The sequence below is a fragment of the Sparus aurata genome, chromosome 23 (genome assembly GCF_900880675.1).
Source record: "Sparus aurata chromosome 23, fSpaAur1.1, whole genome shotgun sequence".
Classification (NCBI taxonomy): Eukaryota; Metazoa; Chordata; class Actinopteri; order Spariformes; family Sparidae; genus Sparus; species Sparus aurata.
In genome coordinates this window covers 6,708,421-6,778,344 of record NC_044209.1, presented here as the reverse complement: position 1 = coordinate 6,778,344, position 69,924 = coordinate 6,708,421, and the positions used below count along the sequence as shown (strand labels likewise).

General features: G+C 41.5%; 5 protein-coding genes across 12 annotated transcripts in view; 4 read left to right on the top strand and 1 right to left on the bottom strand.

The window, feature by feature from the left end:
• The window catches only part of LOC115574787 (prostaglandin E2 receptor EP1 subtype-like), a 5,454-nt gene extending 920 nt beyond the window's left edge, over positions 1-4,534 (top strand). Inside the window, exons 2-4 of one of the 2 annotated variants that reach the window (XM_030406399.1) lie at positions 332-467; positions 1,032-1,948; positions 3,480-4,534. In XM_030406399.1, coding sequence (XP_030262259.1) covers positions 1,079-1,948; positions 3,480-3,755 — 1,146 coding nt within the window. In that variant the 5' untranslated portion in view covers positions 332-467; positions 1,032-1,078 and the 3' untranslated portion in view covers positions 3,756-4,534. The remainder of the gene's footprint in view (positions 1-331; positions 468-1,031; positions 1,949-3,479) is intronic. The other variant, XM_030406398.1, reaches the window with a different exon arrangement.
• Positions 4,535-5,479: 945 nt separating this feature from the next.
• On the top strand, positions 5,480-17,858 carry ilf3b (interleukin enhancer binding factor 3b). 3 transcript variants are annotated; one of them, XM_030407203.1, is made up of 18 exons: positions 5,480-5,610; positions 7,014-7,112; positions 7,912-8,135; positions 8,263-8,437; positions 8,526-8,670; positions 10,066-10,157; positions 11,292-11,387; positions 11,704-11,815; positions 11,950-12,047; positions 12,132-12,243; positions 12,389-12,502; positions 12,728-12,933; positions 13,046-13,231; positions 13,344-13,610; positions 13,913-14,045; positions 14,166-14,213; positions 15,758-16,177; positions 17,006-17,858. In XM_030407203.1, exons 2-18 carry the CDS (start codon positions 7,110-7,112, stop codon positions 17,146-17,148), a joined length of 2,574 nt encoding a protein of 857 aa, XP_030263063.1. In that variant the 5' UTR covers positions 5,480-5,610; positions 7,014-7,109; the 3' UTR covers positions 17,149-17,858. The 3 variants fall into 3 exon arrangements, with proteins under 3 accessions (XP_030263063.1, XP_030263060.1, XP_030263064.1); XM_030407200.1 differs by having other exon boundaries at positions 13,329-13,610; XM_030407204.1 differs by lacking the exons at positions 15,758-16,177; positions 17,006-17,858 and adding an exon at positions 14,785-15,622 and having other exon boundaries at positions 13,329-13,610.
• Positions 17,859-19,250: 1,392 nt separating this feature from the next.
• farsa (phenylalanyl-tRNA synthetase subunit alpha) lies at positions 19,251-30,416 on the top strand. Its single transcript, XM_030407668.1, has 13 exons — positions 19,251-19,444; positions 19,712-19,849; positions 21,675-21,773; positions 21,865-21,983; positions 24,278-24,370; positions 26,436-26,564; positions 26,655-26,770; positions 26,865-26,949; positions 27,071-27,170; positions 27,518-27,686; positions 27,907-27,984; positions 28,950-29,064; positions 29,876-30,416. The coding sequence occupies exons 1-13, from the start codon at positions 19,298-19,300 to the stop codon at positions 29,979-29,981; spliced, it is 1,494 nt and encodes a 497-aa protein (XP_030263528.1). The 5' UTR covers positions 19,251-19,297; the 3' UTR covers positions 29,982-30,416.
• Positions 30,417-39,319: 8,903 nt separating this feature from the next.
• On the bottom strand, positions 39,320-45,251 carry gcdhb (glutaryl-CoA dehydrogenase b). The gene is made up of 12 exons (XM_030407669.1): positions 45,107-45,251; positions 44,391-44,503; positions 43,941-43,967; positions 43,694-43,834; positions 43,117-43,179; positions 42,562-42,732; positions 42,280-42,409; positions 41,127-41,343; positions 40,802-40,905; positions 40,536-40,661; positions 40,205-40,365; positions 39,320-40,071 (listed from the first exon to the last, which is right to left on the bottom strand). The coding sequence occupies exons 2-12, from the start codon at positions 44,491-44,493 to the stop codon at positions 39,998-40,000; spliced, it is 1,317 nt and encodes a 438-aa protein (XP_030263529.1). The 5' UTR covers positions 44,494-44,503; positions 45,107-45,251; the 3' UTR covers positions 39,320-39,997.
• Positions 45,252-47,698: 2,447 nt separating this feature from the next.
• Positions 47,699-69,202, top strand: LOC115575941 (choline transporter-like protein 2). 5 transcript variants are annotated; one of them, XR_003982753.1, is made up of 23 exons: positions 54,056-54,445; positions 56,086-56,134; positions 56,214-56,287; positions 56,393-56,477; positions 57,757-57,841; positions 58,297-58,410; positions 58,535-58,595; positions 58,719-58,842; positions 58,984-59,067; positions 59,197-59,309; positions 60,576-60,707; positions 60,806-60,905; positions 61,155-61,247; positions 62,222-62,306; positions 62,614-62,876; positions 63,033-63,127; positions 63,371-63,474; positions 63,583-63,656; positions 63,781-63,851; positions 64,202-64,290; positions 64,385-64,469; positions 65,024-65,850; positions 66,059-68,082. XR_003982753.1 is itself a non-coding variant. In XM_030408374.1 (22 exons), the coding sequence occupies exons 1-22, from the start codon at positions 47,844-47,846 to the stop codon at positions 65,200-65,202; spliced, it is 2,187 nt and encodes a 728-aa protein (XP_030264234.1). In that variant the 5' UTR covers positions 47,699-47,843; the 3' UTR covers positions 65,203-68,082. The 5 variants fall into 5 exon arrangements, 4 of the variants coding, with proteins under 4 accessions (XP_030264234.1, XP_030264236.1, XP_030264233.1 ...); XM_030408374.1 differs by lacking the exon at positions 54,056-54,445 and adding an exon at positions 47,699-47,871 and having other exon boundaries at positions 65,024-68,082; XM_030408376.1 differs by lacking the exons at positions 54,056-54,445; positions 65,024-65,850; positions 66,059-68,082 and adding exons at positions 47,700-47,871; positions 68,369-69,202.
• The last annotated feature ends 722 nt before the right edge of the window (positions 69,203-69,924 follow it).

Here is a 69,924-nt window from a genome sequence, read left to right as displayed (position 1 = left end):
TTTTGTTAAGCATTTTAAAATGTTTCATTTTGTCCAAAACAATTTTACGGCAAAAAATTGGGTTTTATCAAAAGAATTTGTGGTGAGGGGATTTGGAGAACGCTTTGCTGCCAATTACAAAAAGTGAGACCATCTTGAGCGAAACGCTCCTTTAAACTGAATATTGGCTGTTATCACCAGTATGTGTGATTTTTATGTTTTAAATTATGCTTATAACAGTGTTACTTATTAAACATTTTCAGAACAATAAACATACTGTGGGTGAATTGGAAATAAAATCAAACATCAGGAAAAAATAAGTATCGAGTATAAAAATCATGTTTGGTTACAGAAAAGCATCAGCCGACATCGATCCGTGCAAAGAATTCCTAACTCTGTCACAGCGCTGGATCAGACTACACGCTGTCTCTCCACCGACACTGAGGATGACTGACACCGACCTGCTGCTCTGCAAACGCTCTTCACGTGTATGTCTGACTCAACACAAATCAGAGTTGACCTTCGGTGTCACGGCGAAGGTGCCTTTGCAGGAATGTGTGCAGCAGCGTTCAGTGTCAGACGGAAACTGCCAGAACTTGTCCAGGCTTCCAGCGCAGGCTCTAGAGACACTTGAACCTCAGAGAGGGCTGGCAGCTCTGTGTCTTTTGTGGGTTAAAGTTGAGTTACTTTGTCCGGAGCAGCTTTAGTAGTGACATAACTCATTTGAAGAAGTGCAATCGTGATATGACATTGAACACCTGATTTTAAATCCTGATCCTGATATAATATTGAAAACCTGCTTTTAAAACTTATAAAAACCCATAATAAAAGTTGTATAAGTTTTATAAGAAAATAAAACCTTTTATTAGCACTGTCATGATTATATTTGGGGTGCACGATTTAAAAAGTCAAATCAGCGGTAGCATATTGGAGTCAAGGGTCTTTTCTTTTTGCTGTTTCTTTTCAAATTGAAATGAAAGACTCAAGCACCCTCGCCACTGCAATCATTCTCTCACGGTCCCTCATCAGTCTGCACGCTGTCTCCCTTTCAGAATCTTCTCAACCAGAGCAACCACATCAGACCCGGAGCCCAGCGGTGATGTTGGCGATGCAGCACCTCAACTCCTCGGGTATTATCGCCCACTTCCCCCCCTATAACCACACCACCATGGCGCAGGAGCCCGGGGTGGAGGCCGTGGCACGCAACGACACCCGTCCACCGACCAGTCCCACAGCCGCCGGACTCACCATGACCCTGGGCATCGTGTTCAACGTGGTGGCCCTCTGCATTCTTGCCAAGGCTTACAACCGCTTCCGTCGGCGGTCGAAGGCCACCTTCCTGCTCTTTGCCAGCTCTCTGGTGGCGACTGACCTGGTCGGACATGTCATCCCTGGGGCCCTGGTGCTGAATAGATACACATCAGGCACGGGGTCCACAGCTGGTTCCTCCAGCGTACAAGGTGATCCTTTGAATCCGGATGCCTCGTGTCTGTTCCTGGGGGGTTGCATGGTGTTCTTTGGCCTGTGCCCTCTGTTCCTGGGCTGTGCCATGGCTGCTGAGCGCTGCCTGGGCGTCACCAAGCCTCTGCTGCACGCTCGCCTGGTGACCACAGCACGGACAAAGATGGCACTGGCCCTGATCTGGCTCCTGGCTTTGTGTGTGGCCCTTCTACCTTTCTTCAACCTCGGGGCCTACACTTACCAGTACCCGTGGACGTGGTGCTTCATCAGGGTGGAGAGCACTGGAGCCACAGATCTGGTCTTTGTGATGCTGTTCTCTGGACTGGCTCTGGGCTCTCTGGCGCTGGCCTTTGTGTGCAACACCATGAGCGGGATCACGCTGGTGAGAGCCCGGCTAAAGAACCGGTCCTGCACCCAACGGCGCTCAGCACGCTCTCATGACACCGAGATGGTGGTCCAGCTGGTGGGCATCATGGTCACCTCCTGCATCTGCTGGAGCCCTCTGCTGGTGAGTGTTGGGTAAATCATCTGTCATTTTAAAAAGTCATATTTCAGTGTGTGATGTCACTGTTTTGATATTTGATATTTGTGTGTCATCTCTCAAATCAGTGCTGCATGAAGAGACAGAAAATTAATTCAGTATTTTTTTTAGATAGCACAAATAGCTTTAAATACTACCATCATTTAGAAGATGAGTCACAGTCTACAGCTGTCTTTGGTAGATTTTAAAATGTTGCACCTAAGAACAAATTGGCCAACAGACCTTTAAACATGGAAGCAATCAAGTATTCAGTAGAGCTGGTTGTGTCACGCTTATAATTTTACCCAAATAGTTCAGAATGAGTGATAAAACTAAGAAGGAAAGAAGCCGGACTTTGCATCACAACAGGCGGTTGAACACGGCAGGAAACAGGGATTTTGCAATGATTTAAACTGGCTCAAGTCACAAAGTTGAATTTTAGAATATTGTTACTTTATCAGAATATCATCTTATTTTCAGTGTGTGCTGTACATGACAGTATTAAAACTGGGAGGGGTTGGCTTAGCAGCTGCCTTAGTAATGTATTTTTTCATCAAACAATATTTTGAAGGTGAAATTTATAAGCTAGTTGAGTCATCAAATGCAGACTTTTTGTGTCGGTGCAGGGCCTGACCTACCACAACCCAAAGTGTCTATTTGACCTCGGAAAAAGACTCAACAATCAACAATTTTTTCGTCTAGAGTAGCCTTAACAAAAACCTGAACATTCAACATAATGTTTTCTCTGGAGTTTCTTCAAGGGCAGAACAGTCCAATATTCAGCTCTTTGCTGGAGCTGTAAATACTCAGACCCAAGACCCAGTATTTTTTATTCTTCACTTGCATCTTAAACATTCCCTCAGCATAAGTTTGTTAGGACTAATCTCTCACTAGATCAGTGAGGTTAAAAGGGTGAAACAGTATACTATCGTCTCTCAGTACATATAAGCAATATTTCTTCACAAACAGGACAAGAGGGTACACTTTTAACTTATTGGTTAACTGGATAGATGCAGCAACATCTGTTTCATTTGAGCATGATCTCAGACTCATTGGGGTTCACCCTTAAAAGGTTTTTATAACATGTTGGTTGTATAAGAAATACAAACATCTCTGACATGGAAGGTGCCATAATGTAGAAAGTGAGATTTCCTGTTTTTTTTTCATAGTAAGGCAGGTCTAGGTGCTGTACTGTAAAGTATCACGATGTTCAATCAACAGAGAAATGTGCACAGCTTGTGTTTAGAAACTGTGCAGCTAAACGAGCAGTCAGGACTTCCGTGCGGTTGTTATGTCACAAACACTGACCAATCACTGCAGAGCTTTCAGACAGAGGCTGAATAGAGATGCTGCAGAAATGGACAGAATGACAAAAATAATGTGTTTTTGAGCAGTAGATTATGTTGGCATTTTATAGTAGACACCCACATTGGGACATTTAATATCATCACACGTTACTTGTTAATATGAGTTTATTAGATAAAGCATGATCCTGAACTTGTTTATTTGTTTTTCTTAGGTCTTTGGGATGATGTCAGCCACACGGTCCTTCAGTGATCCCCAGAGCAGTGACCTAGACACTTATAGGAGTCTGATGGTAACGGGTGTCAGGATGGCAACCTGTAACCAGATCCTGGACCCGTGGGTCTACATCCTGCTGCGACGCGCCATCCTCAGGAAGATCTACCGCATCACTAAAAGACAGGCCAGTTTCAGGGGAAGCATGTTCCGCACCGTTCGATGGGATGCCGGATCCTTTCAGAACTCAGAGAAAAACAGCGTTAATAAGATTTAAAGGGACCTACAGAGGAAGAAGAGGGAAACGTCTGCCATCACTTTGATGGGATGCTCTGTCATACCCTGGCAGCATCACCAGACAGCCCTGAAGTTGATCATCAGGATTAAAATTCCATGTCAAAAGGTCCAGAGTTTCTTCTCGTGGCTGATGGGGATGAAATCCACCTCGGTTTATGTGTATGAAGTGTTACGTGTTGAGATCCAAAATGGTAAAAAATAAATAAATAATTAAAATAAAAATGGAAACATGTTGTAGATTTTAAATATCAGAAAGACTGTCTAGTAACATCATCTTGGTTTGGTGTGTGAACTCATCATAAACTGCTTATAGTTCTTATTAGAATGCAACATGGTCCATATGCAGGAACTGTTTGCATGTCAGTCTGTCCTCTATGAGAGCAGTTGTAAATATAAAAAAAATGTTTCAGTTGGAGTATAATGTGTTAACTTTTTGTTGAAGTGAACAAACATCTCAACTCAAAGGTTTCTAGTTTCTGCAAAGGTTTTTTTTTTCTCTGACATAATGTAAAAGTCAATGACTTGTGTAAATGCTCACATAGGTGAGCAAAAGAAATGGCTGTGCTTTTACCTCAGCTTAAAGATGTGAAAAACATGTGAATGTGAATGTGTGTCTTTATTGTGTGTCTGTGAATGTATCTACAGTATTATCCCTGAGTGTCCTGGGACTGAAGTGAAGCTATGTGTCACAAAAGCTAATTGGATGTGATGTTGTTAAGATAAGGGAATCTGAGATTACATAATAAATGGTTATCTCTTCGTGTTTCATCTCATTTTGGTCTACAATTGAAGTAATATTTCTACAACTTTGTCTAGATGAGATAATGTTTTTTCGATATTCCTCTACACTCTGTGTCTCTTGTGACTGCAAACACGGCTCTGCTCATATAACATGTTTAATTCAATCCAAAGAGTAGATTTCGAGGCAACGCATAAAAATTATTTCACTAAAATATCCTCTTCTTTATCTCGAGTCTCATTTAGCAAATTTGCATTAGCTTCTTGAATCTCCCCCAAAACAAAGGATGTGACATGCCATCATGTGACGGCTTCATGTTCTGAAAGGGAATAGAAGAATGAGTCTTGTATCACTCTAAAGACAAGACACACTACACGTGATGTACTCCAGCTCTCTTACTATGCTGCCAGTGATTCTCCATGCAAGCAAGTGGTCGCTCCACTCTGGCTAAAATATTCAGCAGCATTATTCTTGGAGGTCAGACTGGAGCATTCAGTCAAGTCCGTTCTATTTATATAACCAAATATCACAAATCACATTTTGCCTTAAGGAGCTTTACAATCTGTATAGCATACATGACCCACAGACATTCGAATAAGGAAAAACTTAAAGAAAAAAAAACAATAAACAGCCTCTTAGTAGAAGGAGGGAAACAATAAGAAACCTCAGGAAGAGCAATAGAGGAAGGGTCCCTCTCACAGGAGGATGGATAGATAATGCAACAGATGTTGTGTTTGCAGAATAGATCACAATAGAAAACTATAGATTGCAACGTAACAACCAAAATTGTAGCAAAATGGTTATATTAGTGTGCCGATCGTGTTTTAGTCGATATAATCCACAGGGGCAGCCCCAAAACGCAGTGAATCAATCGGTCAGCTGTTAAGGGGAGACAATTCAATTAAAAGGCACCGGCGCTAGCCACGCCCATAGGTCTGTAACCCCTGTTTCCAGATTGGCTACATCTGTAGTCATGTGCACCCTCTGTCCAATGAACATAATGGCTTTTCATATCGTGGGCGTTCCCTTTTGCTCTGCTGCTGCCGAGACCTGGGGCTAACGTGCAGCGCCGTCCATTAGCAGTAACGACATCACGGTGAGTAAGAAAAATATATAAACTACGCCCAATAACATACAGCGTATCACGAACGAGGGTGGCCGCTGAACACCGAGAGACTCGACGAAGCTCGCCAATGCATTATGGCGTGTTTATTGACGAGCGCTTGGGAAATAAATTCATTCGGCTTTGTTCTGCTAAGCTAACTTGCCAAGTGCTAACTGTGGCTGAGCATTCAATGGGGTCTCGATCTTGTCTCCTCGACCATTTTGGTGACTGATAAGCAACAGTCTGATATCCAAATACAAACACAGTTTTCCGCAAAGTGTGTCCGCTTCTGTTTCGCCACTCAGTTGACAAACATGATCGGTGAATGGTGGGTTTGCGTGGGTTTTATTTTGGTAGCATGGCGCAGCGTTTAACGACCGGTGATGTATGTTTTTTTTTGTTGTTGCGGGGGTTGTTAGCTCGCTGTTAGCCGCCGTCGTCAGCCTGGCTCTGCACTGAATTAAAATGGCGTCTGTTTTTAAAATTCCCCTGATGGAGCTGAAGGGCTTGAGCCCCTTTGCTGTTTGTCTGCTTTTTTCATAACTCACTGAAATAATTTTAAGTCTTCGTGAAATCGCAGGTTTAACAGGTGTAACTGTCGTTTGCAAGTTTCTGAATGGTGCCACACTTCAATAACCTGTTGACTGAAGAATAAAAAATGTCCCATTGTTTATGCTCGTTATGGTTCACCTCATTTGCCTATCAGAGTTATAATGTTGTGAACCATCTAATGAAGTTAACACTAAATTAGGCAGGCACTGTGGGCGTGTCGCGACAAAATTAATGAGATGTCCTGCCTGTCCACGCAACCTAACTATTTCAGACTAATCACATCATTTAGTTGTAGTTGCAAAGTAGCAGTCACACTCCTGTCATCCAAGCCATTGCCAAATGGTCAGTCAGTCATCCGTGAGGTAACGTGGGGTGACCTCTACTCATAGGGCCGATCATTTATTGCAGCACTGCCCTCAATCATCCGCCTGGGTGGATGATTACATTCTGAAATCCTGCTTTTGCGCACTACGAATGTGAATGTCTGCATCCCGAAGTAGCCAGTGTCCTTCTGGTTTCAATATATTACAATGAATCACATTTTTGCATGTGAAAGTGGGTTTGTGTGTAGTTCCTGAGGCATGTGTTTATGTGCCAACAGTCCTGTTGCTGCAGCTGGTGACTGCTTTATTTCACGAAGAGATGAACAAAGAGTCCTCAGTGACTAAGTGTGAAGCATTTTTGCTCCGTTCAGTGTTTTTTTGGCCAACCACAGACATTTATTGAAATCAAACATTCCTCCCATAAATCTTTTGTGGATCAAGCTTAGTCAACAGTTGGCGTTTGAATTCTGCCTTACTTTCAGTTGTGTAAAAATGTGTGCGTGTTTTCTCACTTTACAGAGACGGACTGCAACATTGTCATCTGCTGCAGAGAAGCCCTTTTCTGAGTACTGCCATTCACTGGATAAAGGAGTCACCACGGCCTCCAGAATAATAATGGTAATGATTTAATTTCAGTGTGTAGTTTATTTGAAGTTCTGTATCTTTGTTGTTTTTATATCTGACAACAGGCAGGCAGGCCAGAGCACAGGACACACTGCCCTTTTAGTGTCACTGTTAATGGGACAAATAAATGTGTCACATCTAATTTAAGTCACAGGACCGGTGCCAGAGTTTTGTTATTCCACTTTGCCTGGGGCTTTAAGAGCACATGCTGTGGCTTCCACATCACTGCTCTCTTCTGAATTGGCTCTGGCTGCCCGTACATACACTCGGCTCGTGTAGTCACTGGTGTTAGAAGCCTGTCCTAGACATGAGGCCTTGTTCAGTTTTTTAATTAAAGACAAGAGAGCGACAGAGAAAGTAGGTCCTTTTTAATGCTCGCTTGCTCCAGGTTCACTAAGAGCCTGACCCATAAAGCAGGATTAATGAAGTTAGTTGGATAACTGCTCTGAATTAAACCTGGAACCGCTTCACGTCTGAACATGTTGTGAAGGCAAAAGAGCTCCTCTGGGTTTTAATCGGTCCAGTAATCCTGCATTGTGAGACAGGCCTCTATTTAAATAGCAATGATCTGTTGTTTTCATTTTCCCTGCCCAACTAACAGTGAGGTGTTGTTGCCTTATCAAAAGTAGTTGTCAGGGTTTGATATGCACCATAACTGAGTTGATAACAGTCCTGGATGTTGTTCACTCAGACCGTGGTGTCACATTTTATGGTGTGTTTTGGGGTGTACGCCGTTTGTTCTTTGTTTTGTATTTATTCCTTATAAATGATCTTCCACATTCTGCCCTACCAGCCTCCCCCAATGCGCCACCGCTCCATGCGCGTCTTCATGAATGATGACCGCCATGTCATGGCCAAACACTCGGTCATCTATCCAACTCAGGAGGAACTGGAAAGTGTTCAAAACATGGTATCCCACACAGAGCGGGCCCTCAAGGCCGTCTCTGACTGGCTGGATAAGCAGGAGAAGGGAACCTCGAAGTCTGATTCTGATGGTACAGACACTGATAAGGAAAGGTGAGGGGATGTCAGTGATGTCTTCCAGTTAAATCACAAGAAGTGGTTTATATCATCTTGTTTTCTTAACACATTTTGAAACTTTTTCTCTGTCTGGTGCTTTTCCCCTGTATCTGTCTCGTGACAGTGAGCACAAAGATCAGGCCACCCGCTCTCTGCGTGGTGTAATGAGGGTGGGTCTGGTTGCCAAGGGCCTGCTACTGAAGGGGGACCTGGACTTGGAGCTGGTGCTCCTCTGTAAAGAAAAACCTACCATCAGCCTGCTGAAGAAAGTGTCAGAAAACCTTGTTACGCAGCTCAAGGTAAGAACACTGAGGACTGAATTGTCGGTTTTACGAATCAGTAGTGGCTTCATATTTGACATGTCTTAACCACTTTGCTCTTCCTCAGGCTACAGAAGACAAATATGTTGTCACCCAGCACATCCGTGAGGCCAGTATTGTCATCAAGAACACCAAGGAGCCTCCTCTCACCCTCACCATTCACCTGACATCCCCTCTGGTCCGTGAGGAGATAGAGAGGGCTGCCACTGGAGGTAAGCTCCTACATGAGGGCCTCAAGTGTTTTTTTTTTTAGTGGCACCCCTCCTCCAGCAGGGAGGCCACCAGGCTAGACAGATATTGTTTATTGGGCCTTCAATGGAGCTAGGGGACAAGAATGCACTGTCACATAATTAAACTACGCTATGCTTATAGCTCTTTAGCCTCTCTCGTAGTTCCATGTAATGTAACTGTACATTTTTGATGGCCCAATATACAGTATAGGGCAGGTAGTTTACTGACTGCTGAAGACATGGCTTTCTCTCCCCCCCTTAATGATCAAGGTCACCAACGACATGAAGGCTCACTGAGAATTTAACCAAATACAAAAAGAGAGACCACTTTGTTTGCATGTGTTTTATCATTGATGATGAACGGTTTGCATTGCAGCAAAAATGAGTAGCAAAACATGTGGTGAAACTGTCCTTGGTTGTTAGACCCAACAGATGGCCATTGACTGTCTCTGATGGTCCTTAGCAGGGAAGGCTCGGGCTCACAGATAACGACAAGGGACACTGCATGAATGTCCAACTATGCCAAAAAACGAAGGGATTAGCCCTAGTTGTTCGGTAGCAACAGACTATGGCATCATGAAAAAGTACATTATCATGAAGTGTAATTGTGACTTTGAGAACACAGATGTCCACTAGTTGACATTCTTTGAGAGCACTCAACAGTCGTGAGGATCTCAGTTTAACAGGTGTTGAACCTTGACCTTATCTGTAGCCCTGTGCTAACAGTGATGCCCAGTTTGGGTCTTTGTATTTCAAGCCATCAGTTTTGCTGCAGTGTGGACTTGTTTTGATACCCACTTTTTGTGCATCTGATAACTTCTGCCTGTGGTTCCAATTCTGATTCTCTCTGTCAAGCCTTCTAGTTTGTCAATTTTTAGGGACGCTGGACCTTTGACCAACTGGCCGCTCTCTGTCTCGGAAGGGGCAAAGTGCAGTGTACCCAGTATAGGGGCTAAGGGGAGGGGCTCTACCTCCTGTTGACGCCACAAAAACAATGCAGACCTTTTCTGAGCACTGAAGCATCGATTTAAGTTGAAGCAACAATGTCGAGACAACCTCCCATTTGATACAACCAGTTATCTCTCAATAAATGCACATTTTTATGTCATGATTTGTTATTATTACTAAGTCAAGTTAAAGCCCACATCCCAATACCGTTGTTCCAGTGGGTTTAAAGTTTAATCATGTGTGCCGGGCCGTGCAAAACCATATTAACTGGGAGGTTGAAAACTGTTGGTGGTTCTGCAGTGGAGGGGTCCCCCTCCCCTTCCCCCTCCTGCCTGTGGTTTGGGAAGGCTGCCTGTGTTCCCCCTGGCCGGCTGACAGAACTCCCCTTGGTCAAACTGTACCTTGTCTTCTTATTCCACCTGCCAATAGACTCGCTTTCAGTCAACGATCCCCCGGATGTTCTGGACAGGCAGAAATGCCTAACTGCCTTGGCGTCTCTCCGCCACGCTAAGTGGTTCCAGGTTTGGATCTTGTCTTTATTTGTCTCTAAAACAGAAGTAGTTTTGAGTTTGGTTTTACGCTCTGTTCTTTTGTCTTTTATTTGGGCGTTCCATGTTTTTTTTCTTTCCTTTATTTACTCTTTTGAAGTGTACTTCCTGTAGTAATACTTGATGATCTGGATGTCCGTTTCTTAGGAAACCTTTGTCATTACACTGTTGTAGAGTTGCTTTGCTCACTTAACAGGTTCCACTGCAGTGCCATATTTGAAAAAGAAGGTCAATGCTGCTTTTTAGTTCATTAGTCTCCCTCACAGCTGCTTAACTCAATCAGCAGATCAAAAAGCTGGGACTAACACACCATGTATTCAGGTGCAATATTTCTATAATGTTGTTGTTGGTGTGAGTGAGTTGTTGTTGTTTTCACATTTGTGCTATCTATAGAGCACTTTCTGCTGCCCCATTCTGTAGTTTTGAAGATAAACTGTTTTTGTAGTGAACAATGCTAAAAATAATTCATTATAGTGTTGTGGCCTGTGTCCTGTTTGGCTTTCACTCTATAACAATCAGTGCTCCATCTCTGCAGCTTTTGTAGAGTATGTGGCCTCAACTTTTTCTTGCTCTCTGGCTGTTTCTGTTACTGTGTGCCACAAATCAACAGGAATATTGCACCTTGAGTAGTTACTTTTTTTTTGTTATTCACACTGACTTACTCACAGACCATTACTCTGTTCAATGACAGCGCACGTCCCCTTTTAAATAGTTCACTGGGTTCTTACTTTAGCGCTGGTATAAAGTTTGAGGTGGCTTGAGTTACACGTTTCTTCCTGAACTTAATTCATGCGCATGTTTTTCCCCCCAAAAAAGAAATGTTTTTTGTCTGATAACTTCACCATCAATCATGTTGGCTATTTACTTACAGCCGTGAATGTGAACGATCATACATATGCTTTTCCAACAAAGTAAACATTATTCTGTCATCTGATAATTCCATAATGACAAAGCTTAGCTGTTTTAGTCTGTGTGGCTTCATTTTTATTTTATTTCATTTATTTGGATGTTCATGTTGCTTTGTGCTTCCCATTGTCTTCCACTTTGACTAAGGCTACTTGTCCTCCTCGTGCCCCTTCCCTCCCCCTTCCCTGCTTGTGTCCCCAGGCCAGGGCCAACGGGCTGCGCTCCTGTGTCATCGTAATCCGGATCCTAAGGGACCTGTGTGCCCGCGTCCCCACATGGGCGCCGCTTCGTGGCTGGGTGAGTTAGAGCCTCAGCTAAACAGCTGTGATATAGGTCTTTCTGGTATCATCGCAGTTGAGAACTGCTAAATACAGTGAAAGTAATTTTCCTAAGACAATGTTTTGCTGATAGAAACTGCAAAGTTCTCCTAACAGATTTCCTTTTGATGCGCTTTCTGCCTAGATACCAAAAAAAAAAAAAATCAAAGGCACCGCCATGATTGTTAAATTGCAGAGCTACTATCTAACGCAGTGACCTGAAATCTCTTTGTGTTAGAGGCTAAGCTTAAATATAGCATCCTCAAACGAGTCTCCCTCCCTCTTCTGCTTTGCAGCCACTGGAGCTGATCTGTGAGAAAGCCATTGGCACAGGGAACCGGCCCATGGGGGCAGGAGAAGCTCTACGGAGAGTTTTGGAGTGTCTAGCTTCAGGAATCCTCATGTCAGGTATGAATGTAGGGAAGTTGGACATTTCCATTTGTTACTTAATTGAGTTTTATGCAGTGTCTTTTCATTTTACATGTTATGCTTGTTTTCTGTTTTCTAAGTGAATCTAAAACTATATTATCCATGTGTTTTAGATGGTGCTGGAATCTCTGATCCATGTGAAAAAGAGGCCACAGATGCTATTGGTCACTTGGATCACCAGCAGAGAGAAGACATCACAGCCAGTGCACAAGTGAGTACGACAAAATCATGTGTTGGTGTGTGTATTCACAATTTAGTAAAAATGAAACCAACACCCTGTTTCTTGTATGTTCAGCATGCCTTAAGGCTGTCGGCTTTCGGACAGCTTCACAAAGTGCTCGGGATGGATCCCCTCCCCTCTAAGATGCCCAAAAAACCTCGTAGTGAGACACCTATTGATTACACAGGTAAGCCAAGCTCGCACCTGTGAGATTCAAGCAATCAACAATCATCACAGTTGAGTCTGGTTATTTCTCTTAAGGTTTTTTTGTATAATGCAGCAAGGTGTCTCGTATTTTAATGTGAAAAATCTTGTGTTTGTCTGCGATGCAGTGCAAATCCCACCTAGTACAGCATACGCCCCACCAATGAAAAGGCCCATTGAGGAAGAGGAGGGAATGGATGACAAGAGCCCAAATAAAAAGAAGAAAAAACTACAGAAGAAATGTAAGTGTTCTTTCAACTAGTGAATTTACAGACATTCAAATTTGCATAATCCGTATAAATTTAATACTTTTATAGTTTTGAAAAGAAGACAATTTGAAAACATCACCTCTACTGCTTTGACAGTATATCGGCTAATGACTGATGGAAAGCAAAACTTCTGTAGAATAATTGATAGTTGGGGAAGTGCAAAGTGTTAAGTCTGTTTCTTACTGTTTGTCTTACCAGCTCCAGAGGAGAAGGCTGAGCCTCCCCAGGCGATGAATGCTCTGATGAGGCTCAATCAGCTGAAGCCAGGTCTCCAGTACAAACTGATATCTCAGACTGGCCCAGTTCATGTTCCGGTCTTCACTATGGCCGTTGAGGTGGACGGCACAACCTTTGAGGCTTCTGGCCCATCCAAACGCACTGCCAAGCTGCATGTAGCTGTCAAGGTGAGCACAGGGAATTGTTTGATATGGTCTAACTTTTTGTCCCTGTGATTGAGTTTCTGTTGGATATGTCCTTGTGCTGTTTAAACAACAATGAATCTGTGGACATCTGCAGGTACTTCAAGACATGGGCCTGCCCACAGGAGTGGAACTAAAGACTGTAAAATTAGAGGAAGCGGTAAAATCAGAGGAAGCGGTCGTAGCTGCCGCTGTTGAAGAACTAAAGCCAACAGTTGCAACCATTGAAACTACCACTGCTGCCACAGGAGCAGTCAATGCAGACACCAGTGATGCTGCAGAGGTACAAAGCTGTTCTGTGTCTCAGCAAGAGATGATTGTGTGCATAAAGGTGAGTGAAGTTTGCCCTAATTTTACTTATCATCTATCTTACCTGTCAGACTGCTCGCCAACAGGGACCAATCCTGACCAAACATGGCAAGAACCCCGTGATGGAGCTGAACGAGAAGCGCCGCGGCCTGAAGTACGAGCTCATCTCTGAGACTGGAGGCAGCCACGACAAACGCTTTGTCATGGAAGTGGAGATCGATGGGCAGAAGTTTCAGGGGACGGGATCCAATAAGAAGGTGGCCAAGGCTTACGCTGCCCTGGCTGCACTTGAGTGGCTCTTCCGTGAAGGCGCTGTGGCCGAGGCCACTAAAAAGAAAAAGGGACCACCAATGGTGAGCACCCAGTGACACAGTGAATTTTTGAAGGTTTGATTTGTTTAAAGTCCTGGCTCAGGTCAAATTTAGTGTGAGATTAAACTCATCCTGTTGAAAAGGTGTACTAGTTATTATACTGTATGTATTTTAGGTTATTTCACTATAATCAATGTTTTTACTCTTTTAAAGACATACACTGTTGAGATTACTTAAAAAGAGCAGATTAATTTAAGAGTAAAGAAAATGTGATGATTCACTGGTGTATAAATAAAGTTTTCTGCTCAGTTTTGATGAGAAGTACAAATAACTTTCCCCTTCAGCACAATCCAGGCTTCGGCATGATGGGAGCCGCTGGAGTCGGAGATGCAGTTTCGCCCAGAGGCAGAGGGAGAGGAGGCCGAGGCCGTGGAAGGGGCAGGGGCTTCAATAATGGAGGGGGCTACGGCCAAGGAGGTAAAAACATGCTTCTCCTCAAGCAGACATTTTGTATTTGGTGGTAAGGTGTTATTGGGCATGATAATTATTATTGGCATGGTGTCCAGTCAGCATTTTAAAAGTGTGTCATCCTTCCAGGTGGATTTGGAACGTATGGTTACGGGAACAGTGCTAACTCCGGATACAGTGAGTATTCATTTCACCTACCATAGTTCCAGTGTGACTGTTTTTTTTATTCTTTATCTGGGCTGAAGTCAAGCTTTTCTTTTACCAAATGAGAAATCCAAACAGATGTCTCAGCATAGATATGTCCTGGAGCAGGAAACTACATCTGACCAGGACTGCAGAAAAGCAGCTTTTATAGCCTGTTTTAACTCCATAACTAGGAAATCTTTCACTCCAGAACAAACGGCAAACAAGACCATATAATGATAATACATGTTGGGATGTTCCCAGTTCAACGATTTTACATTTCTCTGCTTTAAGCCACAGGATTCAATCTGTTTTTGACAAGTCCCCCTCGTAAGAGAAACCCCTTTTCTTTTCTTCCCTCTGGCAGCCTATTCTGAGGACTGACCTACCTGAGCGTGACAGGAGCAGAGAAATCTAAAAAAAAAACAAAAAACAAAAAAACCCCAACAACTTTAAATGCAATCTGACCAAATGAGTCATTCCACTGCCACGTTTATGGCAGGAAAAAACAGATAAATCTAATTTTGATATTTTTTTCCCTTCTCTGCCCTGTCTCACTCTTTAGGTGACTTTGTCTCAGACTGCTATGGCTACCACGAGTTTGCGACATAGATCTTCCCAGTCTTAAAATCAAAAACAGTCCCGTAGAGAGGATAAAAGTGGACAAAATACTCAGTAGTGTTCCAGCAGCATCATGAACTCCTATCACCACCAAGTCCGCAACCCTGCCTGGGAATAAAGTGACAACAACCTCTCCACCCTGTCTTGCCAATCCACTTGTCATGTCCTGGTACCTCGGGGAGACGATCTGCCACTGCATGCATGTAGCCTCCATAAGTCACCCTGTTTTCTCTGAACTTGCTGTGGATGTACCTGAACACCCGGACCTCCCCGAACCACAGGGCTGATTTACTGTAGATGGCCTCCATGTGTCAGACTGCCTCACAGGGCTTCTTTCCATTTGGATCATGATTAAGGGAAAGCCTGTGGGAGCCTGAACAACATACATACTTTCGGATTATTGTCTGCAACAGCCTGGTCCCCTCTGACTCCGTGATAAGATGACAATACAGAGAAATCTGTTTTCATCCATTTTTAATGCCTTTCTGTCACTTCCAATTGTGATGAAGCTGTTTTTTATTTTCTGTTTTTGCCTTTTTTGAAAATGTCATATCAGCAACACTGTTAAGTCATAGCTACACTGAATGCATGATGGTCTTAACTTTTGTTTGGTATTGTCCATCTGTAACAGCGTTAGGCAATGATGAACTGAGGCTGTGGGCACTACGTTTGATCACACATTGTGTGAATTGGAGAATCTGATGTATGTTTGTGTAGGGCAGACTCTTGCTGTTTTTTTAATGTTTTTGTTTTTTTTAATAAATGTGACATCACACCATTCATTACTGTGTTTCTCCAGGGTCTGAATTAATTTCTGAGTACACAAAAAAACTGTATTGCACAGAGCCCATATACAAGCAATGGTTAGTGGTTAAGTTATGCCCATTTTAAGACTGTGCCATGCTGTTATTTCCCAGATTACTACAACAATGGTGGTACAAATGGAGGAGCCGGGGTGTCAGGCAGCCCATCAGGTGGCCCTCCAGCCAGCACAGCACCAGGATCAGCACAGGGCTCCTATGGCACATACTACCAGAATGAAGGAGCATACACTGCCACGTCTGCTGCCAAAACTCCCAAAAAGAAACCCCCCATGCACAAAGGAGGGAAGCCACCCTTTCCAGGTCCCCCAGGGGTGAACACTGGAACTGCAGGGGGGTACCAGTCCAGCAGCCCCCCAGGACAAGGGCCCTATAACCAATATGGCCAGGGTTATGGCCAGGGAAAGAAGAGTTTCAACCAGAACCAGGGGGGCACGGGCGGATACTCATACAGCACTGCTTACCCAAGCCAGGTGACAGGGGGTGCAGGAGGTAGCCAAGACTACAGTTATGAAGGTGAGTTAAGGGGGTATTAAGGAAATGTGCCGTTCTGAAATTGGATACAGAATTAGATTTTGCATCACATGCACCAAGTACAGCAGGGTATTGCTGCTATCTGGCAAAAGTAAACAGATTTTTTTCTCGTCCTGATCACTTTAACAAGATATTTTAAGACATTTTTCACATTATTACCACATACTTAATTTTTCTATCTTCACTTCTTATAACAACATGTCACTGTAGCTCTGTTTTGTGTATTTACAAAACACTGTTTTGTAAATGCATAAAATAAACATCTTGATCAATCAAATATTACTCAATACAACATTCTGTTTCATTCAAATTACACATGTTCCCATTATCACACGACTACTTGGTATGTTATGTAGAACGAGCAGCTTCCATTGTTTAAAGAGAAAGAGATTCAGTCAATGCCTGAAGAACTGTGACATCAACATGGAACTGATTGCTGACATTGTGTTTTCTTTTTTTTTTATATATATATAATATGAAAGAAGAACAGTACCATTAGAAACTTATACATGTAAAATGGTAAGGGCCCAAGAATGGCACCCTGTTGAACTCCATATTTTAGCGAAGGGTCAACACCAAAACCAAGACTAACACGTGGTAAATTAATAATTGGTCTTGCATTCACCAGGTGGCCTTAAATGCGACTGTACGTGAAATCTAATTTTGACCGTTAACTTTTTGCTAACAAGTCAACACATTGTTTCTGCTGCCCCCAGGTGGCCTGAAAAAGAAAACAAGCTGCAGTTTCAAGCTTCACACCTTTTTGCTTGTGGTAAATTTGTTTGACTAATTGTCACACTTTCCTTGAAGGTTTCAACAACCAGTCCAACTACAACCTACAGGGCGGAGGAGGAGGAAGTGGCAACCAGGGCTTTGGCGCCAACCACTCTCAGTACCACAACCCAGTGGGCTACGGCAGGGGCGAAAGCAGCATGAATTACCAGTACCGATAGACTGTGTTATTACTCCGTCTGTGAATCATTGGCACCAAGCTCCCTGCATCAGTGTCTCAAGCCAAAGAAAGTGATAGACGGCTTGCCTGTGCTCTCTGCCTTTTCCATGTTTGCTTCTTATGTGCTTTTGGGTTTCTATGTTGCACATGTGGGCACAAATTGAGATGTATGGACTTTGTAAGTGTCAGAGCTGAGTTTATGGCTGAATTTAGTGGTTTGTTCAGTGGTCTGGTCGGTGCTTAGACTGGTGTTTTTTAGGTTATTCTTATTTTTATTTTATTTTATTATTTTTTTTAAATCTCTGCTACCAGTCCTCTTCCTCATCACTAAATATGAAGGCTGATGTTACAAGTAACTCACTCATTAGCTCTGACTTGATTAACTTTCTTATAAAGAGTGAGTTGTGTGGTGACAGCATTTCTTTCTCATGTGAAACTAGTAAAATCTTGTAGTTGAAACTACAAAGGTTGTTTTTGTAACAATTCAATAGACCAGAATATCTTGTTCTTTTCTGCATTGCTTGTAATTTTGGCTTATTTTGTAATAGTGTAATAGTTATTTTAATAAATGGTTTTTGAGATTACTGGAAAATGTTTACTTCCTCATATTGTATCCACATTTCTGCTCAGTGTAGCTTTTTGGATGGGTGGGATTTGTTCCTGTTAACGTAGAACAAACTGTTTGTATGAATAAATTATTTTTATTTGAAATATTGGTCTTAATTACAGTTTTGCCTTTAAGTATAAAGTATTTGTACAGATTATATGTATTATTATCATTATAAGATGGGCACTTGATGATGCTTTCACTATTTATTTACCTGGTTTAATTTATTAATTACTTGAGTATTAATGGCTCACCAGTCAGATATTTCAAAACTTGGCAACCATAACGTGTGTATTTCTTAAAACTGTTTGTATGGCTTAAAACTGTTTAAAGTACTGCTTAAAGTGTTGGTCATTTATTTTTTTAACTATTCATAAAACCATTAATGACAACATGGACCATTTATTAGAACGATGAATGAAACTACAGTCTGTGACTGAGGTACGAGTCTTTAAATATGATACTCTTGATCTTTAGGAACAAAACTGCAAGAATGTAATATTTCTTGGCTGCAGATGCTCTATAGCAGTGGTGTTAAACTGATCCTGCAGCAGGAACGTATGAACGTATGAAAACCTGCAGCCACACGGCCCTTTACTGGATCAGTTTGACACCACTGCATAGCCTATATTTGTGGTTGGATACAGGTTAAATAGGGGGAGTTCAATTTTATTTAAATACTTAAATAGTTTACCAGTTTTCACAGCATTTAGATTTAGACAGAATGTAGTGTTTGGTGTCCTTTGTGACTGATATTAAATTAGGATTTTACCAGCACAAATGCGTTTATGTTGCCAGATCATCATTGGATTTGAACTACATATAGCTCATACGTCAAATTTTAATAATGTTCTAGAATACTGAAAAGTGCATGTTACTTGTGGTGAGATGTAAGTACATCTACTCTAGATACATTTTAAGGTACCTGTACTACTGGAAGGGCAAATATTCGACTTTTTACTCGATTACATTAAAATGACAGCTACATATGTGTGTGTGTATACATATATAGTTAAAATTAGCTGCACATACACCAGCTGCAGCATTAGTGAGGCTTCAATATGCATCAGTAATCATGATCTAATGTCAAATTCTGAAATGGCCCATTCTGGAGAACAGGATAAAAGCTACCCTGTCCACACCATTCTCCCTCTCCATTGTGTCTCTGCTGGACTGGTCATAATCCAACAGGCCTTATTTGTTGATAGACTAACATATTATGCTGTATTTTATGTGATTGTGTATTCTGTTGTTATTATGTTATATTGTTAAACTATAGGGCATACTCGCATACTGTATCACAACATTTAATATGCATCTTTTATTCTATACTTTCTCATCATGTACTATAATATGTTAATATGACATTGACATGCTTTTACTACATCAAAAATCAGAAGGGCAGTACAAAAATAAACTGAGTATTACAGTATTTACGGTACTCACCTTCCTCTCATTCTCAACGCCCCGCTACTCAGGAACATTCGGTCTATGGGAAGTCGACGTCACATCCGGTCTCTTTCGGGCTTCGCAGGGCTCCAGCATGGCGGACACCGGTGTGGTGGAGACGCTTCTACAGCGGATTGAGAAGGTGGACGATGGCGTGGACAGCCTGGAAGTGGCTAGCAGCCTCGGGGTGGACCACCAGGTCATCGTCGGAGCCGTGAAGAGTCTGCAGGCTCTAGGCGACGTGAGTAATCCGGACTGCGGAGCAGCGGAAGATAGGCTGTCACCGTCAACACTGTCGGTTCACTGAGACTGATGCAATAAGGACGGCTCCGTTAAAGAGAAGACACCTGTCAGTCAGAAGTGTTTAGGAGAGCCGTGTTTAGTCAGCCCAACAGTGTGTGACATTGATGAAAGTACACCCGTCCATTGAGCCAGTCAGAAAGAATATTTACACTGTTAAAGTCGCTTTAAAGCGAGCTGACGGTCGTGTTTGTGTCCTGCTGTCCAGGTAATCTCAGCCGAGCTGCGCTCCTCCAAGCGGTGGGAGCTGACGGAGGAGGGCACGGAGATAGCCGAGCAGGGCAGCCATGAAGCCCGGGTCTTCAGCTCCATCCCGCTGGAGGGTCTGGGACAGAGTGAGCTCATGGTGAGTGCTGCAGGTGGACAGGTCGATCCAGGTCAGGTCGAGCTCAGTAAAAGGGGAAAAGAGACTAGTGGAAACATTCAGGTGGATTTGGGTTCAGGTGTAAACACAAGGGACGAATACCTGCTGTTAAAATAGCTTCCTAAATAACTTATATGAAAAATGTCTACATGAAGCATGAAGGTCCATGTGACTGAACCATTGATTAGATAAATAACTGTAGGGATATCCCACTGTTTGTTTATGGTCCTCTTAATCCTCCATCCTCTTTGTATTTTGACTGTTTGTGGAATAAACGAATCATTGAATACTGACAAATAATAAAATTAATCCATTATGAAAATAATTATCAGTTGCAGCTCTAAATTGATATCCACATTGCCTCAGGTTAGTTTGTGATCTGTTGCTTTTATGTGGTAGAAGGATGCCACAAAAATGGTCAAAATCTATGCATTGACTTCAGCCTATTCTGTTAACGCCTCACTTTTTTTTTTCAAATGCAAAACATGTTCGCAAAATAAGATTGAATCTTTTGTATTTTGCACATGTTGAAAGTAACTTCCAGTTTCCCAATTAAGATTAGCAAGCTTTTGGTTCTGTTTAGGCGGCCATTAAATGGCATTCATCCACTCTGTCTTTTTTATATGTTTATATTTATATGTTTATATATGTACGCTAGTTAAGTGCTAAAACTAAAAACTGATGCTCAGAATTCCCTTGTTTATAATTGGGGTTTGGTTCCAAGTGCTATCGTTAACACTTAAATGTGAAGAATCTACTTAAAACGTGAAACTTTTGACCCTGTTGAAAAAGCTAAGGGTCGACCAATATGGCTATTTCAGTACTGATACCAATACCAATTATGAAAAATCAAGAGGACTGGAGACCAATATTAAGGACAGATATACATTACATTTGCAATAAAAATGTTCCATTTACTCCAATACTATCCTTAAGTGCTATGCAGAGGTTTTTTACTTGAGTATTTACATTTTCTTCTACCAATAATTCCTCTCCACTACATTTATTTGATACCTATATTAATAGGCTATTAATTGTGATGTTACCAATCAGGTATTGTTGTGGGCGAGCCAAAGTGGCACATTTTTAAATTAGATTTATTTCATCTGCAATCTGAAAGAAAAGTAACTGAAACTGATGATCTGACAAATGTTGAGTATCAGCCCAGTAATCGGCCAGGGCTGACAATTAGTCAGATTGTAGAAAAAACATATCTGAGAAGGGAAAATATCAAAATTCCTACTGTGTCTTTTTTAAATGCGTACAAAAGAGGGATTTTATAGGTAGAAAACAACAGAAGTCTTTGCTAACCACCTTTCTCCTCTTCAGAAAAACTTTGAGAAAGCATCGTTATGACAGTAACCAACTATCCATCCTATCCCACTCCCACATTTCATCAGAAATTCTGTATAAGATTAGCATGGAGTTATGATATTGGAGTAGAAATGATTAAAGCAGAGTCGAAACATACTTGTTTAATGTAAAGTAAAGTCCAATCATTACAGACTGGTGCATTACATGTAAGGAGGATAGAGGGACACTTGTTATCAAACTTTTTTGTGTGTGTCTTGAATTGTTGACTATGATCTTTATGACTTTTTCTCACACTCTTCTACAACACAAAGAATTGACTTACAGTGTAAGTAGGTACAAACTGTACATCAATATTAAACATTTGTTTGCAGTCAATCTGTTAAGTGTTAATTTCCTTAAGTAAACACAGAATGGAGTGCACATGCTGCTACATTTGTGGTGTGTATATATATATATCATTGACATTGTCACCCTCCTGTGTTTCCCTGTGCAGAAACTGTCCTTTGGGAAGATCGGCTTCAGCAAAGCCATGTCCAACAAGTGGATCAGAGTGGACAAGGCCCATGAGGGCGGCCCAAGGATATTCAGGACTGTATGTGACAACTTTTACCTGTTATCATGGCTTTTGCTATCAGCATTCCCTGCTCTAAACAAGGGTGTGTTGGTTATGTGTTGGTCCCCAGGTGGAGAAGATTGAAGACCAGGTCAGAGAGAAGCTGCTTCTGGTAAAGAAAGGAGACATGACTCAGCTGGAGGAGAAAGAAAAGAATGAGCTGAAGAAGAGAAAGCTGCTCTCTGAGGTGTAAGTCCACAAACCGTAACGCACAACAGGTGATTGTGTCCCCTTTTCTGCCAGTAGGTGGCAGTAGGATCTTTTTCGTGGCTCAGTGCTTACCTTGCGGTTAGGGTCATATCTGACACTGGATGACGTTCGGTCCCTAACAACACGGTCATTGAATAGTGTGGTGGGAACACATTGTAATTGTTTTGATGCATCCTGTTGCCTGCATTCGTTATGCAACTCTTTAGGAGTTTGCCAAAAATATGGGATTGTGTATTCTTTGCCTCTGTGTGTGCTGTGGATGACCGACACAGTGCCAGACAGATGCTTTGTGAAAGGACTTCTTCCATTTTTTAACATAGTCGAGCTGTTTTTTATTCTTCCCATAGAGCAGGATGCAAAGTATGCTGTGTACTGTGTGGTTTTGTGAAGTACAGTAAAGATTTTTGCTCAAATATTTACAACAACACAGAGGGTAGCAGGTTTGAAACAGTCCCTTGAGAATCTTTCCTCCTGGAAGGACAACACCCTGGGGAGATGTCCATGTTGGAGCTAAGTGCAAAGCTGCAGATAGAGAAGAATGGAAATTAACATGCTTTAAGGTTCCCGACAGTCAGAACTTGCAATTTAAGAAGGAACTAGGGCATCGTTGCAGAAAAATGTCTAAGATTGGGAAAATCCTTTTATACAAGCAGTTGCTAAACTTATGTCTGTGTCCCATCTCCTTATATCATATCTTAACTAAACTAAATCCTTACTTGAACTGTAAACATGATTCTTCAATCGGTGTCATCATATGGTCCGAAAAGCCTTCAATGATAATTTTTCAGTGTTAATTTTGTTGGTGTTATATTAATTGGCACACAGACCTTACAATAGTGGTGCTGCCAGTTTTTTTGGCAGTTATTTTTGAGAACAGAGAGAACAGAGTCCATACCATCCTGATTTAGGGAATGCTTCACTTAGGACTGTCCTGTAATAGCTACAGTCCTATCCCGAGAAACAATTGGATTTATTCTTAAATGCAATCACGAAACATGTCTCTGTTATACCAGAAATCCTTAATGAAAACCAAATATACTTAAACTGAGATAAGGTAGGATTTCAGACTTATGTTTCTGTAAAGAGGCTTCTAAACGTCCAAATGTTCTTTAGAATGAGAAAGAGGACTCATCTGGTTGACTTATTGAGTGTGTCTGTACAGTTTGAGGCACTGAGGGGAAGCTATAGATTTTATTTTAATTGAAGATGAAATGTTTGGTTGATTCATTGCTTAGCCCATTGTTAGAAAATGAATCTGGAACTATTTGACAATATAATGATTCTTTAAAGCATGCAAAAATGCTTCTCAAATGTGACAGCACTTTCCTTTGGCATGTATGACAACACATTGATTTTAGATTTGGTTAGAGTAATGAAACCAGGTGGAGATGTCATTTTGCACTTAAGGAAAACGCGCTGCGCATTTTCATTATTTTCTAATATTTTATAGATGATATAGACAAAATGATAAATCAGTTGATCAATAAAATATTTAATCAACAATCTATAAAAGTACACTTCATCATTACCAAACAACACTTTTAATATAGAGTAGATCAGTCTTCCTAATCTACCTTAGGTATCTTAATGTCAGTTTAGTTCTATTTGTTTATCTTAAAGGGACAGTTACACATTAATGTGTAGAAGTGTACCTTTTTTTTTAAAGAATACAGCTTGCAGATGAAGCAGTCAGCAAGTCATTATAAAGATGCAAACATGAAGAGCCTTTAACGCTACAATGCACGTGGATGAGAACATTTTGGTTTTGATACACGAGTGTTCTGGATTGATACCAAGGCGCAGATTCTTCCAAAATCCTCTTACTCAGAAATCTCTCATACTCTGGTAGGCAGGCCACAGATGTACAGAGCTGATGTAACTAAGCATCTTTTTCCTGAGGGAAGATATTATCATGAAATACTGACCACTGACATGACTGTAGTGAGGTTTACTAAGTAACCAAATACGTCAAAATGTGTTTGTTTTTTTTCATTTCTAAATCCTTTTTCGTAGATGCACTTCAAACACCCAGACAGACACACACATCCTCCTATATTCACATTCACATGAGACATTATGGAGAAACTGTTGAGAGCAGATTCGTCATTGGAATTCACATAAAGCTATTAGAAACACTATTATGCATTTCAGTATAGCCCCACCAAACAGCTGCTTGGACAACAACAGTTGTCACATAATAGTCAGACGTATTCATAAAGAGGATCACCTCTACCACCAAGTCACTCATAATGTCTTCATTCTTTTGTGGTCAGGACGGTGAAGTCGTACTGGATCTCTAAGGGCAACTCCTTCAGCACGACCGTCACGAAGCAGGAGGCGGAGCTCACCCCTGAGATGATTGCCAAGTGAGTACAGTTGCTACTTATTAAGTCTGGAATGTGCTTTAATGTCCGCTTAGGGCTATAATTTGAAGGATTCGTTGGTTTCTGTTTGTAAATAAACGAACCATTCAAAGTTGGTCCGTCCTCCCGGTCGGCAAGACAAAGAGCGAAAGAGAGGGGTCGTTGGCTGATGGAGCAAGGGAAGAGAGTGGTGTTAGCAGAAACAAAGCAGTAATTCAGCAAAATAAAGTGTTGTGATTGTTTCAAGGTGGTCGGGTCTAAAGCACAAATAAAAACACAACCACAGTTCCACACAACCATCAGAATTTTGTGTGAATGCAGCTGCAGCGTACACTTCATCCTGTCGCCCATCTACCTCTCTGCTCTGTGTGTGCAGCTCAGCTCAGTCCCTTATGACAGACAGAGAGCAGGAGAGAGAGATGGAAACAAGGATGTAACCTGTTAATAACGTGATGAAACCGAAACCTTACCCTAACCCTGTGTTTGAGTTCAAACCTTGCACTGTTAATGGCTGGAGACTACACAACAGTGCCCAAATGTCTACAGCTAAAGCCTGGTTTATGCTTCTGCGTCGCGGCGAGGGCGTAGCTACGTCGTCGACCCTACGCCGTCATTGAGCATTCGAAGTTCTGCGTCGAGGGAACGCGTTGTTCTGCAATTCACCGCCAAGCCGCTAGGGGGGTGTGGCTGTGTCTTTGTTTGGTTTCGGGGGGTTCATATCGGATTCCTTGGTTTTCTTCCGGTCAGACAGTAAACAATGGCAACTGAGATGGAGCGGGTGTTTTTGGAGATGGAGCTCGTGGATATTGAACAACAAATGCTGTTATTACAAATGTTGAAGCACAGGCGGTGTTGTTATACTGTTGACCGGAAAAGCAACTGCAGGAAATGACGTTCTGAGCGGACCAATCACAGTCCTTGCCGTTCGCGTCTCGACGAGCGACGTGACGCGTAGTCAGGATTTTTTGGAGGCGCACGTCAGGCTACGGCGTAGGGTTCGTGTAGGGGTCTGCGTCGACGACGTCGCTACGCTGTCGCCGCGACGCAGAAGCATAAATCAGGCTTAAGAAACGACTCGAACATGGCAAAATACAAAAAAAAGTTGGAATACAGGCAGAGGGCAGGGTCCCTGCAGATCCAGACACCTACACACGCACACTCTAGTGGGTCATACATGATGATTTAGAGGGATTCCTTTTGTATGAGTCTATGCACAGTCATCTTTGGAGAATTTCCCACACATTACACCTTCACTTCATTTATAGAATGTGTCCTGTCTGTCCTCCTCTATCTTTCAGTGATGGGGTGCAGGACCTCAGACAGAGGACACAGAGAAACCTCCGCCCATAAAAGGGGACGAGTCCAAAGATGAGGACTCTGTCCTAAAGGCAGGGCAGGACAAAAAAGTGACTTTTTTTTTACTAGGTACTAGTTTTGTTACTAGGTAACAAAGTTTTCTGAGATATTAAATATTTTTATTCCTTCTTCGGTGTTGCTTTTCTGATGTGAAGCCATGCTAACTAACAGTTGCTTTTAATTTCTTGTATCTTTTCATTAATACAAATTTTCCTTTGAAATGAACATTCATAACTAAAAGAATGTATGTTAATGAACACTTTACCAGTATAATGTATACTTTATGTGAGATACTTTAAAATAAAGTATAAGTAACTAAAAAATGGACACAGTCATAAAACAGTTTATTCTGTTTTCTTGCTTAGGATGAACCATCGTGAGAATGTTAAAAAACGTGTGCATGAAATGATATCATAGAGGGGATTTGGATAAAAGCAGCATCCAGATGTTCTCTGCCCAAAATTTAAACTGAGGCTGCTTTTGACTTTTTGTGTTCACCATAGATTTGATGCTCTGTCATCTCAGCTGCAGATTAATCAAATAAATTGGGGGGGGAATGTTATGTCACCGGATTATGATACATAGTGACTATAAAGAAGCAAACAACACTGTAGTTTATCAACACAGCAGAAATGAAAGCTGCAGTCAGTCCTTTCCTTCTTCAGGCTCTTCTTCTCTTAACTGCTCTACGTTGTTCTTGCCTGTGTTTCAGTGGCAGCTGGAAAGAGAAGAAATTTAAGCCCTATAACTTTGAGGCCCTGGGCGTGGCCCCTGACTGTGGCCACCTGCACCCGCTGATGAAGGTGCGCACACAGTTCAGGCAGATCTTCCTGGAGATGGGGTGAGTGTCTGTTAACATCACAGTGAGAGAAGCCATCTCACAAACGCATGCATAAAAAAACACATGAAATAAACCCTCCGCTTTCTGTAGTTTCACAGAGATGCCGACCAACAACTTCATAGAAAGCTCCTTCTGGAACTTTGACTCCCTGTTCCAGCCCCAGCAGCACCCGGCCAGAGACCAGCACGACACCTTCTTCCTGTCTGGTGCGTGTCATACATTTATATCTCTGTATCCCGTCGCTTTACGTCCTGTCCAACTCGTTTCTGATGATCATTTATCCCAAACGACATATTCCAGACCCAGCACTCGCCCACGAGTTCCCTCAGGACTACCTGGAGAGAGTGAAGAAGGTCCACTCAGAGGGAGGCTTCGGTTCACAGGGGTGAGACATAATCACACACTCGAATAACGAGGAACAGTATGGCTGCTTTCCCTATGTACTACAGCAGGCACAGTGAAGCCTCTGAAGTAACATTATCTATGTATGCCCTCATCTGTTTCAGGTACAAATACGACTGGAAGATAGAGGAGGCTCAGAAGAACATCCTCCGAACGCACACTACAGCAGTCAGCGCACGCATGCTGTATAAACTGGCACAACAGGTGAGCTACACACTCTGGCTTAGCTCAATATAGACAAATTATTTTGCTACTGCTAACTGCTACTATTTTGGAGCAGGCTATTTCTGGGAGTCAAAAACAAAACTACAAGCTACAACTATAATTGCAGCCAGGTTTCTTTTGTGCAAAGCCTGAAACCAGAAGACAGGTGCCAGTGACAGCAGCATGTAGCTTCGGACTGAGTTGTTAAAAAAAATTATATTGGTGTAATGTTCAGATGTATTTTAACCAGATAGCCGATATACTGCACATGTGTTGTTATTGACCATGATGCTCCTCTTTCTCTCTGTCTCACCACCCACGTGTCCAACCGTCTGCTCAACCACCAGGAGAAGTTCACCCCCGTCAAGTATTTCTCCATCGACCGGGTGTTCAGGAACGAGACCCTGGACGCCACCCACCTGGCCGAGTTCCATCAGATAGAGGGCGTGGTGGCCGACTACGGACTCACACTGGGAGACCTCATGGGCATCCTCCATCAGTTCTTCACCAAATTAGGTCAGCAGGACTCCATGACACTGTTGATATGAATTGATTAATAACTAAGAAGCCAGGTACATTAGTTTATGATTGGGCTAAATGGTTCCTGTATTCCTGAGGGGTAACTAAACACTTGACATGGAACAGACCTAAACACACTTTGATCAGCATCACTGATTGTTGTTGTTGATGTGTTTTGGAAGCCGCACGAATCTGACCTCTGTTGCTTCTTTTCCAGGAATTACTAAGCTCCGCTTTAAGCCCGCATACAACCCGTACACAGAGCCCAGCATGGAAGTGTTCAGCTACCACGAAGGTAGAGTACAATTCCTTCAGATCATCCATGACTGTTGACACTCTTTTAGTTTAACTGGCTGCTGCTTTCCCTCCCTTGTACACAACAGTTTCCAGGAACAGATTCATTTCCTCTGTTTTTGGTTTAGGCCAGCAAATAAAAAGTAAAGAAAGACATAGGAGGGTGGGTTTCCCAATGTTTTTATAAAACGTAACAAAAAATCTTTTGCCATACAAAGGCACATGGCAGTAATTACATATTTGGTCAAACTAAAATAAAATGTCAGATTTGAGTTTGACATCTGTATCAAGTAACGGCTAGCTGAGTATAGCTACAGTTAGCTTTAGCTGAAACCAAAACAAAATGTACTCCTTTTTCTTTCCCAAGATGTAATCTGCAAGTGAAAAGTATACATTTTGATGAACTGACTTCTCAGTAATTCCATTTCTTATTCTCCAACTGATGGAGTCAGCAGCTTAATCCAGTCATGTTGGAAGAAAAACTGTGTGAGACTAGTTAAATTAATGCCATATGGTTAGACCTCCTCTAAATCAAATATTTTAATGTAATTTATTTAGATTAATGTATTGTTTTAAATATGAATATAGAAAGTAGAAAGGCAGAAAGACATAGCAAAACAGAGGTACATTGAATCCCTTCCTACTGTGGATTTTAAAGAAACTCCTTAAATGAAACAAGAATTGTGTTTGTAGTTTCTGAATTTTCTCCTCACAGTCTGTGAGGATTATCTAAAGGCAGTGTGCATATGTTTTTTTTTCTTAAGCACATTTTGGGTTCTTTTTAAGTTGAGACATAGAACAAAAGTTTACAACCTTTCTTTCTGTTAGAGTTTGCGAGTAATTTTGAAACTGTATTTTTTGTTTTTTCTCCGTGTCACTGCTTCATTAGATCCTGCCCTCTGCCAGTTCTGATCTGTTGTTTTGGTTGTCCCACCAACTGTGTATAATTTCTCTCCATAAACACAGGACTGAAAAAGTGGGTGGAAGTAGGAAACTCGGGCGTCTTCAGACCAGAGATGCTGCTGCCCATGGGTCTCCCTGAGGATGTGTCAGTAATTGCCTGGGGACTGTCTCTGGAAAGGTGAACACCGACACGTTAAGCTCACAGAAACACACCATGAATCAGTTGCATACAGACAGACAACAAACTGTGTTCAGTGCTGTCAGTCATTTTGACAGTTCTTAATGTATCTCCTTTTTATCCTATTGGCGCTTTTGAAAATGGGAGCATAACTCCATATCTTGTTGCTAATCTCTCAGATTTTCCACTTGTGACTTTGTGCGATTCAGTCTGTCTATAGACGTCATCAGTCTGTGAGTTCACTGAGCTCACGTCTGACCCACATTTCACATATTTAGTTTTATTGTCTGAAGATGAATAATTCTCTTTATGAATGATTTGAATGTACTATTAACATAATTTATTGAGATTATTTCATGTTGGATTATGGACTATATATGTGATTGTAGACACTTTGGCTATTTACAGCTAATAAAACATATTCAGTTAATTTGTTAGAGTCGAAGGCATTACATTTCTCTTAGAAACATATAAACCAGCCCAGTGTTTATTTAACTTTAATTCCACAAAACTGCTTCTTTGTTGTAAGGGACACCTCGCCACAGGGGCATTTTGTGTTTGAAAATGATCTTTAAATGCAGTTATATTTGAGTTTTAACTGGGGTTAACTGTCATGCTTAATACCTAATGGAGCGAGCGAGCTGGGAAAGGCTGTGTAATCCACACAGAGTAATCCCCCGTCTTCCCTCGGTTGCTTTTGCTCCGACCTGTCAGACCTGGCATTAGACACAACACAGACACTTTGGCTTCTGTTCTGCTGCCTTTTTGCACAACGACTGTCGCTCACCCGGCTCTCTCCTCTGACCCGCAGGCCCACGATGATCAAGTACGGCATCAACAACATCAGAGAACTGGTGGGACACAAGGTGAACCTACAGATGGTCTACGACAGCCCCATCTGTCGACTGGAGTCCTGAGCTTCACTCACCCTTTATCATTTTTATTTTTGATGGACCCGACTTACCTTTACCCCCTCATTTCTACGTCTCCCTTGAGAAAGCCCTCCACCCTCTGCTTATTCCTGCCAGTCCAAGCTCGGCCAGTTTAAACCAGCTGGTCTGAAAGCAGCCAGCACAAAAAGAGGGTGTGTTTTCTCCAGCAACACTTGAAACAGATCACAGTAAACTGTTTCTCAAAGGGCTTCGACACACAGGAGCAGCATTTGTATGAACTTTATGCTGTGCTGCCATGCAAAACACCCGTGGGAGTCTCAACTTTGTTACATACCAATCACAGTTTTTTTTTTACACCACCCTGCCCCAGTTACTACAGGAAATTACCTACTTGTACAGGAAAAAATACTTTTGGGATGTAACAAAGGTACAATTAAAGGCTTTTTCCAAATACCACTACAACCTGATTAGTGTGTTTGTTATCATAAACTTAGAATTATATGGATTTATGTGCCTTCCTTAACAAAGCAACATCTTACATGACTCAATTTTGTAGCTTGTTTTTAGAAGTTTATTTTGATTTATATTCATTACTGGCTCGAACATTTGAAAAATCTCCAAACTCAAACTACAGTAAAGTGTCCAGCTGTAAAACCAGTCAGTGCTCACCTCACTTCTCTGTGAGGCTCTGCACAAACCGAAAGTATTTTTATTTTGTTTGAGATATTTTTTAGTGCTTTCTCTGCAGCAGAGCGTAACCTTGAAAATGTATTGTATTATCAGAATGTTAGAATTTACAAATGATTATCTACACACTAAACTGGAGACTTTTTCTAGACTATCCTAGTAAATTCTAGTATGTTTTAAACAAGTTGGGGCAACAGAAAGTTGCTGAATGCTTCAAAATCACCTGTTTGGAATATTCCAGCAGTAAATCGGTCCATCAGGTAGGAGTATTGTGATTGGGTGTGAAAGGGGCGTCCTCAAAAGTCTCAGTCGTTCACAAGAGAGGGTGGGGCGAGGTTCACCACGTTGTGAAACACGTGATTGCATTAAGGATATTTTAACTACGATCTCAGGAAGCTCAAATTGTATAAATGAAGGGAATCTGGAATAGGTCATCAAATATTTAGTTATCCTTGAAAGTCCCACCAAATGTTCGCTAAATATTGTCTCTCAAGTTGCTGTTCAATCCGGAGACGGTAAAATAATAATGAATCGTCAAAGTCTTTACATTAACACTGTGATCGAAGCAGGCCTGTGTTTGGTTGAATTTACACAATGTTTCAGTGGACGTTAGAAGTTGTATGGCAATATTTATATATATATGACATTTCAACATGTAGATGCTGTTCTGTTTCAATTTCTAAGAGTGCGTGGATCTATCTCACCGTGGTAATACGCTGATAAACTTTATTTTAATTTTTTTTTCTTTGCATTTAATCCTCCATCCCCTGTAATTTCTCAAGTGTAAATGTCGCTTTAAATCAGGTTGAACCGAGTCCAACAGTCACCCTGCTCTTTTTTTCTCGCCACACTGCTCCAGACGGAGCTTCACCCTCAGGCCACCGCTCAAATTAACTTACTAAGCTCCTGATGTAAGAAGTGGCACACGACGGGAGTTGTAAAGGAGAACTGAGAGACTCTCGGTTCAGTCGGTCAGCAAAGGATGGTAACGTCCAGCATCTTTTCACCTCCGTCTCTGTGAGGTTTGTTCTTCCCGACCATGTGGTGGTGGGGGGAGAAGACCACTTCTGTTTGGGACTACATTTAAAATATATTTTTAAAGCTTAAAAAAAAAAAAAAAAAAAAAGCTTTAATTTGGTTTTGAATTGACTGAATCCAAAGAAGCAGTGATTTCAAACCTTCCTCGACCCTTTCTAAGACCGCGCTGACGTCAGAAGCTGCTGTGAGCTGGTATTACATGGGAACACTTTCCCAGCATGCCGCATACTGTTGACTCTACTGTGTGTCCTATAAGCTGCACTGATGGGCTCTGCCTACAAGACAGGGGAACTCGTGGGTTCGTGCGACACCTGCCATAAAGGCAGCGGGATTAAGTTGTGTACATGTTGAATTGCTGGAACTCCCGTAAGTCTTCCACTTAAGATAATCCCTCGGTGTCTTGAAATAACATCTTACTGCAGTGTGTGAGACAGCCAGCTGGTTGTTTACGGGCTGGAAGCAGCTTTGTTAATGCCAGTACTATATATAAATATATACATGGCAGTACCCCCTGCCAGGATGCGGTAAGAGTTATAACAAAAGGTGTAACAGAAATACAAATGGTGTTAGTGCTACATTGTTACGTCTCACAGCCACCTGTCAGAGTTTGCTGAGAAAAACCTTTATTTCATCCACAAAGAAGTAAAACAGTAGCTATGCCGTACCAGCAACAGCGGCTACCAACATGTAGGCTAAATGTCTATTAAACTTAATCTAACACATCAGCTCCTCTCTGAAGCTCAGGCACATGGAGAAAAACGTCCAGTGATCTTCTCCAGTAATCCCTTTGTGTCCTCGGGGTTCCCCTCCTCCTGGTGTGCGACTCTTCTGATTCGATGTGTGAGAGACAACAGTCTTTACGTCAGGTTGCACAAGTCTGAGAAATCGTCGTCAATGCACAAGACGGAAGGACACAGTGTAATCGCTGCGGGTAATTTTGTGCTGTACATCGGCTGGTAAAGGAGGGAAACATGTCACGGGGTTTCTACACACTGCACGACAGCGGCCACGTCAGACACTTCGAAGTCACATCTGCATGCGTCTCGCGCGCGCTGAGGTTTCCAACACTCGGGGGGCCCCCTGGTCGTCGAGGCTGTTCGCGGTCGCGATACCCTTGCACCAAAAATCACACCTCCCTCGGGATGTTGAGCCCTTGGGTTGCGGACGGGCTGCTGGAGAAGTTCATGGAGTTGTGACTCGTCGGGCTGTGCGGGAAGAAAGAGGGGATGTAGGGGATGGCAGCCATCAGCAGCGGGCTGACCTGGGGGTTCTCGTCGTGGGGCAGAGGGATGACCACGTCGTCCTGGTCCCACACGTGGAAGGCGTTGTGGGGGAACGGGTGCGTTGGAGGAGGGTAGCTGTAGGTCGCGCGCGGCGGGGTTTTGTCCTTATCCACTTCTTCGTCATTAACCGGACCCAACACACAATCTAAAGAGGGGAGACAGGGGTTTGTAGACTTTATTCCACCAATGAAAGAACGAGTTGAGGTCAGTGGCTGCTGAAGGTTTTTGCTCTTGATCGCTACAACATTTTTCAAACTAAAGACCATCTTGCTGTGGGATCACTGCTGTCAACATGTTCAGTACTCAGCAGTCATTAGTACATTATTACAAGTGTACTCAGTACTGTAATAATGGTAACAATGTGGCCAAGTGACTGCTCATGGGAGAAAACGTTGGGTCACTGTAAATTAATTAATTATATTATATTATATTATATAGAGTATGATCCAGACATGCTCCACTCGCTCTCTCGTCGTGAACTGCTGCTATGAAAATAAGAATGACTTGACCCGACTATTTGAACGTTATGTCATCACCTTATAACATGTAATGTGTCACGTTATAACAGTATATCTTAACGTGGAACACTTCACGTTTTTACAAGATAAATATTGTTGCGACTTCTTGTTAGAACAATATAAGCACGTTACGATGTTATGACGCGTAACATTTCACATTGACAGGTTATCACATTACACAGCACGGCGTCTCATGTCATACCGGGTTATCACGTCACAACATGGTGGCATATTGCTACAACGAGGAGGACAGAGCTTCTCGTTTTAATGCCTACATTTTGTGTGAGGTAAGAACGTGAGAACATCTTGTTATATAAAAGTGAGATTCTGCTAATTCATTTTTATTTTACTGCCGTGGTAGCATCAGACCGGTACTGCCACAACAATACGAAGTAAAAAGCTGGAATAATTTGCTCAAAGTCATGAACGAACAGTTCAAATACTGCTGTAAGCCAAACGTACAGTATAAATGGTGAAATAATGCTGCTGCTGTAAGCTTTGCTGACTTCCTGTCTGTTTTGCGGTCAGGAACCTCCTCCCTCCTCTCTACGTCACCACACTTGCGCTGCGACTCCCTCTCGTTTTTCCTCTCCAGGCAGCTCTCTCTTCGCCTCTTTCTTTTCTTCAGCCGTTTTTCCTCACTTGGCGTGTTGGGCAGCGCGAGCCGCCACCATGCGGGCTGGCATTGGCAGCTTACACTGTTCCGCCATCGCCAGTAAATACGGGGAATCCTGCTCTGTGCGTGTTCGAGAGCGGACAGGACCGCCTCTTAACGGAGCTCTCTGTCCTGATTGGATAAAGCTGGCAGGGATACCAGAAAATGTATTTTTCTCTTTTTTAATGCATAAGAAGGGACATGGGTTATTGACTGGACACAATGTCTGAATAGAGCGCTATTTAACACTTTTTGGAATTTAAAAACTTACTTACAGCAGCTTTAAATGAACTGACAGGGCCTGGGGTGCAGGATGCCTCTGTGTATGATAGTCCATACATCTAACCCTCGGTGTGTGTGCTACACGGTGGGTAGAACTGCATAAATCAGAAAGCCATACCTGCTATGTCAATGGCCAGATCCTTGATGAGATGTCCAACGATCGCATAGGCAACCCCAACAACCACCAGGGCAGCCATGAGCAGATACACCACCGCCTTTGGCAGAGGGATGAGCTCCTTGGGTGGGGGCTTGTACTGCTTGTACAGAGGGTCTGTTGTCAGTGAATACGGGTAAGCCTGAGGTTCATCTGTGGAGGTCAAGCCGGTGAAATTATAGCCGTCCATGATGAGGGGGGCTTCTTGTTTGTTTCTTCCACTTCTTGGCTTCTCACCTCCGCTCACTTAAAACTGGACCGTCCTCCACACATGAGAGTGATGCTGCTCACCTGAAGCGGAGTTACACGAGCAAGAAGACCAATCCTCCAATTCTGCAAAGAGAGAGAGAGAGAGAGAGAGAGAGAGAACAAAGTGATCTGTGAGAGGTGAAATCTGTGTGGCAGCTTTTAACACTTTTGCGTTCAACTTCCAGCCTCGTCGACCTTACTTTGAAGCTCCACATCCATCCAAACGAGTGAGTGGGTAACTCTCCTTGGTTCAGTGCATCCAACAAGTCCAGCAGTATTCGCGGTCGTCCTTGTAAAGTGTTCAGGAGCCTGTGCGCCCTCCTCCCTCTCCTCCTCTCTGTCCTCTGCGTGCGCTCCTGAGCCGCCGCGTCCTCCCACTGCGCAGCAGCCTCGGCCGCGCCTGTGTCCACACCTCCTCTGCCGCGGGCTTACGTGTCGCTGTGCCCTTAATTCCCCCAAGTTACCCAGAAGCCCGTCTCTTAGAAAATCAATCAGGAGCTATTTGCGCTGATCCACGTTGGTGCGAGTTTCCCTGATGTCAGGGAGGCGCTGGGATGCGTGTGTGAGTGGAAAGTTAAAAAAAAAAAAAAAAAAAAAAAAAAAAAAAGAAGAAAGAAACACAATGCTTTTACAGTCCAGTCCAGCGGAACCACAACGCAAACTTAAGTATTGCCTGACACGAGATGAGTGATACCTGGTGGAGAAGGTGACAGCCTGAGGCACGCACATGGTGTTAAAGGTGCAGCTGTAGGAAATAGATGTCTGACCCTGCAGACCCAGGAAGAGCTGTTAATTCTTGTTGTCAATGGCCTTTATTGGTTTAAAGGGGCCCTTACAATGACATTACATTGTCGTGGAACAAAACCCATTACGCCTATCCACGCAGCCTAAAACACAAACAGGCATTGCATTTCCTTTATAATAATACATTGGGAAGTATTTTTATTGATGCGGCCCAGGCACGGGACGATATGAAGCCATCGCTTCGAAGTTATCCCAGGAAAGGATAATTGCGATTCGCGGTATTATCATCAAAATACCCTTAAAACTCGGTACAATGGCACAGAAACGTGAATGTGAATCCGGGCCAACAGTTCTGCAGTGGCTGGATAGATGCAGGCCTCGAAATGAATCAGGAAATCAAAACAGGATGTACGCTATCGAGCCAGACTGCTGTTTCGTTTCACAAGATCTGCCATCACAGTCGCTATACGTCGTTTGCCGCGATAACTTTCCAGCGGTGGAGCGGTGTGATACTAAGATTCTGTAAAAATCGCACTGCCTGGGCACCCGTTTTTTTTAAAAACACTGCTCCATAGCGCTGCCAGTGGTCAGAACCACCCGTGCTGGTTCCTACAAGGGGCGGTTCTTGACCCAAAGTAGGAGGAAGCGACCACATGCTAAGGGGCCCCTGAGCTGAAAGAGAACGTTTTGCCAGCTTCTGATTCAGTTTCTGTGTTGGGTGGTCCACTGCAAATGCACAGTAGTGTCTCTCACTGTGTCCGTCATGCAGAGAAAAAACTACATACTTTTTTAGGCTGCGGATATAAAACCTGACTAAAATACATGCTACAAAAAGTGACAGTTAGCCCTGTTTGCAGTTGGAGTTGTCCTGTTTTGGATAGAAAATGACTTTTTGGCCATAAAGTGATTGTCTCTGTTGCAGTTTTGCAGCGAACTACTACTAATAAGATTTGGCAGCAAGGGCTGAGTGACAGAGCCGTATGAAGCTCTCTTGGACTGGGCCTACTCCATTGGTCAGACCGTCTGCTAGATCCTGCCTAGCACCACCATGGGCTGACCTATCAAAGCTCCCTGGCAGGTGGGGATGAGGCGAGGATCAGTCAAACACCCTCCAGTACATTATCTACTCAGTGTGTATCCCCCCCCCCAGAAGGATTCTCTGGTCACCAAGACCTCAACCGGGTTTAAACTTTGCTCCATCCAGCCAAAGGTTTCCCAGCAGTGTGGATAGGTGACACCCAGTCAGCTCTCTCGCCCTAAAAGGCCCAGATTAAAAAAAAGAGAATCTGTCAGAAGTCTATGACATGGCTAACAGTTGGCCAGACTCACTCTGTCATCTGCGGGTGATTCAGGGTTCCTAATTTACGCTGCTAGTATTTTTGATTGTGGGTAGACCGGGAACAACCCGGACTTCTCTTGCTTTGAGGTTAATCTGCCACCGCACCCAGGGACAAGACAAAGCACAAAGTGACATTACATCAGTTCTAACTGAATGTGTGCCTCCACCAACCCCACAAAGGTCGCAGCACTCATACGCACAAATCCCAAGTCATAACTCGTAATCTTGTGGTCCGGTGCAGTGGGGGGATTAGCATTGGTCGTCCCCGTTAAATGCTTTAAAAGATTGTCAGCCGAGAGTGTAAAGTCCAACCCTGAGAACGGCTCGTTGTGCCAGAGCTGCTCACTCACTGGGGTCGTGATCCTGATGGTTATTTGAGATGAAAAGCTTCCTAATCATCATCAGAGCGTCACGGGCTGTCATAGCGGCTGCTTACGTGTGGACGAGAGAGCAGGAGACACACAGGGGACGCACCGTGCCAGCTTCTGACCATCCACACACGGTCCACTCAGGGTCCAGTTAGCCACAGTGGGTCAGATGGAAAAAATGTGGTCCGAAAAGAAATTAAAAAACAGAAAAAGCAATTTCCTTATGTAAGAGCCTTGTACAACACGAGTGGGCACCGTGTACAGGCAGGGATTTGGCAGTTGTTTAATTCCCTTCACCTCAAAGTGACGGTGGCATGGCAGACATGCAACCAAGCTGGAGAGGATGGAGGTCTTTATCCGTCCAGCGGTGCCGCCTCGTGCAACATCCTTCGAGCCCGCATGGATTTAAAGAGGAAAAAAAATAATAAAACAAAACAGAGATTATCTGCTCAGCGCCGAGAACATTTTGTAGGGTTCACGGCTGCTTAATTGTCTGGGACACAAAGTGAGGCAGGAATAAAAAAGACAAACGTGAATCAGAGAAAAAGGCCTGGCGAATGCCAACATGGAAAACGCTGTCTATGGCGTGATCTAAAAGAACTGCAAACACAGAATTTCAAAAAACACTCTGCATTTATTCACTGCATCCAACCCAATATTTAGTAGATGCACCGTTGGCTGTGGTTGCTCCACTCTTTTTTGTCAGGGCAGCAGCCTCAAATTCTCCACTGGACTGAGATCTGGGCTCTGTTACTGCAATCCAGGACATTAACAGAGATGTTTTGAAGTCATTCCTGTGGAGCTTTAGCTTTATGCACCCGCTCCTCCCAGATCTCCCTTCATTTGACTGCATTTATTTTACCCTCTACCCTCTCACGAGTTGTCACAGGTCTCTTGTTGTCTGCCGTCCCAAATCTCCTTCTCACGCTCTCACTAACAGTTTTTGAGGACGGCCTGCTCGAGGCAAATTTACAGCTGTGCCACACTCTGCTTCTTAATGAATGAATTAAGTTCATCCAATAATTAAAAATTCAGTCATTGTATACATACTCATTACCATGCAGATGGAAAGTCAGTCAAAGTTTTCTAGATGAGGTGGGTAGTAGGGGTGGTGAAAAAAATCAATAATCGATTAATCGCGATTATAATATTGACGATTATGAATCGATTATTAACTTTCCAAAGAGCGATTAAAAAAAAAATATTTTATTTTATTTTTTTCAAAGCAATGGCAGACGAGTGGGGGAACAGAGAAACATGACCTGGTTCTTGTCACTGACAATGCTTCTAACATGAGTCCGGCTGCTGAGCTTGGCAACTTTCTTTTAACAGTGAAACACTACATTTAAAACAAAGTTAAAAATAATAATTTGGAAATTACAGTTACACTTTATAATATTGAAGGTGCTGTGAGGTGTTACTCAAAAGAGAAGTCAAATAATTCAGCAGCTGACTGATGTTAAATGGAAGATCAATAATCGTTAATAATTGAAAATCGATTTGTAATCGAATCGAGACTTCAATAATCGGAATCGAATCGAATCGGGAAATTGGGCTGATTAACCACTGATTGACTTTTGTAATGTATAAAAACAAAAGAAACACATGGTTCCATGCAGCTTGCATAGCATAAATCAAGTCTCCAGAAAACGTGGGAACCCAAATTGATTTGGAAAGACGTTGAAAATTCTGATTTTTACTTTTGGTTCAACTTCTATGTAATCATTTATTTATTGATTGATCAGTTCATGTTGTGTCATGGTTTATCATGACATTTTCACAATAAAATGTTTCATACACCGGCAGACATTGGGAATACTTCAATACATTTTACGACAGGAGGCTCAGCGCGGGACCAGAACAACACTGGTACCCATCAACAGAGCATCAGTGATATCAGTGAGGTCAGATGTCTGCCGAGCCCAAAGGACACTAAAAGACACCACCACATATATCACCAACACTCCATTTTACAAAATATATGCAGCACAAACAACCCAAACAATGTTTTTAAACCTTTGTGTTCTAAAAAACGACAATAGATATACCTTGTAACATCGTATTTATTAAAGATCTGATCAACATTCTTGACCTCTGGCAAACCATGCAAAATAATGACATGTTAATGATGGAGCCAGTAAAGTGCTAGAGGTAATCAGCATGGTGTACCTAACAATAGTAGCTCATCTTATCATCTGTGTGAGATTAACCAATTATACAATGACATCTGCATAAGGGGATCAAAAACCAAAAACCATCACAGGTTATGCCAAACAAGTTGTGGCCATTTATGCTTCTTTGTTTTGTAATTACAGTATTAACATTGCATACATCAGTAACCAGCAGCACATCTCACCCAGAACTGTTAAAACTTTGCTACAGTAGTGTCCATGACAGCCTATACAATAAATTTGGTGTTGGGAAGAAGGGAGCTGAAAATAAAGTTTTGTTAAAGTGTTGTGATTGAGAGTACAAAAATAGCCCTTTATGTTTACCAAAAACTGACTTCTGCATTAACGACACTGCACAACAGAGACTTTCTAAAATGGGACTTGTTTCCTTCACCCAAAATAAAGCACTCAAATATATATTCTACAAACCTGAGAGAAAACAAACATTGTCACTTTACAGGTTAGAATTATTTTAAATACTGTGAAAACTGCTGCAGAGCTGTCATGCGAGTTACATCTTTAACAGCAGGCTCCAACAGGGAGCGGTGGGCTCTATTTGCCCACGGTGAAGGACTGCAGCCCTGTGATGGCTCGGCCGAGGATCAGGGCGTGGATGTCGTGAGTACCTGGAGGAGGAGACAACCGATATCACACAGGATCAACAGGAGGCCAGGTGGAGGTGGCTTTTATTTAGTTGGACTTCATATAACATGTGGAACTGAAGTCAATTCGAAACAGTTTATCCCTACTCCTCCTCACCTTCGTATGTGTTGACAGCCTCCAGGTTCATGACGTGGCGGATGATGTGATACTCATCTGCTATGCCGTTTCCTCCCAACATGTCTCTGGCCTGCCGGGCGATGTCGAGGGCTTTACCACAGCTGTTCCTCTTCAGCATGGATATCATCTCTGGGGCCGCTCTGTTATTAAAAAAACACGCACATATTTGTTTTGTTCTAGGGTTAGCTATGCTTGTTGCCAACCACTTTCATCTAGACTAAGCATTGGAAATCATTGAAATCATTAAAACCATTGGTGATCCTGGCCTCAGGTGTGCTTTGTGTTTAGTCATAAATAAAGTCATCTTTACTTTTTCTCATCGATGAGTCTTCCCAGCTGCAGACAGGACTGTAGGCCGATTGTGATCTCTGTCAACATGTCGGCCATTTTTTTCTGCATCAGCTGATTTCTCGCCAGCGGCACGCCAAACTGGATTCTGATAAAGAAAAACAACATTATTGTCATCCTTATGATTACTAATAAATATTTTTTAAATAACATTTAATTTAATTAAGTGTATTTAATCTATTATAATATACCCATGCATAGAGACTACCAAACACACATCACACAGACCTGTCGAGTGTGTACTGTCGAGCTGCATGGAAACAGAATTCCGCGGCACCCAGAGCGCCCCACGCAATACCATACCGAGCGTTGTTTAAGCAGCCAAAAGGACCCTGGAGGCAGCAAAAGGAGAGTTATCACCAAGTACTGCTGCATGTCATGTAGAATTTGATGTGCTTTAACTGTAAAACTCACACACAGCCATGCTGCATAATATGTACAGTTAAAAAGGTTGGTGTGTCACATGTGTATATTATGAATGTAAGAAAGCAAAGGTGTACAGTTATTGTTATTGAAGTATTACCTACAACACTGATGGTTTCACTCCACTCACCCCAAGGCCGCTGGCGTTAGGCAGCAGGTTCTCTTCTGGAACCTCCACCTCGTCCATGACGATCATGCCAGTTGCCGAGGCTCTCAGGGAGAACTTTCCCTCGATCTTAGGTGTCGAGAGTCCCTTCATGCCACGCTCCAAGATGAAGCCGCGGATCTTCCCATCATCACATTTGGCCCAGACCACAGCAACGTCTGCCACTGGGGAGTTGGTGATCCTGAAGGTGAAAGCACTGAGTGTCAGGAAGATTCTTTCATGTATATGAAGGCAGACCTGTACTTGCCAACTACTAAAAAGGTAATGTAACCTGTTTTCTTCATAAATTCACAATGCTGTGAACATATTTGTAGTCTTTCTTCTGACGTTACTTTTGTCTTGGACCTACAGCATTGTGGACTTTTTTTATTTGTATGAAGTCATTAAATAACTACCCACCGCTATTCATCAAATGTGACTTTAGTAAACAGGCAGTGTCTCTGTGAGTTTACATAGTACTTTAAGTGTGAAGGGTGCCACCATGTGGACAACTAATGACATTTAAAGCCCCACACATCATTTATCTTCAAATCATAAATGTTGTATATATGAACATTTTAAACAATAGATGAAGAAAGAAAACAACAAAACAAGGCAACAAAAACCGAAGTCACTAAAAAAGAAGATTTGCCATTCATTGTTGTGTACCCACATATTCTGACTGAATTCTCTATAGAGGATTCAGTCAGAATATGTGGGTGTACATATACCTGACATAAACATCAGAGCCTGTCTGCAACCATGTCATCATTATTCTGGTCAGAATTTCTGGTACTTGAATACGTAGACACATCACACTGTTTTCTCCATTTATCATTATGCAGATTTTAATGCGACTTAAAAAAAAAAGTCAGCATCTGGAGTGAGCTAACCAACAAACCAGGGTAAAACATTACATTGGTGTAAATTATATTCTATACCCCTTCCTTTGATCATACAGCAAATGAGGGGTTCATTTGCTCAAACAGATAAAAGCTTTTCTCTAAAACCAGTGTGATTGATGCTCCCTAAACTGGAGTAAAAAATATATTATTTAGGAAAACAAATCAAAGGGAGATATCTGCATATGAACATTTAAATAACATATCTTCTTGTTTTGCACATTCCCAGGACTCACCAGGTCTTTGAGCCAGTGAGAGAGTAGGTGCGACTGGATGGATTGTATTTGGCTCTGGTTTCCATGCCGGCCGGGTCACTACCGTGGTTAGGTTCTGTCAGGCCAAAGCAACCCAGAATCTCTCCACGAGCTGGGAGGGACAAAGGGGGAAAAGAACAGGAGCTCAGTCACTCATTGTTGGCTTCTTCTGGTTAATCGATTAACATCTGATTCACCTTCACCTTTCCATTTCTGAAAGATAAACTGCCTGACAATAGACCGAAAGTTGTTGGTGCTTCTTACCCAGTCTGGGGAGGTACTTCTGTTTCTGCTCCTCTGTGCCGTAGGCATTGATTGGGTGCATGACTAGTGACGACTGCACACTCATGACTGAGCGATAGCCACTGTCCACTCTCTCTACCTCTCTGGCAATCAAACCATAGGCCACATAGCTTGTCCCAGCACAGCCATAACCTTTATATGAAGACACAGGAGGAGGCTATTTTCAGTCTTATTAAACATAGAGTGTTTAAATGAATGAATGTTCAAAAAAATCAAGGAGTTTTACTTGGTTAAAACACACCCAAGAGATTTCTCAAAAACAAACAAACACACACACGGCCAAAGTCCATCTCAGACTATCTTTTATGTGAGAAGTTTGATTGTTTTACAACAGAGGTATGGTAAAACTTTACAGTTCATGATAAAATGCTACAATAAACACATATGCGGTCCATTATGTTTCATAACACGATCATCAAAAATGTAAGGGCATTTAGTGGGATTAACTTGGTAACCTAGAAGCAGTAGCTTTTGCAGAGTATGCCTGTCAATTTGAAATGACTTGTTCAAACTCACCTTTGATGGTTGGGCCCAGGACACCCATCTCTCCCATCTCTGACACAATTTCTCGATGGAACACTGGAAAAATAAATACAACTAGCTGTCACATGAGGCCAAGATACACATAACATATCAAGAGCTCATTAAAGCCTCTACATGGAACTGGTTATGAATCATTTTTAATCTACAAGTCATCCTTCTTTGTGACCTACACAGACCATCAGCAAGAAAGGGGCTATGTATGTATAACTAAAATAGTCATTCTCAATGCCTGTCACTGGGTACGAATCTTACGTAAATAATAAATCGAAAACAATTTTTATTGCGGAGTGCTGGGGATGAATTGAGGAGTTTCACAGGCTGAGGAAAGAAGCTGCTTTTTAGACTTAGGTCACTGTGCAACATTAAAACAAAGTTTACTTTGTTTCACCTTTGTCATCTTATGTCCAAAGAGGCTGCCAGAATTTATGAAAATAAAAGTTCCGTGTACTAGCTTTACAGACACCTACATCAGATATAAGGCATGTGATTGTGACATGGGTACTCATGCTGAATGAAAAAAAAAAAATCAAGAAATAACTCACGGACTCACCTTCATTTCTGTTTGCCAGAAGGATGCGGGGCATGAGTTTCTCTTGGCAGTACGTCCGAAAGGAGTCCCTGATCATGATCTCATCCTCTGTCAGCTGGCTCTCCAGGTCCAGGGCATCAAGCCAGCTAAACTGGGGTTTAGCTGTCAGAAGAGAAAAAATGAACCATGTCAGAAATATGTTCTAGAGAGAGTTTCAAAATATAATCTCTAACATAGATGTCAGAAATAAGGAGCCATCAACACTTACAGGCTTTGGACTTCTGCTCAGTCTTCTCTGCATCGGTGGAAAATTCAAACCAGAAAAAAAAAGGTTATTATGCAAGAAATGTAATCAACTCAATTTGGAAATCGAATGAAATAAAACGCATATTCAGACGATAAAACACTATTTTCACTGAATATCCAACATAGTTAAAGCAAACACAGTCACTTTGTATTGTTAAAGCACAGTTAAAACTGCCTAGGTTACATTTAGATACAGTCATATGCAATTGTCTTTGTCAAATTACAGGCTCCACAGTGTCAAATATAGCTTTAAATAAAAGACTCCCATGGGCCTCCGTGTGGGCGGGTATGAAAACTTTATGACACTGAACCTATCTGGGAGGGAAAGTTGAAACTGTGGGTGGTGAACTGTCCCTTTAAAGTATGTTACCACTGTGGCTGGCATGGTTTCATGCCAGGTCACAACACTTACCCCATCTGGCAGGTGCTGCAGTTCCCTGCGCCCTGGATGCTGAGATGAGGGCACATCTCTGAGTGTTGATCAAAAGACGGCACACAGCGCCTCTCAATGCCATGATGATTAATCTATTAAAAAAAAAAATACATTTTCTCCATTTATTCCCATTCATAAAACTGATAACTTTTAGTTGAATTTATTAGTCAGCCCTGTAGCTGGTAGTGGAAGAAATGGCAGTACTTTACATTTCATAGCGGTCTTTCCCATACTGAGAACTGACAATAATCTAGACTTCACGACTCATACACTTAGGATGCATACAAACAGGTGATCTGTGAACGTAGGGTTTAACAGCTGTGAATCAGAAATGCTAACAGTAAGTTAGTACAGTATCATGGTATTAACAGCTGCTGAGGAGGTTTCATTCTCACTGATCCATCTCAAAGTGTTTAATGTAATATCTCACGAAGAAGAGAGAGAAAAGTATCGCAAACAGACCTTTAGTCCAGAAAGCCAACCCACTTTGGTTCGTAGCCAAGCTAAGCTAGCTCAGCTAACCTGTGTGGCCTTAGGTAACTTTACTGTAGCAACAAGCTAATGGCGCTAGCTCGTTACTTGAGTGTTACCAGCATAACGAATGTCCATTACGACTATTTTACATGACATGAAGAGCGCTGTGTGTTGAGAGTAGCAGTTAAAAGCATGGTGGCTGCAGTATAAATAGTATTTACCTGTGTTAAAAGGGGACAACAAAGCTTGTCCTGGTTTCTCCTTTTCTGTCTCTCAGGTTGACAGCGCGGCGGCACTGAGCGTCAAAACACAACCTGACGTCATCACGTAAAGCGCACCAAAGCTGCGTCCATATTGAGTGTGGCAGCGTCATTGAATCGTGTGCCAAACATTAAACTGTGGTCAACTAATCTTGCGCAAATTCGATCGCTTTGTGCAGGTGAAGGCAGCACATATAACATCTGAGACTACGACAAAACAATATGAATACTCTTGTTTATTGTTTGTCTTTATATTATATTATCTTTATTGCCATCATCACTGAAGATGGCTGCCTTCACAGGACACTTCAGCCTCTGCAGACGACGCTGATTGGCTCAGTAGCAGAGGCGTGAGTGTTGGAGGAGTGGATGTCTGTGGCTATTATTATGTTTCAGTTCCCAGAATAAAAAAAGCAAGGAAGGATGAGACTAGCTGCCAGTTTCCCTGAAAGTCCTGATAGCAAACACAATTAGTACTTCTATTGTTCTCATACCAGTAATCATGTAAGTATGCTCAATAATACCAACAGAGCTATTCAAAGACAGTTCCCCAGAGTGTTTCTGTCCTTCTTGCTTGCACAAAGCCTTTATATTACAACTTTTTTTTCTACAAAGGCAAGCATGACAAAACAGTACCACAAGGGTGCAGCATCCAATAAAATAAATGTCCATAGCATTTTGATTGTGGAAAGAAAAATCTGTTCTACTGCAACCACTCTGGCCGTGGCAATAATTAAAACCCTTTGTTAACGGTTTTCAAATCAAAAGTTACATTAGAAAAATGTAATGAAAGGTCAGAAAGAAGAACATGACGAGAAATGAGTCTTTATAACAGTGGTGGAAAGTACCCAAACATTTACTGTACTATAGTATTCTGAGGAACTTGTATTTCACTTGAGTATTTTAATATTATGCCACTTAATTTCAGAGTGAAACATTGCGTTCACTCTGAAACTACTTTATATATGTTCATCTGGCAGCTCAGTTAGTAATAACTTGGCTGATTAAGATTTTAAAAACAAAATAGGATAAGCTCTGAGACTGTGAATTAAACAACCCTAGCTACAATTTGGTCCAAAGCCGGCTACAACACACATAACGATGCTACATGATATAATAATTCCTAGTAATAACAATTCTACACACTAGAATGTGTAATAACAACTCTGACCAAGTTATTTTTCCCTGCGTAGTATTTTCCAAGTAATTTTTACATACTTTTGATTAAATATAACTTTTAATTCAAGACTTTTGTTTCTAATTGATTATTTTAAGAGTGATTTTGATACTTTCATTGATCTGCAAAACCTTTTTGACCGCTGGCATGTATTATGTACTTTTCTTGTCTGACCACTCACAACTAATGTGAAACTGCATTTTGATAACGTTTGGACTTTTAATAAAGCAAGAGTAAGAAAGTAAGAAATTGAGAGTATATTAATAGTTCATTTAAAGAGTTGGGTATTTTGACGAATTCAATTGCAGATGCATTTCATATTCCACACGTCAGAGTCATTGTCTCTGTGAGAATTGATAACATATATTTTACGCAACTGTATTTATTTGACAGTGGTAGTTACTTTGCAGATACCATTTAACATAGGGCCAGCTCATTCAACCAGATATACTGCACTACGCAACCATTAAGAAGCTAAAATTAGATCCATCCCAACTGGCTACAATATGTAGGCTGCATGTTAAAGAGACATTATGCTATTTCACTTTCATAAAGTTGACTTGCCAGACTGACAAGAAATAGATTTTTTACAAAGACTGGTCAAAATCAAAGCAGCAGAGCCTGATATATCCTGACTTTTATAAATAATGCAATACGATAGAGTTTTTTGTTCCGACTCACTGCCTGGTGAATGCCCATGTCTTTATAAACTCCACAACCCCTGTGTGTGAGACAGGCTTCCAAGCCTATGCCAAAATAACCATGATGACATCATCAGGGTTATTGTTTTTAGACTGTGGGAAGCACTGATACACATTGTTGAACACAGGGTTTCCCCAGTAATTGAGTACTTTGACACTGTGCTGTTTCTTATTTGACTGGAGTAATTTTGGATCTTACGTCTTCCAACTCTGCAGCCCACCAGCAGCTGTCGTGACTCACAGAGTGCAGAGTCAGATCAGGCAATGTTGGGCCTGTAAGCTGAATTATGAATGAATAGATTGCTTTTATAATTAATGTTGTCTTGAGTTTCATCAGACCAAACAAAAGTTGTGCTGTGTCACTGATTCGCTGCGCCTTTGGCTGACGAAGACACATCATCACTGTGAATGACTAATGAATACACAAACAAACGTGGTCTAGACCTTGTTGTGTTGTGTTAGATATTAAGACGAACTTCCATCTGCTATTTCATATCAGTCAAGTTATAGCAGCTCATTGGACAGTTGCGCCTCGATCAGATTTAACGGTGCTGGAGTGAACCCAGTCTCCAGGACTCCAAGCTCCCGCCTTCGCTCAGTGAATGGTGTAGGACCTTGTCAATCACGGTATCCTGCCTTTTCATTGGCCAGCACTCTCCTTTAAGGAATCTCCCTTTAAATGTTAGCAGGGCAGACAAGATTTTGGAGCGGATTTCTTCCAAGTGTTGGAGTTGACAGAAGCGCCACACGAAAACCTCCCGTCAAGGCTGGGAATATGCAGTAGTGGTCGCCTTTAGCCCAGAAGAAACACTCTGTAAACATGGAACTGGAGGAGAAGCCGAAATATGGTAATTAATTCAAGTCCAACACGGGCACGCTTCACTTGAGTCTGTCCCGGGATAGCTCCTGTTTAACGTCACATTTACAAACGCGGGGTTAGCTAGTTTTGTTTTGGCGCAGGGACGCTGGCGTGAAAACCTCTGCTGTAGCTCAAATTGTTTTCGCATTAACAGCAATGCGCTTTGTTGTTTTCTGCTGTTTTCTGTGTGGCAAGTTAACGCTGGCTGGTACTAGTGGACCACTCTCTCTCTCTCTCGTGCCTTAGGGAACTCACGCATATGCCAACCTTATACACTTTGGACCCGCGGGCACATGGCGTGAATGCAAAGTTGTTGTTTTTTTTCGTCTGTCACGTTTTCAGAATTCAGGTTTTGTGTGAGACAGGTGGTGGCACAGCACAGGCTGCCTCGTATATTGTCACTGTGTACAATGTCCCAAATTGTCTAGTGCTTGTCCAGTTGCTGCCACATTCCTCAGTCTGGTATGGCAGGCAGCAGGAGCTATGTATAGAGCTTATTAGAAAATACCTCTCACATGTGTGGGTGTCCGTCCGTCAGATACGTGCTTTCAGTCTGTATAGGCAGTGTCATGTAAGGGATACTATGCTCAGTTCAATTGTTCAAAACAGTATCTCTTTATTTGCTTGCATTGCCACCGTGTGGTTGTAATTACCCCCTCCTTATCCCAAATATCCCTTATAAATAACACGGTGACACACCCTGTTGTGTGTTGGATTCTGTTATTCTTTCATGGGCAGAGAAAACAAATCACCAAAAAAAGAAAAGGCCCGTTTGGGGAGCATGGGCATGGCTTTATAACCTAATCCTTCGTGCAGTGTACTCAAGTAAATGGGCTCTTTGGTTTTTAAAAGCACTTAAAATTGTTCTGCATGTTTACCTTTAGCAGGATGTTGACAATTAGCCCTGAGTAACAACACCAGGCACGTCTTCTGCCCGCTGGCTTTCATGATGTGGCTTTCACGTAATGTCGTCTTCCTCCACTCTGCATACACCCTTTTCCATTCTGCCTGCCACATGATGGCTAATTGACTTGCATTCCCAGCCCTCGACAGAAGGCACAACCATACTCACTAGGAGTTTGTTTCCAATAACCAAAATACTCAGAAGTGCAGTTTTCCAAGATGTGGACAGTTGTACGTAGAGCAAGATGGTGAAAAACATAGAGGAGGAACATAATTGTACTTAGACCCATAGGAGAACATGGTTGTGACTTGGGGGGAATGACGTTGTGTGAGTTGCTGAGTTTTTAAGATGTCTGCCTTCTCTGTCACTCGCCTTGTGACGCTCAAAGTGCCAAAAAAAATACATTTGAAAAATTCAACAGCAATTTTCTTCTAAACTTCACGGCCCATTGCAACACGGCACTAAAGGAAGTGTGTATCTGCACGTTGAGGTGAGGCTTGTGACAGCCTGATGCTAACTTAATGGCATCCACCTTGGCTGAGTTGTATCGTTGGCTAGCTTTCCTTAGCTAGCCTCTCGCAGTTCTGTGCAGCGATACAGTTGGCAGTTGTTCAATGGAAAGAATATAGTTCCTACCGAAAACAAGCAACAACAAGGTCCATAGATTATTTTTAAATTTCTGGCTCATGATTTTTCGAATGAGACATTGCTGTTTAGTTTTCAGATGCTTTTTTTGAGCTTTGAGCCCCACGAGCTGAGGCCATCTAGTTCATTTTTATTAAGAGAAGACAGAAAGGTTTACGGCTGATATCTACAAAACTCTGCAAATCCTACCAAAAAAATCTAGATGGATAAACAGCACCACAGTTAAGAGGAAAACTATGATGTTTTGATTTTGGAGTGAACTGTCCCTTTAAGTTCAACACACATTAAAATTTCTGAGTGCATCTTGAAACTTTAGTCAATTTCTAGCTTAAAAAAAGGAAACGCATTTTATAACTTAAACATACCATAGGAGGACTCATTCAGAACACACAGTATGATCCACCACAGGTTTACATGTTGGAGTAATTTCAGGCCAAGATATATCAAGAAACCACAATGACAGGATTTGAAGCAGCCGGGCAGCCATGCCCCTGTGCAGATTAGGTGTAATTATAAGCCATATTTAGGAGCCGAGCACTGAAACTCCATGCCGAGCTTCACTCTTTCATGTTCCTTTTTTTTTTTTTGAGCTGCGTTTGCAGATTTCTTTTTCCCCTGTTTCATTTGTTTTCAGTTCAGTTCCTGTACTTTAAAGGTTTTCCCCAATACTACTAACAAACAGCTGAACTACACCTTTTTCCACTTAAATGTGCTTCATCATACCCTAACGACCCACACCGGATCATGTGACTCTTCTTACTGTCTAGTGGTTCTGCCAGCTTGCCACAGTCTGCAATACAAAGGCATGTTCAGAGCAGTGTGAAACTGATTGGTTATTAAGGTCAGGGAAAACGAGTTTGGGGAGAAGAACAGATACAGATGGAGAGTAGACTGGGTGTGGGAGCAGGACCACCACCAGTGAGTTGTTTACCGGATGTGTTAGTCAGTTTCTTTTACTAGTCAGAAGCTGCATTTGTTGTTCTTGGCTGACCTTGCTGACCGTCCTTCTTATTAAGGAATGTCACTTTTTGGCACTTAAACAGCTCTAGTTAGTTCACTCAAATGTTCCTTGAAATGTCTCTTATACTGTAGTCAGTAGGACTGTGGTCCTATAGTCTAGACAATGTATTTGTGTTTCTTTCCTGAGTTCCACTTGTGTCACTTGTGTTAGTTTCAATTTCTGTCATGTCATACATGAATAGCTGCACTGGGTGTGACAGCAGAGATAAGGTTTGATTGTGAGTTCATCTGAGGCGGAAGCAAAAGCTTCATCAAGACATTGTTGTGAGGTCAAAGATCAAGTTTATAAAAAAAGCTACCATCTACTCAAGCCACATTTTCACACAACAGAACAGTGTTTTTTTCCAAACTAGTTGGCTCCCAAATATGAGACAGACGTACCAAATATTGGTGTAAGAATACAACATTTTACTATCTATACGGTAGATTTATGGTGTGATTATGGTGTTGCTTCCTTTTTAACACTGAAAATAGATCTGAGCTTGGACTTAAACACTCCACACCCTCTTTCCATAATGAAAGACATGTGGAAGATGTAGAGGGTGGGCAGCAGCTCTAACATCTAGTTTCTATTAAAGTCTGCCTACTGTATTCTTTGGCTATGACATTAAGGCACTTTTAAGTTGTATCCTTTAGAACGTTTGGCTTTTCTACTTACTTCCCCAAAAGCTACGTATCTGACCTTGACTTTATCTTGTTTTAGTTCTCTGTAACTAAAAGCAAAAAAAACCATATGATCATGCATAGACCTTTTTCACAGCACACAAACACAGCTGTGGCAAATAACGTTAATTGCTGCTGGGAGTCATCTTTATGTTATAAATTCCACCAGTGGTTCTCCAGCTTTGACATGTCAAAGTGTCTACTGGCAAAAAAGTGTTGTTGATGTTAATTAAATAAAATGCAACATGGCTGCTTTTGTTCGAGCATACCAAGTATCATCATCAGTTGTTCAAAAGATAATTAGTACAATTTATTTTAAATAAAGTTTGATCATTAAAAGTTTGACAAAGCTCTATACAAAAGTACAAGAACATTTTATGTTTATCCGTTTAAAGATATTGCAGTTTCCTGTCATTTTTGACCACTACAATGTCTGTACACAAAAAAATGTAAAAAAAAAATGAGAACTTACTATAACCATTTCATTCTAGGGAAAGTAATTTTGGCTGTTTTGATGCTCTCCGCATTGATTTTACATTCCTTTTGCTCAGTTGTTGAACAAAACAGCTGGAGTGCTGCTCGTAAGCCTTCTAATAGAATGGAAACCCCCGTCATAGAAGGTAAAGCACATGTGTGACTCATAGATTTAATGATGGCTCTCTTCTATTGGACGGTATTCAGTAAGGTAGAGTGGGACAGTGAGCCAACATGAAAAATACTAGGACCATGAAACAGTTCAGCTACATTGACATCAGCAATCCTTACTGTGCTTTGTTTCAATCTGAGATGTCATCCATGACAAAGGTGTACCCGATTTTTGTTGTATATTAAAGATCTGAAGGGAGGCGGCAAGAAAATATAGCAGGGAAACTGAGCAGGGTCAGGAAACATGGGACAATGTCCAAAGTAAACAATGTATTGAGGAAGAAACATGAGGAGAAACAATGCAAGACATCAAGTTTGGCTTCAGTTTCACTTCTGATCAAATTCCCTTGAAAACAAAACATGAACTAAACACAGACTATGATGACATGATGGTATCTTTTTTTTCCTAACAGTAATTAATTGTTAGATAATAAATTAAAATAAATAGACACAGTAATACTGCATTTACAATCAAAACACACCAAAGCACAATCCTAATACAGATTGTCTCTCTGGAAATGGGTATGGATAATAGTGTGGTATTTTTTGTAATTAAATCAAAGCGCTTACACATGTGATATTGCATTTTTTTGTGGTGCTTTGGAAATTGGATTAGATATACGGGAGAGCTTTTAATAGATTCAAACTATTGCTTTCTGCCAACAAGGAAAGACTTTTAGGTATACGCTGTGAAATTCTGGATTGATAAGGACACAGAAGCTTGGATGAAGAATTTGGCTGATACAGATGGGTTTTTTTTTTTTTTTGGAGTAGTTTATTTTTTTTTGCTGTTATAGTATTTATTTCCTCTGTATTGCCAGGGAAAGAAATACATCTTCAGTTTAAAAGTAATTCAGCCGCTTAAAAAGCACAGATTTGTTCATACAGATTTATGAAACAACCTTTAATATAATCTCCTTTCACAAATATTCTTAATTTGGAAAGCGCAGAAGTCTTCATAGTCTGCTGTACAACTTCCTACTCAATAGGAGGAATGTTTCAGTACTTACACAGCCTCACAAAGTGACGGCAGGGCGTCACCAATGACATCAGCCACTGTATCGATGATTGTTATCTTATATGTTTAAAGAGTCATGCCCAAATTCAGTTCTTACCTCAGCATTAATTCATTTAAAAATGTTTATGTTTTAGGAACAAAAGACCCTTTGTGGGTTGTATTCAAGTGCCATATCTTGAGAATACTTTGTGACCAAACCTGTTTTAATAAATAACTTGAAATGTGTGTAGGGGGAGTTACTCTTTTTAACTGGAACTGGATTTTTTGGGTAATTGACCCTGCATCACAAAAAAGTGATATAGCAAGTGAGTGCTTGATGCTTTGGCTCGTCGATAACAGTCAACACGGTTAATCAGTGCGTTCATTCACTGCACTCTCTTAATGTCAAACTAGATGTCTGACAATCCAAACAAAAGGTTCAGAAATAATCAGATACGACTGTTAACCCTGTACCATCAGTCACCTCAGTTAAGGGGTAATAATAGGAAGTACGAACTGTTGCTGTGATGTGTTGTCTACTGTGTGTCATGTCTTGTATTGTTATCCAATAAATCGAATTCCACAGAAACAGTCTCTGTTTCAGAGTGACTTGATGAAAACGTTTTTTTGTTAGAGAAACTACAGCACAGCCGAGGCTCCCGATGGTAATTTCCCATGCAAAGTAACATTGGCCATAAAACAAGGACAGAATGGAAACTTTCAGTCATTCAGCTGAGCTTTCTGTTTCTGTCAGCATTTGTTAAAAAAAAAAATGTTTCAGTCCGTCTGTGGAATCTTTGTTACACTTTCAAATGCACGTAGCATAGTCAGATTGCCTTTGGCTGTTTGATGCAGAACAGAGAGTGACCCAAATTTGAGTTCATGAAAGAGTTTTGGTCTGTCTCAATGCGTCCCAGTGTAATACTGCCATGCTCCCACAAGATGGGAGCAATCACTCTGAGGGGATGACTATTGAGGGGATATTATTTTCTTCACAAGGCAGATTAAAGGTAATCATTCAACATCACAGAATAATTGATATTTTGTTGCTGAACATTGCATGATCCGGCTCTCTGCAGGTGATGGGATTTGTAGCAAAACATGTGCTGCACACCTGAATCTAATCACTCCTCCTCCACTGCAGCTACACACCACCACCACCCGAGGAATTCTTCCTTGTTTACTCTAAACACATGTTTTTCATAACATAAGCAACTCGGCTTTGCTTCCCGCACACATCAGCAGTCCCCACCCTGAATTTCACAAGTCCACGCCTCTTCTCTTTCACTTGCAGCCTTCCTGTAGATAGTTCATTTGCCTATGTGAATGGCTTATTTGAGGGCTGAAACAAAGTGGAAAAACAGACAAAAAGAGGTCTTTTGGAAGTGGGAGGAGACAGCAGTAGATGCACAGGTGGGGGACAGATTGGAAAGAAGCAGTTGTTTCGGGATAAACACAGAAGGGAAGTGAGGTGGAGCGTTGCTGGCTGTCCAGGCTCACAGCTATTTCAAGGACAGGTTGGACTGGTTTCTTCCCATACCTGATTCCCCCGCTCTCACTCATTGAAACCAGCAGAGAGGGAGGAAGAAGGCAGCCAGAGTAGAAGAGTTCTCTGAAACATTTCAACATTTGTCCTTGAGAGGAAATTCAACATGCCTGAGGGGGATGAAGAATATTTTGGAAAGAATGGTAATGCTCTTTTTGCTTGAGTTTTCTTTATTGATTCACAGCTCTTTTCTGTCTGTACCAATTTCTGAGGTGAGCCGAGGATTATTGTTCTGACTTTAGGCTTTGCTTCTCTTACTGCTTTAAAAGTGAATCTGTCTCATGAGGTGGAAATTGGAAATAGTTTTGAGTTAAACTCGAGCAGCAGTATCAGCTTGTCAACATGGTTGGGGAAGGCTGGGTGTGTTTGTGTGGAACCTGCTACTGCTGGCAGTTTGCTGATTATGCAGGTGCGTGAGAGCTGGGAGCTCTTTTATCAGTGCCTTTCTCTTAGTGCAAACACTAATGTGTTTGCAGACAGTCATTGGGAGAGCAGGATTTTCACGTGAAACTGAATCAATGGTTCTTGTAGCCCGTCACTGGTTCACGGCACTGCATGTGTCTGAAAGATTCCCTCACTTGTTTATACTCATCAGTGGAAAATGGCAAACATCAAAGAATTGAAACATTGAAAAAAATGCAACCTCAGATTGACGTTACTGATATAAGACTGTGCATATGAAACGCAACACCCGTGGTTTATCTAACAGGAACCTTCTCCAAAAGCTCATCTGGTAAATGCTTCCTGCAGCATTATCCTCTGTCCCGCATACATTATTAATATGCAAAGACGCCACAGAGAATATCATACTCCACTGTCTAGACTCTAAGGGTTTCCAGTGCTACATATGTACACATGCTGTGGTTAGTGCACTGAGAGATTTGAAGCCTTAGCAAGGCAGCCATGATGTCAAAATATTGTCGATTCAGTATATAAAAGCATTTTTTTTTTGCGTTTGTGAGTGTGCAGCCTGATAATCACTGACCCTGAGCCACACTTTAATGCTTTCTAATTTCTGTTCTGAAGAGCACTGAACCACTAAGTGAAACTAACATTCTCTGGTTAATTTGCTTAGGTAATAGACACGCTGCCTCCCGCATCTGACATGCTGACCTCAGATAAGGGCCAAACTTAACTATACGCCTGAGTCTGCAGTAATTACCCACAGAACATCAGCCGATCACTCAAAATCTCAATGCCTTGAAAGCATGGCACTGCTGACAGTGAAACCCTGTAGAAGTGTTTCTACTTCACGGATTGCAATACATGTATGCATCAGATGATACAATAAATGTGTTCAGATGGGAGGCTTTTCGCAAGTCCATTAATTGGAGGAAGTCTGGTTATCTTTAGAGTCAACATGACTCAATTCTCTCCAGAAAAACAAAAGTGACACTATCTCTGACATAAATCCTGTATTGACATGACATGAGTGCCTTGTAAAACTAGATGCTCTGCTATGATATGATGTAGGCCCCCTCTTGTGGCTGTGCCAGTTACGTTGGCTTGGTTTTTGACATGAGTTTGCTTCAGCTTAGTCACCAGGGAGGAATTTGTTGGGTTGCCGGGCGTGTCTGCCTCGAGGGAAAAGTCATCTGACAGAAGAATGGGAGGAAGGGGCGTACTATTGCTTGACCTTAAATAAGCTATCCTTTAAAAACTGGGTGTAAGGTGCACCTCTGTTTTTGACTTTTTATGCTTCTTGCACAGCTGTAAAACTCATCACAGTAATGGGTTTAGTGTTCACAAAGCACTTTTTTTTTTCTTCTTTTTTTTTCTGTAGGCGAGCCAAGGAAGTATGACCCAACCTTCAAGGGTCCAATCCAGAACAGGTGAGACCTGATGTTATTTCTGGAACTTACTGTGTCTAAGTTTGTTTCAATGCCTCAAACTATACCCTCTCTATTTTAGGGGCTGCACAGACATTGTGTGCTGCATTCTCTTCATTATTGCCATACTGGGTTATTTTGCAGTGGGAATACTGGGTAAGGAAACGGCACTGCAGTCTGGTCTACATATAAAAAATACCCAACCATGAAAATACAGAAAACCCCTTTGTAACCTTTGAACTTCTATGTTTGTGTTTCCAGCCTGGTCCCAGGGCGACCCCAGGAAGGTGATCTATCCCACGGACAGCAGAGGGCAGTTCTGTGGGCAGGCTGGCACCCCACTCGAGTGAGTTGCCTTCCAAATTTAGATCATGATTATAAGTTCTTGTTTCTCTGCTGGACTTGAGAACACACACACACAGACACACACACATAGCGCTGTGCAGACCAGTGTAATCTTCAATGCATTAGATGTCCATCAACATTAAAACATGTCACACAAGAACACCATGCTTTATTCAACAAATGTTTTTGTGCCATGTTGCCCTCATCAGGGTAGCGCTAAGGCTCGTTTCCTTCTCCATAGTCCATTGATAAGTCGCCATGGATACCAAGTATTCAAAACGACAAGCTCATCAAGTTGATACCGCCATTTAGATAGTGCCAAACAGGTCCTTTTTACAAATCATCTTTTCAAAATATTCTCTCGCAGTTATAATCTTATTTATTCACCCATCAGTGTAGATTGAATCTCTGTTTGTCAATGCAAGGCAACAGATGATTTACTCTTGCATCCCTTCAAAATTAATTTAAAAAACACAGTACGCACAATGTATGGATAATGCTTACAATTACATAAAGTCAATCTGGAATTGTCTTAATACATTCATCTATTGCCTAAATGTCCAATTGTTCTTAAAATAATTGCTTTTTTTAAAGAACATATGATATAATGGAGAAGCCTCTAACACTGCCTTTAAGTCTAGAAATCCAGAATGCTTGATTCCAAAGGGCACGGCTGTGTCTTGTTCTGACTGCGGTGTGCCAACTGAAGCTGATCACTGCCACTCGAGACAATACATGCGATTCCACCACAGTGTGTTTCAGAAGCGGCTCCCCGCTCTGCTTCGCTTAGAATATGTCTATTTTTGATGGAAGCTGCATCTAAGGAGCAAATTCAGCCTAGAATTCAAAGGAACAGGATCGGCATAGAGCAACACCCTGTGCAGTCTTCTGATGGTAGAAGACCAAAAATCAAGGAACAATGACCAAGTAAACTAAATGGGGCAAGCAAAACGCTCCTGTGTTTGAAATGCTCCTAGTGGGGTATGAAGTCATGTGATGGATGGAACAACATATCAGGTGGAATCTTGGAATCTCTAAATCCAAGTCTCCAGCTCTCTTTGACAAACTCACCATCTCAATCCAGCATATTTAGGGGAGGAGACTGGATGATACAGTTCCATCAAATGTGCTGCAAATAAATCTCCTGATGTCTACATGCCCTTTTCCATACTCGCATGTTGAAAGATGGCCTTTGTGTTTCATGAAAGCACTCTTGACATGCACTTCTTCTGTAAGCGTTCTTCCTTTGACCATTTTGTATGAACTGTATGTTGTAACAGGAAGAAGCCACTGTTGTTCTACTTCAACATCATGAAGTGTGCCAGCCCCATGGTGCTGCTGGAGTTTCAGTGTCCGACCACACAGGTGTGACCTCACTCTTTTTTTCATGTAGTCTTCTCCAGCAATTTATTAGTTTCCTTTTTTGTTTTCAGCCAGTTTAAATGTTTCCCAGCTGCGAGCAGCTCAGCCACTTCCTGTTTACATAGCGCTGTGGGAGAAAAATATCCATCGATAGCACACTCAAAAAGCGATGCTTATGACTCAATTCTGACTTCTTTGAGTGTACTTTGTTTTGAGACTTTTCCCAGTTTGAATGCACTATAAATACAAGATATGCTCAGAATTGGTATGTATTGTTGGTTTTGGACTTAACTATTGCTTGTGTGTACTCCTCTCTATCACCCGGGTTTTAGAAATAGTTTATCTTGGCAATCAATCTCCCAGCTGGGCCTCATTTTGTACTCAAAATCATATCCAGTGAATACTTCCCCTGCACTCAATGTAACTGTGTCCTGCTGCAAATGCTGTTTGTCCCTTAGATGTGTGTGGAGAAGTGCCCTGAAAAGTTCATGACGTTAATCAAAGCCTACAGCAACAAAAATGACTTCGACTACTACAAGAAATTCTGCAAGGATGGTGTGACTAATACAATGGTGAGTTTAAAGTCTGAATTAAAACTCATGGATGCATCTCTTTTTCTTTTCTGTCTTTGTTATTGTGATTATTGAAATGTTTCCACACTATTGCTCAGCTATTTTTGCATCTACTTTGTTTCAGGGTGTACCAGATATCCTCAAATATGGTCTGTGTCCTGCCATGCTGACCCCGAGCAAACCTTGTGAGTTGGATCTCAGTCTATTTATCTATATTGATCTGCAAAGTTGCGGCATATGATGATGTCACAGATTCAAATTGACCAGCCTCCTTTATAATTTTGGCTGTTTTTTCTACTTTCTATCAGTCACTCGTAGGTGTTTCCCAGCTTTGGGCCAGAAAGGAGGGGTGATAACAGTGGGAAATAACTCCCACTTTGATGATGGCAGTGGAAAAATGAGAGATGCCAAAGATCTTATGGATGGAGTCAAGTGAGTATATATCAGAGTAAATACCCTTCTGTCATTACTTGTAAATAACCGGGGACCTGCCACATATAGATTTTATTAACCGTACCTGACGTGGAGTCCCGTACCGCTTAAATGGATAAACACACAGGATTCTCTCCACAGGAATGCCACTGTGGTTATAGAAGCTCGTCAGGTTGTCATGAAAATCTTTGAGGATTACACACAGTCCTGGTACTGGATCCTCCTGTAAGTCTCTTTCCTGCAGTGTCTTTTGTCACTTGAATCAAGTTTTCTAGCGATGAAACATGAGCTGGACTCACTTCTCACTCGCTGACTGTCCTTACCTTCCCTCCTCTCATCATCAACTCTCTCCAGCGGATTGGTTATTGCTATGCTCACCAGCCTGCTCTTCATCGTCCTCCTGCGCTTCTTAGCGGGGATCATGGTCTGGGTTATGATTGTCCTGGTGATCCTGGTCATAGGATACGGTAAGGGCCATAACACACAATGCTTTGCATTTTCATACTCGCCTCAAAAGTAGGTCAGCACTCTGGGGGCCTCTTTCAGCAAGCAGGTTTGACAAACTCTGAATGTAATGTGTGCTCCACAACAGGTGACCAGAGTTCTGGAACTCCCAGTCCCATACTCCATATAGTATTCCGCTTTGGCTGGCAGTATAAAAATGTGCATATTTAACTATGCTATACAAAAAGAAAATACAGTACTTGTGCTGTCAGACTTTAAACAAACAAAAATAATAACGTATCATAAAAATAAGATTTTTGTTACCTGGAGATTTTATTTTTTATTTTTACTAGCTGTGAGCAGTGCATTGCATTGTGGGTGAATTGTGTTCAACAGCAGCAGACTCTAGTGTCTGGGTTTTTTGGTATCCATACTGACCGTTTCAAGCATGCTTAATTTTGTCACACTACCTGTGTGAATGCACTACAAAATCAATCTTCTTTTGAATAAGTATCTTGTGGGATATTGGGATATATCTTGAGTTAAGCGCGTGTGTTGAATGAAAGAACGTCATCATCAATGGAAGTCTGATGACAAGTGTCACCATGTCAATGAGTAAATTTAGAACAGCCTCTATTTTATTCCAGTGGAGCTACAGATGTTCATGTGCGCGCTGCAGGTTATGTTTCTTCATCATCAAAATCAGCAACAAGCAGTTGAATTGGGGGAGAGAGTCTGTACATTGACACGTACATTTTATTCAGCAGAATCCACTCATTTATCATTTACCAGATTTCTTTTAACAGATTGTAAAGTTTGCATCCATCAGTGCTCCAACCTGTGAGAGAATGATCTTTCTGCTCCTTATCATAACTTGTTTAACTCCCAGCTGCTCTCTCTTTGCTCCCTGCTCTGTCGTTCTTGCATGGTTCATGATATATGCATTCTGCACTGAAATTGTTGGTGCTTTACAGGAGACAATGAATGATCATTTTCCTCTGTGTCCTGATTTAACCATACTGGGAAAAAGATTGGAAAATATTGACAAGTTTCCCTAAACTCATGGTTAACAAATTAAGTTTTCTCTGAACCTGCTTTCTGGAAAAGTCCCCTGTGTTCTTTCCCAGAAGCGACCTGACTGATGTGTGCTGCCCTATTTACATTTTTTAAAAGTGCTGTTTTTTTCTCATGAATACACATAAGATGATTTTTGTATCACATTTGTTGTTTGGGGTCTGCTGCACACGGCTTCTATTTGCTTAGTTAAAATATAATTTGCCACTGTTTAGGTATCTTCCACTGCTACATGGAGTATGCTGCACTGAAAGGAGAACCAGGTTCTGATGTGACTCTACAAGATCTGGGCTTCCAGACAGACTTCACGGTGTATCTGCAGATCAGACAGACTTGGCTCGCCTTCAGTCAGTACACAGCAATCTATACATTTCTACATTCTGACATGTCGCTGTAAAGTTGGGTCACCCATGTCACCTCTCCCCCTGTCACCCTTCTCCCTCAGTGATTATCCTGGCCATTGTGGAGCTCATCATCATCCTACTGCTCATCTTTCTCAGGAAGAGGATCCTCATTGCCGTTGCTCTCATTAAAGAAGCCAGCAGGTCAGATTTCCCATTAAAGCTTTAGGCATTTTTAGAAGAAGATGGGATGAAATGAAAAACAGATCAATGACAGTTACGATGTTAAATTGTTCGGACCTACTGTGATTTCTGGTGATGGATAAAAGTGTCAGGCTAATGGCACAGAAGAAGCCATTGAAATGTAACTTGGGGAAATGATGGATGTGTTGTTGTTTTTTTCTATTTTTTCTTTTTTTCTTGACTTGGTTGTGATGCTTTTTGTGTTTACAGAGCCATCGGACATGTGATGTCTTCTCTTTTCTACCCACTGTTCACGTTCCTTCTCCTGGCCATGGTTATCGCCTACTGGGCAGTAACTGCTGTGTATCCTTTTACATTAACTTACTGCATGTCAGTGTGTCATTATTTAGGGCTGACTGTAGCCACAACATGGGAGCAATAGGTAGAGATAATTAACACTCAGCAGCACATGTAGAACTGGCCATGAGCCAGGCACTTAACCAGTTCTTAAAGTGGACGCAGAGTGTTTTCAAAGAAAAACATATATTGTGACACATCAGCAATTACAAACATGAATCATCCTTACAGCAGCATAGGTGTGGTATTTGAAGTAATTGGCCTCTCCTCTCTGACTAATTGTTAAAATCTACAAAGTAACCATTCAGTTTATTAGGAAGGTCACGTCAGGCAGCAGAGGGCGACATAGTGCCTCGTAAGATCAAACAGCCACATGTCCAGCAATATGGATGGAATTCTTTAATCTTTACTATTTTTGAACTTCAGTAGTTTCCATGTAAACTTCAATAGTTTACATGGATTCCAATTACAAGTTCTGACCATGTCTGCAAAGCAAAGTGTTTCTTCAAATGGCTTCTAATGATACATGACAAACATTGGACATTTTGTTTGCTGCTATGTGTAGCTGATAAAAAGGGCCAGTGCTATGTTCTGCCTTTGGAATATCATAACTACATCAATACACTTAAACTTCCAAAAATAAAAAATGCTGACGTCCCTGAAAACATTGTTTTCGAGTCAAGTCTGAGACCTAAGGGAAATCTCTGGTAGTCTGCAGAAAGTCCACTTAAGGCACCTTGGGACTTGATGAATTTAGAATTTGGACAGGCGTAGCCACTTCTGAGGAATGCAGCTGTTATGTTTGCACATCTGCAGGTGCGGATGAATAATAAAGCTCGGATGGTAGAGCACGACAGCCATTAACATGAGTTTTCTGACGTTTTGAACAAAACACATGTAAGTTACTTTGGACAAACATTTACCAGAATAAATATAAAGTGATGTCACATTAGTAGTTTGGCCTTGACAGCTCTGATCAGCTTCTTGTCTACCTCAAATGAACCCATCTACAAAGTCTTCAACGAGACAGCATGCGACCACTCAAGACAAACTTGTGACCCAGCTGTGAGTTTTCTAATTTTATTTATCAATTTATGTTGGAACCTCCAGTCATCATATTTTCTATCTTACTGCAGTTTTTAGAAAACATCATTGTTCATTTATAATCTTTATTGACCCTGGGAATCTCTTACATTATCACTTGTGAATGAGTTTTTTTGGGTCTTAACAGACTGCTTGATCCAGCCCTTCTTATTTGGAGTGAATAATTATGGTTCTTCCATCGAATTAAATAAAAGTCTTCTGGCTTTTCAGTTCAATGTTGTGTGTCTGTGTATATAAGGTGTCTAAATAACCTGTACCTGTTCTTCAGAACTACACGACCAGTTCCATGAAAAAGGAGTGCCCTGACTCTGAGTGCCTTTTTGCCTTCTACGGTGGAGAGACCGTTTACCACAAATACCTGATCGGCCTGCAGTTCTACAACGTCTTCCTCTTCTTCTGGTGTGCCAACTTTGTCACGGCTCTGGGACAGATGACCCTGGCCGGGGCCTTCGCCTCGTACTACTGGGCCTTTGTCAAGCCAGATGACATGCCTGCCTTCCCAGTGTTTTCTGCCCTCGGGAGATCTCTCAGGTGTGAAGTGTATATATATATTTTTTCGCCTTGTGTGTTGGCTTCTCTCATCTGTTTTGTAACTTTTTTTCTTTTAAAAACTGGTTTGACAGTAGTTCTTCTTTCAGCTGACATGTTTTCGTACTTTACTTGAGTGCCACTTGAATCTTGTTTTAGGTATCATACAGGAACTCTGGCCTTTGGCTCCCTTATCCTCTCAATCATTCAGATCATCAGGGTTTTGCTGGAGTATCTGGACCACAAACTGAAAGGTCTGGTACTAATTGTGATTATTATATAATCTATAGTTTGATAGCATATCAAATTGCATCAAGAAAATGAAGCTCTCTCACTCTTGGGGCAACGCAAATGGTGGCATCAAAAACGTCAGTGATGTTAGTTTGTTGCTCAGAAATGGTCTTTTAAGTAACTTCTAGTGCTTCTTTGGGGTAATGTAGAAGACATGTCTCCAATGTAGGTTGAATCTTCATTCACCTGTCAATCATTATTCACAGGAGCCCAAAATAAGTGTACCAAATTCCTGCTGTGCTGTCTGAAGTGCTGCTTCTGGTGTCTTGAGAAATTCGTCAAGTTCCTAAACAGAAATGCCTACATTATGGTATGTGGTGTATTTGGTTCTTTCACTGCCCTCAGCACATAATCAAAATACAAACTGTGAATTTGTAATGTTGAATCATTTGATTTGAATGATGTGTTTGGCCTCTAGGTGGCAATTTATGGCAAAAACTTTTGCACCTCTGCCAGAGATGCCTTCTTCCTCCTCATGAGGAACATGATCAGGTGAGTCTATGTGGTATTTTGCACACGTGTAATTTCAAATTTCTTTTCTTTTTTTTCCCTGTTATTCGTTTGTCAGTTCCTCTTTTTTTTTTTAAAGAATAAATTATTCTTTTTAATCCTTTAGGGTGGCTGTCTTGGACAAAGTGACAGATTTCCTCTTGTTTTTGGGCAAACTGCTCATCGTCGGACTCGTGGGTGAGTCTTGTTTTTCATGCTTGAATTTTTGTATTGACCATACACAGTATTCTAGACTGGAGAAGCATTCCCTAAAGAAAAAGTGTGCGATTATATGCAAGTTACCCGAGAGGCTGTTCTGTATACAGGTGCTGCGCTAATAAAAAAAAAAGCAAAATACAACATATATGCTTAATGACCTTATAGCTGTAGTACTGAAGGTCAGCAGTACTAAACGTTTCAAAATATCAATGGTGTTTGTATTGTCGTCACTGGCTGGAACTGTAGATGCTGTGGATATCTATTGTAGTTCATAAAGTACAGGATTTTAGGTATTAAAGTGTGAGCTTTCATTGGTCTTTGCTCCACAGGGATCTTTGCTTTCTTTTTCTTCTCTGGGAGAGTGAAGGCCTTTGAGAATACAGCTCCTCATCTCCACTACTACTGGGTGCCTATCCTGGTGAGTCTGATGGTCCTCAAGTTCCGACTGAAGATGTTGCTATGCGCATGTTATGAATGAAATGTGAGCGTCTCGTTCTTGTCGTCCTCACCAGACGGTGGTGATTGGGTCCTACCTCATTGCCCATGGATTCTTCAGTGTGTACGCCATGTGTGTGGACACTCTTTTCCTCTGTTTCTGTAAGTAACACCTCAGTCATTCTTAACCTCCATGTATAAATTCTCTTTTGTTCAAACAAGTGTCGGATTGACTCTACATACAAGCATTGCTGATATGTTGCAATGAAGACAGGGCTCGATGTAAAATGCAAAACCTTCCTCACTTCTTTAAGTCTCACGTTGCTTTTGGTGTCGGGCTGTCACTAATTCTAAATTGCATGAAAGTGGTCTGCTACACATGGACATTTAAACTCTATTTGAAATTAACAGTCTGTTGCTTATGGTGTCAATCTGGAAATTGCTGCTGCCGCTTGGTGTTGACCTGTTACCTTTCAAAATCTGTAATGCCTGTGGGTGCTTTTGCTTGCTTGCTGTTTGACTTTCTTTCTCTTTTTGTCTCTCCCTTCTTTTTTTCTCACTTCCCACAATTCACAAACCTCCCTTTCCCCTTCCTACTGGCCCTATAACACCTTTTTTTTTTTTTTTTTTTTTTGTTATTTTACCCCGATTTCAATATTTATTTTCTGTTCCACCTATTAACACATAAATATACACTCACACACACACACAATAAGGTGAAGACTTGGAGCGCAATGACGGTTCAGCAGCAAGGCCTTATTACATGTCCTCAACGCTCCATGAGATTCTGTGGAAGAACAAGGCTGAGGATCTGCCTTCATCTTCTGCTCAGCAACAGGACGATGAAGACATCCAGTTGAAACCAAAGCAAGCAGAGGAGGAGGACGCAACTTAAAGAAAAGGAGTTTTGTGGGCAAAGACACTGTTTGCGAGTTTCATTAGTTTTTGAACTTTTCAAGTATAGGACTATGTTAACGACTGTAGTAAGGAGCTGGTACTTCTCTGTTGCCCTCCAGGAAATTCTGCTTCTCACTTAACCACTCATGTCACGAAGACAGATTGTAGGACAGCTACCGGACACCAGGCCTTAAAGTAGCAGGGATTCAGTGTTTTCTTTATTCACAGACGAGTGATGCATATTTCCTTTGACCTTTTTGGTCCTTCAACAGAAGACATGAGAAGTATTATGATCAATTTGTTTCCTTAAAGGTGCAATGTGTAAGATTTGGCTGGCTGTCTAATTCATATTCCAAACAAAAGGGGGCAGCATATCACCAGACATGCGATATGCTGCTAACTGTAGCTGCTGTTGGCTAGTGAGCTTGGTTTTTGACACTAGTTTTTGACACTAGCTGCTCCTAGCTGTTCAGACTGGTAGCTCCCAGTCTGAACAGCTAGGAGCACCAGGGGGAGTGTTGGTGTTTACACTGCTGGCACAGTGACTGTTAGCTTTGGTAGATATATCTACAACACAGTTAGGGTTGGGTACCATTCATATTTGAACCAATACCGGTTCTGATAGCGGTAGCTGGAATCCGAAATGGTACTTTCTTTCCTTTATCTCTCTGTAAGACCATAAAAGTAATTTCAGTTCTACCCAGTTTTAGTGACAATATATCACGAGTCATATTTCCAGTAACAATATGGACCACGTCTGTCAGTGGTTCTAAGTTTTATTTCAGTGGCATCTTGATATACTGCATATAAATCTGTAAAATAGAGTACGATTTAAGGTAAACTGCTACATTTAGCTATTCCTGCTCATCAACGATATGCTATAAGAATAAATATAATAGCCCTCTCCTGGCACACGACATCTCCACCAGTGGTTTTCTGTATTGTAAATGACTGGGAATTTTTTAGTTTGTGTTTTGACCCCTTGAGCTTGTTGTAGCGGCTCAGTGTTAGAGCAGCAGATTCGGTTCATAATGTGAAGTCAGAAGTTATTATTTAGTTTCCAAAGCATATTAAATACTGTATATGCCTGTAAATATGAGCAGACATGACGTTTTATGTTAAATATCTGAATTGAAACGGATCATTTATACATATTTGTACATCATTTGTACATATACTTTCACCGGTATCAGTGTTAATTTGAATTCCCATTATGTGTTAGCATTGAGCTAATTGGCTCTCAAGAATCAAATAATGCATACTGTAAGATGACAGATATACAAATTAGTAAACTGTTTTAGTAAACTAAACAACGTGCTAATTTGAGACTTAGTCAGTGAGCTTTGGGGAGACGCCTCACTCTGTCTCTCTTTCAATAAATACGCGCTCGGGTATTGAAATTTGGCACAGATTGAATTAATGTGAAGCACTACATGGTGGCACTGACATAATTTGGTCAGTACCCTTAAAATTACAGAGTTCGGTACCCAACCCTAAACATTACATGAGGTCATGATTTTCACATTTTGTTGTTAATTTAATTACATTTTTACTTTTTTACCTTTTCAACAAAAAATCACACATATTGCACCTTTAATTTGACCATTTGCCAAATCCCCTCACAAAACAGCAATTGTTCAATCATAGCTTAGCAGCCATAGTTAGGCATGGCAGGCCTTTCAGCTTTGGACATGCAGAAGCGGTGTGCATGTGGCTCTAGAAAGAGACTTCAAGAGACTGAAAGACGGTGTCTCTGTTTCAGCTTTCTGAAATTAAAAGTGTGAGAACCACTGTTTATCGAATGAATTAAACTGTTTGTTGTTTGTTGCATGTTCACCTTGACCGGCCCACCTCTGCTTTGATTGGCTGCCATAATGTTTTTACTCCCAACACTAACCAATTATTACTCATCATACTTAAACCTGACCAACCCAACATACAAGCACAACAAGCACTAGCCAATCAGAAGCAGAGTAGGGCTGGTCAAAAACAACTGGCATATAGTACTAACCCATAGTAAGTTGTAAGGCAAAGGGGCATGTTGGCTCATTCACTGTAGTATTACCCAATGATGTGGAAGCTGGTATCCTATAACGGAGTGTAGGCTAACTGAGTGACTCTATCCTGCTCTTTGTGGGATTTCAGAAAGTTTACACAGAAGCCCAAACTCATAACAGTGTCAACTGCAAATGTGCTGTGTAAGAACTGTATTGGCATAGCAACAGTAACAAGGCAGGTTAGTAAATGTTCAATTGAACATTGAGAATGTCTCGAAGGATAACTGCATTGAAATATGTGTATTGTATGGGTAATTTGCTGCCTGATTTAGATGATGAAATGATGGCCTTTCAGTGGTTCATTCATTTCAGTTAGTTGAAAAAAAATTATGTTGTTACCATCAGCTCTTTCCTCACTTTTAACATCATGGTGCTTGACATGTCTAGTTGGTTTCATTTATATAAATGGCTTCTTCTGAGGAAAGCTGACATTTCTAATCTCTGTCTTAGCCTTTTAATACTTCCTCCCACTGCCACTGGCCAGTAGAAACTTGAAGCCGTTCATGTGCCTCATTTACAGTGTTAATCTGTTTGCACCTTTGACCTAAAATTTTGACCTCGTTGTTTACAGTTAATGCAATCAGAATCATCAGTGCTACTTAGTATGTTGCACTATCAATGCACTTTTATTTCTGTTGACACTAAGCCATTGCAGGTTTTTTATCTGTATAAATGAATACTGGCAATTTTCTTGAGGCCAGATGCTTTTTATTGTGTTGGAAGTTTTTACTGTAAAGCAAGCAGTTGTAGTTTTGCATTCTCTTTACAAAGGAATGTATGCTTGGCAGTATAGTTTGTTAAATAAACAATATTTGAGCTGACAAAGTCTCCACTATATAAAATTAAGGAATGTATGGTCTTTAAATGGATGCATGTTCTTGGTGATTGAACTGTTGATTAAAGCTATACACATTTGTTAAATACAAACTAAATTGTATTTTTGTGGAACTGACAGAAAAGCTAATTTAACTTCAAAATTCCTCTTGCAAAAAGTACTTGTCTGTTCAGGCTGCAGAATGTCTCTGCTCTTGCAAAAATGTACAAGAAGCTAAACATCTGTGGCGGTGATAACCCAGTTTAATGCCATTTTATTGAATCTCTTTCCAGTGGAGGATCTTGAGAGGAATGATGGCAGTGCAGAGAGGCCGTACCTGATGCCTGAGAGCCTCCGCAAAGTCCTGAATAAGAAGAACAAGACCCAGCCGGCTGAGTAAAGCACCTTCTTGTAACAGTACGAGCCCTGGTGAGGTGAGACTGTGGGCTAAAAACTGACTGTGGTTTTGTTGAGTTTGGAAACACAGAACCTAATGCCGTTAGTCACCAGAAGCCTACAGGTGACGAATAGTAGTGTCATCCAGTGTGTTTTGTTACTGCCAAATGTGTCATGCCCACACATCTCCGTGTCTTATGAATCAGACACTGTGGTTCATCATGTTGTTATTTAATTTAGAGTTTTTTTCCGGATTGATACATTTGGGGATAATTCATTTAAATTCTCAATGTGGTTAATACCCAAACACAATTTTTAATATGTTGTAAATTTTTTATCAAAGTTGCAGCCAAATTTACGCATGTTTTATTTTTAATATTTAAGTGTTACATGAAGGTAAGCATAAATATAATCTATTAAAGTTGTTACTTTGTGCTTTTATCCCCTATTGTTTTTCTTTTTTAAATGTGTAATCGTATTTTATATTTGGATACATATTTAATCTCATTGTTACCAAAGCCATTAAACTGCCACTCATGCATAGAGGAGGTGTATTTACACTTACAATCAGACCGTTAGCGTCGGATGCTGTGGTGCATCTTTTTATCAGCAGGCATATGGAGAAAATTATGAATGAGAACGAACGATGTATAGGGTTATGCTTTGATGCATATTTTATCTTTATGGAACTGAATTGAAAATGTTTTTGAAATAAAACATAGTTTTGTACATAATTGTGTTAGACCGGCTCTTCTTTTTACAACTTATTCATTTGCATCCCAAATGCTTCCAACTGCTCTAGGAGCTGTTCCCCGCCTGCTCCGGATATTACTCCATAATCTTTGCTGATCAAGTATATTTCAGGTGTTGGCGATAATCCAATCAGCTCTATTTTATCTCTGGTTTATTAAAATGGTCATATGTAGTAAGGAACATACCAACTCGTCTTGGGAGAGAAAACTAGTAAGCACTGTTTACATTTATGTGTTATTCTGCTGACATTAACCAAGAATTGAGCGCTGTAGTTTTTAAAGGTAAGAGCTGCAGCCATCAAGCAACTAATCCATTAAATTTTTCAAAAATGGATGACAGATTAACTTTGAATGTATTGCACAGCAAAAAGTCACCACCATAATCATACAATTTTATGGTTTTGACCCTGATTATGCTTTTAAAGCAACATTATATAGAGACTGCATTTCACACCCAGGTAAACACAGGTCACTCATCCACCTGTGCATGATGACACACTCACCAACAGCTCTCTTAACAGCCCTGTCACTCTTCCTGCTGTTCTGTTGTTGACCATGAGATGGAGTGTGTTAACTGTGCAGTGTGTTCAGTTTGTCCCGGTCTGTTGTGAGTGCCTTATCTGCCCCGTGGCCTCCATGCTGGCTTTCTGTGAATGTCACCTGACGTATCAGGAAAGTTTCACCCTGCTTAGATTATAATC

Coding starts and splice junctions, on each gene's coding strand:
- farsa (XM_030407668.1), top strand. CDS start 19,298: ATGGCGGACACCGGTGTGGTGGAGACGCTTCTACAGCGGATTGAGAAG. Junction 19,445..19,711: donor GTCTGCAGGCTCTAGGCGAC/GTGAGTAATCCG, acceptor CCTGCTGTCCAG/GTAATCTCAGCCGAGCTGCG. Junction 24,371..26,435: donor ACCCCTGAGATGATTGCCAA/GTGAGTACAGTT, acceptor CCTGTGTTTCAG/TGGCAGCTGGAAAGAGAAGA.
- gcdhb (XM_030407669.1), bottom strand. CDS start 44,493: ATGGCATTGAGAGGCGCTGTGTGCCGTCTTTTGATCAACACTCAGAGA. Junction 43,968..44,390: donor TGCAGCACCTGCCAGATGGG/GTAAGTGTTGTG, acceptor CCACCGATGCAG/AGAAGACTGAGCAGAAGTCC. Junction 40,662..40,801: donor CGACAGTACACACTCGACAG/GTCTGTGTGATG, acceptor TTTCTTTATCAG/AATCCAGTTTGGCGTGCCGC.
- LOC115575941 (XM_030408373.1), top strand. CDS start 54,409: ATGCCTGAGGGGGATGAAGAATATTTTGGAAAGAATG. Junction 60,906..61,154: donor CTCATTAAAGAAGCCAGCAG/GTCAGATTTCCC, acceptor TTGTGTTTACAG/AGCCATCGGACATGTGATGT. Junction 62,877..63,032: donor GCCCTCGGGAGATCTCTCAG/GTGTGAAGTGTA, acceptor ATCTTGTTTTAG/GTATCATACAGGAACTCTGG.
- ilf3b (XM_030407200.1), top strand. Junction 8,136..8,262: donor ACAGACACTGATAAGGAAAG/GTGAGGGGATGT, acceptor GTCTCGTGACAG/TGAGCACAAAGATCAGGCCA. Junction 13,232..13,328: donor ACACCAGTGATGCTGCAGAG/GTACAAAGCTGT, acceptor CTTACCTGTCAG/ACTGCTCGCCAACAGGGACC.